Below are 72,089 nucleotides of genomic sequence, written 5' to 3'. Positions count from 1 at the left end.
ACACTGTTCCTCAGACTACATTGGCACATACTACAGAAATTCGTCGAGAGTGGGCCCTCAAGTGGGCTCAGAGGAACATGTGGTTCATACTTTCTCCTGTTTGCTCCTTATGGGTATCTGATTCATACTTGCAATGGAGGAAAGCTGGCAGTACAGAAAAGCGTGAGAGATTGAGGAAGCACGAGCCTGTTGACTACAAGATTCGCGAGGTAGAAAAGGAGAATCAAAAATACTTGACTGAAGAGGAGGAAGAGGTCGGGTTCCGAGTCGTCCATCCGTCGAAGAAACTGAAGACCGCTCCTGCCGTAGAAATGGTGGTGGATCAAAATGGTAAGGCTAGACCGCGAGAGAGACCTTAGATGATTAGGTCCGAGATAGCACAAGAGCGCCCGGGTCGTGGTCGAGACAAAAATGTATGACAAAAATGACAAAGGCAAAGGGAAGATGGAAGAATAGCCTTAGTCGTGTTATTATTTATTATTATTATTATTATTATTTGTAATAAACGGCGGGGTTTTTAGAATCCTAGCCTAGCATTTATTTTTTAGTATTTTATATTATGTGGCATAATATTATTATTTATGGAATAAAATGAATAAAAGATTAATTAGTTAAGAAACCATTGTTATTTTCTTTTTATTATTCTTGTCGAACTTCAAATGCAAATGCAAATGACCTTCTATTTACATTTAAAATAATAGGTTGTATTCTATGAAGTATTGCCTACATATTCATTAAAAAAAATGAAATCAAACCCTTGCGCGTAGTTCGAATAAATGTAAAAGAATAATTGTTCTAAGCAAGAGCTTGTAGTGAACTAGAAAATAAGCATGAGCTTTACTTACTCCTAAAATACAACTCAATTTATTTGATGATATGAGGATGACGAAATGTCAAAATGCAAGAGCACAGTGACATAAGCTTTCTGTCAGCGGGCCAAGGGCCATTTTATTTCGTGTCGCAAGAGCGACATGTAGGTGTTACGTGAGGCGCGTGTCTTGTCCTACACTAGGCATAATATCATTTCAGTTGATCGAGGTTGGTTGGGTTAGAAAATTCATTCCCATCTAGGTCTCTAATCTTAACCGCATCCCCCGAGAGTATGGACTTGACTAAGAATGGTCAAGCCCAATTGGGTTTAAATTTTCCACGTGGATCGACAGGTAGTAGAGCTCTGACTGATTTGAGGACTAAGTCTCCTTCTTTGATGTTTCTGGGCTTAACACATTTATTGAAGGCTCGTTTGATACGTGCCTGATATGTTTACACATTATGTAATGCGCGCAACCTTCGTTCATCCAAGAGGATGGGTTCTTCGTATCTATCCCTCTTCCAATCAGCTTCTGGAATTTGACTTTCAAGTAGAATGCGTAAGGACGGGACTTCTAGTTCAACTGGTTGTACAACTTCCATGCCATATGTCAAGTAGAAAGGAGTAGCCCCAGTGGGTGTCCTAACTGATGTGTGATAACCCCACAGTGCGAATGGTATCTTGTTGGGCCAATCGGGATAATTGTCGATCATTTTCTTGAGGATACTGACGACATTCTTGTTAGCTGCCTCTACCGCGCCATTAGTTTGAGGTCTGTATGGCGAGGAATGGTGGTGTTTGATCTTGTATTTGGCTAGTAATTGCTCAGTCTTAGCTTGGAAATGTGATCCATTGTCACTGATGATCTCATGTGGGCAACCATATCGACAGACGATATTGGTTTGTATGAACTTTGCCACATTTTTGGCTGTGAGACTAGTGTAAGATGCCGCTTCGACCCATTTAGTAAAATAGTTGATAGCTACCAAAATGAAACAGTGGCCTCCTGTTCCGGCTCGAATGATTTTCCCGATGATATCGATTCCCCAAGCAGAAAATGGCCAAGGGAGATGTCATGGTGTAGAGTAGTGAAGGGGGGACATGTTGCACATTCCCGAAGATTTGACAGTTATGGCAATGTCTGACATACTTGATGCAACTCGATTCCATCGTGGTCCAGTAATATCCCAGACGCTTGATTTTCTTTGCCATCATTGGCCCACTCATGTGAGGGCCGCATTCTCCATCATGAACTTCTTCCATCACTTTTTGTGCCTGTGAATCATCAAGGCAGCGCAAGACCATACCAAGAGGTGTTCTTTTGTACAATTCTCCTTGCATGAGGAGGTATTGAGAGGCTAGTAGGCGTATGGCACGTTGTCCCCTCTTGTCCATATCTGGTGGATATGTACCATTGAGCTTGAAGTTTAGAATGGCTTGGAACCAAGGTTCCCCTGGATTTTATTCCTCATCTGTAATCTGGTGCACATAGGCTGGCTCTGACCGTCGTTCAATGCATAAGGGCATTTCTACCATGTCATCTGGCATATTAATCAAGGATGCAAGTTTTGCAAGAACGTCTGCAAATTGATTCTCTTCGCGAGGTAAGTGTAGATAAGTGACCTGGTCGAAGAATTGGGCAACTTGATCTATCCTAGCCTGATAGGGTGCTAGACTTTCACTTCAAGTTTTCCAAGATCCAGTAATTTGGTTGATGATCAAGGATGAGTCTCCGTGAACTCGAAGATTCTTGATGCCTAAACTTACTGCAGCTTGCAGCCCGATGAGGCAAGCTTCATATTCTGCTGCGTTATTTGTCACCTCGAAGTCGAGTTTGACAGAGAGTGGTGTATGCTCACCTTCAGGAGAAATGAGCAACACTCCTATTCCAAATCCTCTTAGATTCGATGCTCCATCAAAATAAAGATCCCAAGAGTCTACATTAGTTTGTAAGATGTCCTCGTCTGGAAATGACCATGTGTCTACTGCTTGGGTGTCATTGATGGGAATATCTGCGAAGAATTTGGCAACGGCTCGCCCCTTTATAACCTTTAGAGGTACATACTTGAGATCGAACTCTGAGAGCATTAAGGTCCACCTTGCCAAGCGTCCGTTGAGAACGGGTTTTTCGAAGAGGTATTTAACAGGATCCATTTTGGAATACACCTTGACAGAGTAGCTAAGCATGTAGTGGCGTAGCTTCTTTGTTGCCCACATAAGAGCGAGGCATGTTTTTGCGAGAAGTGTGTACTTTCATTTGTATTCTAAGAACTTCTTACTAAGGTAGTAGATAGCTCTTTCTTCTTTTCCTACGGTTTGTGCGAGCATAGCCCCTATGGCTGTTTCGGTCACTGTGAGATATAAACCAAGAGGTTGATCTCGTTGAGGAGGCATGAGCACTGGTGGCTTGGCTAATATCTCCATAATTCTGTCAAATGCTTTTTGGCAATCGTCGTGCCATATGGTATGATCTGTTTTCTTGAGCTTCTTGAAAATGGGTTCGCAGATCATAGTAAGCTTCGATATGAATCGGCTTATATATTGCACCTTACCTAGGAATCCTCTAACCTCCTTCTCTGTTTGAGGTTGTGGCATTTCAACTAGAGCTTTAATCTTGGATAGATCAATTTCTATTCCTCTTTGACTGACGACATATCCCAGGAGTTTGCCTGACGTTACCCCGAATGCGCATTTCTGGGGATTGAGCCTCATGTTGTACTTTCGCAATCTTAGGAAGAATTTACGAAGGTTGTCAATGTGCCCCTTCCTATCCTTGGACTTGACAATCATATCAACGACGTACACTTCTACTTCTTTATGCATCATATCATGTAGCAATGTGGTCGCAGTTCGTTGATATGTAGCTCCAGCATTGATTAGCCCGAATGGCATAACAGTATAGCACTAGGTGCCCCATTGAGTGACGAAGACGGTCTTACGCATGTCTTCTATCGCCATTTTGATCTGATTATACCCTGTATATCCGTCCATGAAGGACAACAATGTGTGGTATGCTGTATTGTCTACCAATATATCGATAAGTGGTAGAGGGAAATCGTCCTTGGGACTTGCTTTGTTTATGTCTCTGAAATCAACACAAACTCGGATTCGCCCATCCTTTTTGGGTACGGGAACTATGTTAGTGTAACACCCCGGTTTATAAAAGAAGCCTTCGTCAAGACATTCCCTAATAAACCGGACTGTTACCATCTCGGTTTCCCGAGGTAGTGAATAACAAATTAAACTCCAAGGCAATTTATGTAATTATTTTTAACTTAATTATTACAAAACCTCTTTACGTCAAATTACAAGAACTAACATAAATAAAAGTGAAAGTCTTCTAGATGATGATCTAGCTACTAAGTCGTCTGATCCAGTGTCTCACGCCCATCCAGCTCCCGTTCTATCTCTTAACCTGTCAAGTCTGCTCGCCAATATTTGGGTCATCACAGGTGTTCACGAATACACAGGGTCAACCACGAGGTTGAGTAAGGAAAACAATAAAACAACAAAATATGATATGCATGCTCCTCCGTCACCTCCATCTCCATCTCAACTCATATCTCATATCTCATAACTCATAACCCGGAACGCCCAGCCATACCGATCCCCGGTAGACTATATATCGACCGTAGTCGATCTGCCAGCTCGCAGCTGAGAACACCAGGGCAAGTCCTGCAGAACCCGCCTGGGCCTTAATCACAATAATCTCATCTCCTCCAACTCCAACTCCGATGCAAATGCAATGTATGAAACGTATGAAACAATAATGCTCAACAAGATAAATAAGATAATCAGATATGTCATATAATCACCAAACATGCCAACTCTTTATAATCGTAAGAATTCAATCAGTGTATTCCCCTACCTCAAAGTGCCAGCAAATCCAATTAAGCAGTTCAAGCAGTCCAGAAAATAAAGCAACGAATCTAATTATCGATCCTTCACGAATCCGTCACCTAAAACAATTATAATATTTATAATTACTAACTACTAAATATAGAAATCTCCCAAAATAGAAGCTTTTCCGAAATACAATCCCGACACCAAACTTAAGCCCAACTGATAACTAAAATAACCCGATTAGTATTTGACCCAACTTCCCAACATAGGAAGTTACTAAAGTAGAATTTCTTAAAATGGAAACTTTCCCGATATGGTAACTTTTCTATTAAACCCGTCTCTAATTAATTAATTATTATTAATTATTATTTTATTTTAAATAACTCGGAACTTAAACCAAAACGATAATTAGAGGATTTAAACGAATTATACAATGAAACGAATCAAGCATTTGAACAATTCTAACAATCCCGACTCAAAACCGTCTCTAAACATTTTGAATAACTCGGGAATTAAATTAATTAACTGAATATGATAAATAAAAGATTAACGAATTTAAACGATTAATAAAACCCGAATCAAACATAAAAACAACTCGAAAAACCCGACTCCACAACCCGTGACTTCTCACTCGCCTAAACTCCTCACGCGCCGCCTGAACCACCGCGACAACCACCAGGCATCTGCGCCCACTTCGACCCCACCAACAACCACCACCAGCTGGTCGATCGTCCGCCGCGAGTCGAACAGAGCTCGCCAAAGCCGCCTTAGCAGGGGTTGCCGCCACCAACAGCCCACCTTTGCAACCCCACAGCCGCCACTGATATCAACACTACACTATTCTATCACCACCATTATGCTCGCCGCCAACCCACGCACACAGACACCATAGCACCACCGTTTCGACCTCCCCCTAGTCCACGGTGGCGCCACCCCAAACCTATCCGTCTAACCTGCCTGAAACCCGCACTCAAACCCGTTTTGATTGTCTCTGTCGACAAAGCCTCCAGCCGCCATTTCCACCGCCTATAATCACCCTAACCGCCACCAACAGGGGCGTCTCTAACCACCCATTACCAATACCCAGACACCAACGACCCTTATCCCCTCCCTTAGACACGCAACAACCACCAACAACCCGACAGAAAAACAAAAACAGAGGGAAGGTTGAACTCTTACCTTTTTCCGCCACCACACAGCCACCATGGCCACCCACGGTCGTCGACAATTGCCCCTAGCTCTTCCTTGCTGCGCCGCCAACACCCCAAGCTCACTCTCTCTCTCTCGTTTTGCGTGAAAGCTGGTGTTTGGTGTTGGTGAAGAAAGGAGGCGGGTTGAGGGAGTAAGGAATGAGGGAGGCGGGTTGGTTAGGGTATTATTAGGGTTAGGGTTAGGGTTTCGGGTTAAGGTTTAGTTGGGCTTAGGTTAAACGGGCTGAACAGTTAATGGGCCAACTCAGATGGGTTAGCTCATAATTCGAATTCTTATAAACCCGTCACAATTAACTTATATCGATACAACGCGGGTTAAGTAAAATAACTTAACGAAATTATCGACTCAATATTAACTCGACTTAATTAGTAATATAATATGTATAATAATTAATATATAATAATATCCGTTTAATTGGTTATATAAAAATACGGGGTATTACAGTTACCACCCAGTCTGAATACTCGGAAACTTTGATGAACCCGGCTTTGAATTGTTTATCGACTTCTTCTTTGATTTTAAGAGCCCATTCGGTCCTCATTCGACGAAGCTTCTGCTTTACAGGTTTGAAACCTGGTTTGATTGGAATTTTGTATTCTACAATATCCCTGTCGATCCCTGGCATGTCTTTGTAGGACCAAGCGAAAACGTCCTTGAACTCGTGTAGGAGGTCTATGAAATTGGCCCTTTTAGTTGGGTTTAATGTTGTCCCTATCCTAAGTTCTTGAAGTTCTAGTTCGGTTCCTACGTTGATGGGTTCGGTGTTCTCTATAACTGGTGCCCCTTTCCCCTCTTGTAATATATCTTTAGCTATGTAGGGAGGTAATTCGATTGAGTCTGGGTCAGGATCATCCTCATTATCATCGTAAATAGAATTGCATTCAGAATAACACAAAGAGTAAGCAGAATCTGATTTATTCATATTAAATTTTGAAAAGAGTTGAAACAAAGAAGCCATCTGTTCAGTAGTCAGTGGCGGTAAAGGGACAGCTGCCGGGACATTTCCCAAGCTACTGTTGTAAGATTCATTAGCCTCTTATTAGACACTTCTAATAACTTTACAAGTTTAGTTTAGTCATAAACTAATTAGATCTTATGCATGCATAACAATATAAAACAAAGTAAGAAGAAATCGATCTACTTACAAAGGAGGGCCGAATGGTTATACTATTTGGACACCTTCCAAAATAGTCTTCTTAAGAAAAATCCAAGTTCTCCAAGAAAACCCTTAGATCCAATAGTAGAATCTACTCCTCAAGGATTTCTACCAAGGAAATCACCTTTAATTCATATACTAATTTAAATACTAGAAATTAGAATATGAGCCCTTAAAATTAATAACTAATATTATTATTTACTACTTCTAGTAATGGTATAATAATATTGGAGATTTGTGAGATTTATGTGAGTTTTACTTCTTACGTTTTTTCAAAAATTATTAGAGAGAATATGGCAAATTCTCAATATGTAATTTTATATGAATGAATGAATGAATAATAAGAAGAGAAAAACTCTTCTTATTACTAAGGGTGACCGGTTTTTTTGGACATGAGAAGAGTGCCCAATGCTTTTTCTATTTTCTCTTCTCAAGAGACTATGCATGCAAGTCTATGATTAGTAGGTCATCATTATGCCTTCCACTAATTAAAAGAACAAAGCACAATTATCTCCTTATCCTCCCATTTACACGGCACACTTAGGTTAAAATGGATCCATTTTAAGTTTGTCAAATGTCAATTTGTGTAGTGTGACATACTGGACATGTTACTAGACATGTTGTTTAATAATGCATTTTTAACTTATTAAAAATCATTATATAAACAAAATAAATCACATACAAAATCAACTAGTAGTTCACAATTACAAGTACTTAAAATGGGTCATAGAATTATAAATCACAACAACTTGTATTTATAATAAACCACTCATTCTTATTATAACTGTTTCATAAACAATAAATAAACTTAAGTAATAAAACAATTTAATTACTTAGTACGAATCTTATTTAATCGAATTTCAATAAGAAACATATTCTTACTCACAAAATCATTTGTTCAATTTTAAGGAATTAATTAACTTGTATCAACATACAATTAATTAATTAATCAATTAAGAGTGTTTCCCTAGAGGTATGACCTTAAGTGATCACCTGATCACCACCGTCACACGACAGTAATGTCAAACTCTAGCCAGCCAATCATTACCGATTAATGTGGATCAGTTGACAATAAAATATTACTTTCCCTCATGTATTCTTAATATGAGATTTAAACATGTGATCGCATTATTGTCGAGGACACATACTCCAACAATCTCCCACTTGTCCGCGATAAGTGTGCGCCACCAATTCTTTTGTCCCATTACTATCTCCCACCCAATGCAAGGTGTCTTGCAGGTCGTACTTGCATTTGATCATATCATGAGTGGTTTCCTCGATCTGGAGAATAACTTTCTGACCGGAATTATCTACCGTAGATACCTTCCGAGCGTTGCCACGCATTTCCAGTTCATTACTCCTCGAGTGGCCTTGAGATATAATATAACCCTGATAGGGATGGAAAATTTCTATTGCACTCTTCCCTTTGAATAGCCACAGCTCATTATAACCTAAAATGTGCCCATTTGACCCCAATTACGAAGGTCGTAGGACATAAATCAAAGTCACTCTGAAACTGTGCCATCTTAGGCGAACAGTCTTTAGTCAAAGAATCGACTCATAAGAATACTATAGTAGCTCTCGTCACGACCAGGCTATAAAAATTTCCAGAACTCTATAAGCGGTCATAAGCCTGACAGAGTGTCACATATAGTATGCCTATGTGATCGACTAGTCATCTCTTATGACTTTATGGCTCTTGAACTTGCCATCAATCGCATCACACTCCAGTCACTTCGAGATGTCACCTCATATAAGCAACTAGGGGCGAATACTATGTCAATCCAGTTCACTTTAATGGGGTTCAATATTGTCTCAACTACCCATTTGGGTGTAACAAAGTAATAGAAGGGTTTTTAATAAAACTCAAACGATGAATGCGTTATCACATATGTAAAATTGATACAATATCAATTACTACATAATCTATAATCCATATTCCATTTTGTATATGTTGCACATTTCAACTCAATTGAAATGACATGACTTATCATGTTAAACCTATGAAAAGGCTTTTGGTTAGTAAGTCTCAGCAACACATTGCACTTTCTCTAACCTTGCTATATGCTTTTTCCCTTGGTTATGTATAATCTTTATTATAAAACTTTTGAGTGCGTGTCTAAATCTAGTCTAGACATAGGCTCTCTTGCCTTAGGATAGCTCCCACTGTCCTCTCAGTGTATGGGATAAGACATTTGGTTACTGGAACGAACTACCATAGTTCCTCCAATTCATAAAACTGAATCCTAATATCATCCCTTCCTACTTGCATATCTCATTATTGCAAGTGCACTCACTTTCCGTTGTTAATCCCTCATTGTTCTACTGCCTAGAACGTTTCTAGCAGATTTGCTCCTTCAATAATATAGCCAAGATGGTTCTCTAACAATCCTTATGAGTTTAGAACATGGTTTTTGTGTAACTCCTTGCACATAAATCCATCTCAATTCTAAACGCTTAGCTTCATATCTTTAGTGCTCCAAGAGTACTAACCAATGAACTATATGGCTATATAGAGACTTCTTCTCAAAAATTTGATTTGTAACTTTTCGTCATACTCCAGGTATACGAAATTTAAGAATGGTGATACATCTAAGCGTAATGAATTAATCCCACAGCGGAAGCAAGTGGATTCAATTTCTACATGTTCAATACCTTTGAACTTGACTAGACTCTTATCAATATAAGAATATTCATTTAACGCTAATATCCTCTCAGAACTATCTTTATAGGTCTGGATATCTTAGAGATGTATTGTTCTTCTCCTAAGTCTTCCGTCATTCATAATGATCAATATGTCCCTTACATATAAGACTAATAACACCACATTACTCCCACTAATCTCCATGTATAAACAGAACTACTCGACAATTCGAGAAATATTTATCACATGATCAAAACATACAATTCAACTCTTAGACATCTACTTAAGACTTCCTCTTAAGTTCGCATCCTACTTTAGGATAGTTGCGATTTACAAAACTCATGCAAGATGATTATAAAATCCAACTATATCAAATTATATCCGAATACAATGAAGCATTGTTGTTGCATGTAAAACCCTTGCCACCAACCAACAAAGCTAAATAAACGTTTTCATGTTTATGCTTGCTTCAGACTTTTGCGGAGTTGGAACTAGATAAAGCATCATAATAAGTTACAGGTTTCTTATTTTCTAAAATAACATGACACTTGTCCACTTAGATTTCGAAGAAATATTTACTGATTTTGACCAGGAAGGAACGTCTTCCTACGTCTTATTCTCAGTTTGTGGCTCTTGAACATTTTCTCCCACTCTATCTTTAAGAAATAATCCTCATTTCTTTAATAGACAGCATCACGAGCCACAAACCCTTTGTTCTCGTGATCATGTAGGAAGAGAGATCACATGTTCACTATCGAAAAAGCTACAATTTAGGTACCATGCCTAACTATATCTCATATGAAATGTAGATAATTGCTTTAATTATGTTTTGAGTTAGTGGAATAAATAAATATTAGACAAATTGTGATAGAAACTACTTCCAACTTTATAGTAAAGATTCAAGCATATCGTATAGGATTCTTTGTCACTTTCTAATATTATGAAGGTGAACATGTGATACCATATCACACTCCTTTTGGTGCATAAAAGTCTTCACTTTATTGTTCCCTATTTTAACAAATTACCAATACTTTGGTTTTAATCTCTGGGTTTTGATACCTTTAAACATTCATTTGAACTTATTCAAAGAATTTCTCTTCTTACCTCATTAAGTGGATACCAAGTATCTACATAGTTCGTTGGTAAAAGAGATGAAGAAGTAATAACCCTTTTTGATTGAAATTGTATTCGACCATGCACTTTAAAGTGTAAATAGGGCGAATATCTTGCTTTATTCATAATTCTTTTCTGGAAAGAAGTCATGAATTAATCTTGCTTTGAATACAAGATTCGCACACATATCAAGAGATTCCCAATCAGATGGTTAGGACACTAGTCAAAACTAGTCTCTAAATGCAATTTCAATCGAGAAATAATTGGGGTCACCAATTTGACTCTTATACAATAAATACACTATAACACTTATATGTCTATGGATGAAATGGCAACTACCCTAGTTCCATTCATGCAAATTTCTGACTTTATTCTTGCTAGTCGTCGTACGATTATTCAATGTTAGGATTCTAAGGATTTAAAAAACCCTCGGATTGTGTTATGAACACATCCTCCTCTAAATACCCATTTAGAAAGGTGGTTTTGACAACCTTTTGCCATATTTCATAATCATGAAATGTAGGATTTTCTAACATTGTTCAAAAATTTGTATAAAATACTTATGACGTGATAATTCGCAAGAAGGATATGTCAATGTCATACATATTTAAGAAGGAATATGTTGGTGTCACACGACCAACTTCCTTGATCTTTACTTATTTAGGAATTTGTCTCTATTTTAGTGTCTAACACCTTCTCTTTCAAGCCTAGTTCTATCCTTAACAATTAAGATAAATATTTTACTTCTTATTGCTCCCACTTATTTCAAGAATTTATACTTGATGAAGACTTATCTTCATATAAATTCCTAGTTAATCCTTCACAAGGATGAACTCTATTGTGGTATTTAGTTAATCAAAATTTATAACAAATTAATTTACCAATTTTATATCATCATGTGTTTAACAACTTAAGTGTTTGATGACAAGTGATTGGTTTGAGCAATAAGACTTTTGAACCATGGATACATAGAAGATATTATCAAAACATATTTTGATCAAGTACAACTTCTATTCATATTCTTCACAAGAGAATATAGGCATGTAAGGAATTTTAAGATGTTAATATTATATTTGCATAGGACGATTCCTATCGAGTTCTATGGAATAGAACGATTCCTATGGATCTAGTCCACAACCCATGATACGGTTCATTCTAAAAAGAGATTATATTTGTCGTAAGTAATAGTGGTTTAGCGGAGACTCGTGTTACAATCAAATTGATATCATATATGAGTAGGAGTGATAATAAAGAACAACATAAAACAACGAAATAGTGGGAAAATCAAACATTCATCGTTATATATAAAACATTTAAGAATGTTTTAGGATTTATATAGTGACCTCTACTGATGAGTTCCCATTTTGTGTCAATTTCACCCTTCTTCTCTATGCATATTTCCCGATCATACGCGTTTTTTACCCTTCTAGCTTGCATTTTGTAGCTTTAGTCCTGTACTACGAGCTTTATGTCCCACTTTGCAGGTTTTGCATCGGGAAGAGGACTAAGGGAGCTAGCAAAGGACCTTACAAGGCAAGCATAGAGAAGAGGAGTGAAGAGAAGAGCAACAGGACTCACAACCGGCCGGCCGGCAGCCGGTCCACCGGTTGAGAGTCCCCCTATACGAGCAATGAGATGAAGAAGTGAAGGAAGACTCCAAGCCAGCTACCGGCAGCCGGTGGACCGGCTAGTAGTCACTCCTTGGAGCCGGTCCAGCACCGGCAGCCGGTCAACTGGCTTTTCATACCTGGCAATTTAATTGACATCGAAAAAGTTCCAACGGGTTATGCGCCGGTCCTTAGACCGGCGGCCGGCTGACCGGCTCAGACTCCTCTCCCCGCATTTGAATTTCCTTGTAATATTTGACCTAAATAATTGTAAAACTATAAATACCCCTCTCTTTATTCATTTTCGACACACAACCCTAGATCTGAAAACTTTCCTTAATTTATGCAATCTTTCCTTAATCAAAGCACTAATCTTTCCTTAATCAATATTAATTATTTAGTAAAATTAGCTTAGTAGTAGTTATTATCAATTGTTTACATTTGGTTATTGGGTTGTATTTGGGAGATATTGAAGGATTTTCTTCATTAATTCAATCAAAGCAACCATCTTTACTCATTGTTGGTACATTTATCTTCTTATTTACTTGTTTAATCAATTGTTTACATTTCAAGTTGTCTTTTATCATTGTTGGAATTTATACCATGTCCCCTCTTTTGATTACTTGTTTTTCTCTATTTGTTTGTATGAACCATTTGAATATGTATGAGTAGAAATCCTCCTAGGGTTTAGGGGGAGTCTAAATGGGATTAATGGGTATGATTGTATGATTATCATTTGGGTCTTTGGTGAGTTGTTTATCTTTCTTATCCATGCACACAAGGTGTTTGATGAATTGTGTGAGTGAAAGCACATGCCTTTCTTCATTATTGATTAATTCCCCTATGAATGAAAGCTTATGGTGGGTCTTGTTGTATGTTTAGGAGAAGTGTTGATGCTTAATGAAAGTTAGGGGTCACCTTTAGGAAAGTCAAGACATTGATTGTTCTTCCTAGGATAAACCCTTGCCATTGCCCCTTAAATCATCATGGTTGCCCTTAAACCATTTAGATGAACCCAAAAGCCCTAGTCTTTTAATCAATCGTATACACTTCATTTTAATCGCTTGCTTTAGTTAAATCTAGTAGGTTAAGTTTAAATCAACTCCTTTCATTTTTCCAACTAGACTAGACTCACCTTTAAACTCAATAGAAACCCCTCCATCCTTGTGGTTCGACCCCGATTTATACTAAATTGGGTTATAAATATTGTTGGTGATAGGAAATACGACCTCACATACATAATACATTTCTCACATCATCAAATGGCGCCGTTGCGGGGACGGCGTTAGGTTATATTTAGTTTATTAAGAGTCTTTGCTTTAGTTATATCTCACTTGTTAGTTTGTTTTAGTAGTTGTGTGCTTCATTGTAAAGTGTGTGCTTTCTTGACCTCCCCTAGTGTGTAAAGACACTAGGAGACTAACGGTTTGTCGATTGCATGCCTAGAAGGAACCATAAAGCTCTACTCTTCAATTCCGACCCCGAAAGGCTTTTTAGGACCTTGAGGACAAGGACCCTTGATAGAGTTCGGAACCTTCCTCAAGCAAACATAGACCAACCAAACCCACACACCCTACAAATCATTGATACCACAACCCCACTTCAACCAAACGACACAATTGAGATCCCTATAGAAAATCCCTTTCACAACTTTCCACTTCCAAGCCCACCTCAAACACCACCTCCTCATATACCAAATCCACCACCACAAATGGCTCTATGAGATCACAACCGGCCTAACCATAATGACTCATGTAACCCTATTAATTTTGGCACTTTGGCTCCTAACAACTTTGAGATGCATCCCGCCCAAGTTGGGTTGATCGAGAAGGATTTGTTCGGGGGGCATATTGAAGAAGATGCTCATGCTCAGCTACGAAAGTTCAAGAGAAAGGTCTCAATGATGAAGAAGAACAGGGTATCCGAGGACACCCTAAGGATGATGTTGTTCCCATTCTCTTTGACGGGTAAGGCGGACCGGTGGTTGAATATTCACCCTCCGGATACATTCACAACATGGGACGCTTTAGCTAAGGCGTTCATGGCCTAGTATTATCCATCATCCAAGACCGCCATGCTTCGTAATGAAATTTATACTTTCCAACAAGAAGATGGGGAATCCTTGGCTGAAGCTTGGGATCGATATCAAGACCTTATTGCTAGTTGTCCTCACCATGGGATCCCGGAGTGGTACATCACCCAAACCTTCTTTCAAACATTGTTGCCTAGAACTAAAGAAATGTTAAATGTCTCCGCGGGGGGAGCGTTTGATCATTTAGGTGATGAAGAGGGGACGGCACTATTCAAAAATATGGTAGACTCGGAAGCAAATTATGGCTCAAGAGGAAATATGCTTAGGAGAAATGGCAAATTCCCTAAGGAGAACTCTTCTAATGCAAATGCCGAGACAAATGCCAAGCTTGAACTTCTCACCAAGCAACTTGAGAAATTTCAAAGGAACCAAGTTCATCAAGCCACCACCTCACATGGTCCACCCATGGAGTAAGTAGCTCAAGTTTTACTTCGTGAACTATGTGGGGGGAATGGCCACACTTTTGACATGTGTGCCAACAACTATAATGGTGGGTATGAGGAGAATGTCCAAGATGTTAATGCCTTTCAAAGCTATAACAACAATACAAGACCACCAAGACCACCCTACAACAATCCCAATGTCTACAACCCAAATAATAACTTCTACCATCCGGGTTTGAAGAACCACCCCAATTTTAGCTACAAGAGTACCAATGTTCAAAACCCACAACATCTTCAACCACAAGCCCCAAATAATCCACCCGAATTTTCTCAACCAAGGGGAGGATACTCCAACCAAAGAAATAACCCCGGAAATCAAAACCAATGGCCAAGAAACAATCAAAACCAAAGCTATGGGAACCAACCTCAAGGTTACCAAGATTTTAGAGGCAATCAAAACAACCAAGGGTTCTATCAAGGTAACCAAGTGAATCAAGCTAATCAAGGATTTGGGCAAGGGTATGCTCAAGGGTTTCAAGATCAAGGTCAAGGTCCAAACTTCAACAACAATGGTCCTAGAGGTAATTTTCAAGGGGGGCAAAATAACAACAACCAAGCTCCCAACACTCGGTACGACTATGGGTTCCCTTTGCCCATAGCCAACCAACCTTATCAAGAACCCCAAAGTGAACCCTCTCAACATGAACTTTTAAAGATGGTGAAGAACATGCAAGTGCAACATAACCAAGACATGGCTAATTTCATAAAGGCAAGTCAACAAGAACAAGCAAACTTAACGGCTACTTTCCATAAAGACATGAGGGAAATAGATCAAGGATGGCCTCTCTTGCTTTGGCTAACCCTCAAAGGCCGCCTGGTGGTCTATTAGCCCAAGGAAAAAGTTCCAAGGACGCCTCAAATAGCCATCACGCTCATGCGATAGTTTTGAGGAGCAGTGTAGAGCTTGAGGACTCCTACAAAGATCTTGAGGTAGAAGTTGATGGGGACCCCAAGAGGAATAGGATGGAAATGAGTGGTGAAAAGGAAAGCCCATCCATGTGTGGACGCGGGCCCACGGGGGTCGCTCCGGTAGAAAGCGAGCAAGCTTTGCATTTGTGGAGTCGCCACCAATTTATTGTGGAAAATTGTAAACCGTTCGAATGCCTCATGCCATGTCAAGACACAAAGTAGTGACATGAACACCAAGAACTCGTTACCCTTAGCATTCTATGTCTAGAATGACTCTCGTGGATGCCAATGAACACGGATGTTCACAGAGATCTGGAGTAAGGGGTGAGGGTACGTATTAGGAAGCTCTATTGATCGAACACCTAATCCCGCCCGCCTCGATACTGGCCTCTACTAATAATTAGGGTAAATCGTCTATACTCGATATGTTGAAGGTTATATGCATGATATGCAATATCCATTAGATTAATCCTAGCATGTGAATTTAGACTAAGTCGGTTAACAATTAATTTAGCACTCATTAGGTCGAAACATGATTTAGAATTAATTACATGTGAGAGCAAGTAAATAATCATACAATACGATAAATAAATAAATGCAATAATTAAAATTACAATAATTAAAATTGATTAATTGATTTACGTCGAAAATACATTTAAAACGGATGGTTTGAGAAAAGAAAAGGAAAACAAACTAACGAACAGATTATTAGGCGATAATACGAATAATAGTTAATTATTACGTAATTAATAAACTGGGTCAAGGCAGAAACGGGAGGTCAGAGACAGAATTCAACCGAAAAAGCAGCAAGAGCGCGTCCTTTTGAAGAGAGCGCAGACAAAACGCCTGCGTCATTCTGAGTTTCGATTAAATTTGTGAAGCCTGAATTGTAAATTGTTAATGTTCATTGGTGATTTAAGGATCGATTATGGACATTTAACTCGGATAGAAGTGATTTAACATATTATTTACATATGATTGGGTCATAAAAACAATAAAACATGGATTAGAGCTAATTAAAATGAATCAATAAAAAGGTTAATTACGGGATTAATTACAAATAAACGAACTAAAATAAATAAATTAGGTTAATTAGATTATTAATGACGAACTATTGATGGCAATGATAATAAACAGATGCAAATATACCAATGATGAATTCCAGAGACTCAATATTGATGAATCGAACCCCTAAAAACCCGAATTGATTTCGATGACGAAAACCCGCAAATATGAATTATAAGGGATTTAAGTCGGGAATTCTAATGATGATAAATTATTAATGATTTACATGTTAAAGATATTATACTAGAATTATCGTGTCAATGAAACATGAACAACAAAAGGCAAAACAAAATAAACAGAGGAACAAAAGATTAAAGAAGAAGAAAGGAAGCAAGAACTGCGGCAGCCTCAGGAAGAGGCGCAGCAGTAGCTGCGTCCTTTCTCGACGTTTGTCTCCTGTTAATCCGTAAAAAGGTTTGAAACAAGGTTTTATAAATCGGTTTTAAACATATATTCGATGTAAACCTTACAATAATGATTACAAAAATAAAGTACAATAATAAAATATGGGATTTACACCCTCAGACTTACATGTTTGACGAAACAAGATTGACTAAATTAACGTTTAGTGATGCTCGACTCGAATATACGACGAAAGTGCCTTCTAAGAGGAATTTAAACAAGATTGATTAAAGTTGATTGATGTGGAGTTGGTCAAATTGGTCAGTCATGCAAAACGAGGCTGGTACTCAGAAGGATCCGAGCTTACGTGCTCGAAAGTTCAAGCACGTAGACGCCAAAAAGCAAGAGCGTGGTCTTAGAATGCAAAGGGAGAAGAGAAGGGCGGACACTCGCGTGAGAAATATAAGGAACGAAGGTCCCTATTTATACTAATCACGGAATTAGGGTTTAGGAAAGGAGAGAAAGATCCGGAAACAACCGACTTAGGCTAAACACGGAAACTTGGACAAAAAGAAAGCCTGGAGAAAAGGCGCAGCAGTGCTGCGTCCCTTGTAAGAGGCGCAGCACTTACTACGTCCTTTCCTCAGCGGTTTCCTCTTGCGTAAGAAAGCGCATTTGACAGCCTGTCGTATTTTAGGCATAACTATCTCTACAAGACTCGGAATAAGGTGATTTTGGTGGCGTTGGAAAGCTAAAAGAAAGATATGGAACTTTCTGTGAAATAGGCCTGACCCAAAAAAGTCGTTATCACCTCGTAAAACGGGCCTAAAGGTCGGGTTGTCATTTTAGCTAAATGAAATGCACATTTTCTAATGTAAACTTTAAGTTTAGCCCAAAGAAGTGACATGTGACTCAAAATGAGATATAGTCTCAACATTTTATGACATCCTAACCTTAGGTAGACAAGCACATTGCTTTGACTCGGGATTTGACGGTTTTAGGAAATAAAGACGGTTTTTGACTCGGACTCCAAATGTACTCTAATTACTGCCAAAACGACCGTAATGACACCTAGATGACGACTAAGAGGTAGACACAAGTATTTGAGCTATCACTTGACGATAAACTTACGAATTGTCATAAATCGTTTCGTGTACCAAACATGCGGCCCAATCATCACCGGGTGGCTTGCGGGAGGTGCAGAAATGAGATATCTACAGAGCCCCCACTTTAACTGAGGCTAGGACAAGGCGAAAGTCAAAGTATAGCCATCAGGTCAATCGAAGATTACAACCTGACGACTATGGCGACGCGAGGCGGCTCAAGGGGTCTGAGCCAAGGACCTGTCGTCGGGAACATTTTAGAGTCTGTCGACTATCGGGGAGGGTCGTTTAAAGTCCATTAGACTACGTAAGGAAGCTCGCCAGCCATAAGAAGAGACCATACCTGAGACTTCTTTCTCGAGATGCTTCTGGAGGTGCATAGGAGCTAAGGTTAAGCGTAGGAGCTAAGGTTAAGACCTAAAAGATATATAAGGATTGTGCTAGGGTGTAGGACTCTAACGGAAAGCATCGACGGGAAGGAGGTCAAATATAAGTTCCACCTAAGGGGTAACCAAGGTTTGGGTGTAGGAACTCTAAGAAAAAGGTGTTGGAAATCATATTTTAAATATCACATATTTTGGTTTAAAGTTTTAGTCATAAAAACTTAAAGATCTTATGCATGCAAAACAAATAAAAGAGTAAGGAGAAAAACGGTTCCTTACAAATGAGTAATTCGGATATTTTGGGCACAAGTGAAGTCTCCTACCTCACTTGTTCTTGAGCTTTCCATATGTTATGATGATCCTCCAAAGACCTCAAGTATAGAAGCCACTCCTCTTGATTGCACCCAAGATTATCCCTTATCCTCACTAAATAATATTAGCTAGATATTAGTTTAGCAGTTTACCTTAAAATTAATTAATAATACTCATATATTACACTAATAATATTAGTACTCTTATTGAACAATATTCATGTAATCTAAAACAAATTTTAGAGAGAAAATGAGAGAGATCATAAAAATTCACTACTACAATTAGAGGCGACAAGGACGGTTAAAAATCGTCTTAAAAGGGGGTACAAAACCGTCCTGCAGGTGACCGTCCTCTTTGCCTAAGAGCACGGTTGTATCTTAGTCAAACCATCTTCGTTAGTAGTACAAAAGAGGACGGTTGAGTTTTAGAACCGTCATCTTTGATAAAAATAAGAGAACGCTTGGGTATATGAACCGTCTTCTTTGTCATTGTTGAACCGTGCTCTTATGCCATCATACCCCGCGCGCTTTTCAGCAATATTTTGTCTTTGACCGTCCTCTTTCAACCTAGCTTTTTAGCAACAATTTTTGTTTCATTTTAACCCTATGCGATATTATACCATTACTCGTACAACTATATAATTCTGTTAGAATTTCAGAATTTTTAGAAGAATTCACAATGTTTGAACTTACCAACTCAATAAATATCATACTTCAATCCACAATGAAGCGATCAAATCTTGAGGAAAAAAAAGTACAAAATCATGTTTGAACGAAAATATCAAAATCTTTAGAAAATATACAGCCATGTACACAGTAACTAACTACATACTTAAGTCCTTCAATACTCAGTCGTACATGTAATTCCGAAAGGAGTCCAAATGCTTTAAACCTCAGCATTACTTGAACGTTGCTTAAATTGGAATGTGTATCAAATCCAAATATTTCGCGCCTTATTAATTTGCTTAAAAAAATGTGTCGTTGGAACTTTATGTATGAACTGCATATAAAATTAGCCAAAATGTAATTAGATCAAAAGAAATGATTAGTTATCCCCCTGAAAAGCAATAATACAAATGATGAAAACAACCAGTTATAAATTACGGTCATTCCGGCACTAATAACCATAGTTAAGGTAGTCTGCCTCAGAACAAAAATAAACGTATATGCAAGAGATTCTAATTTATCTCTTCTGCTTGTGGGTACCAATATGGGATGCAAACTTGCATAATGTATGGTTCCCCTTTTCATTTTACACTGAGGTGATGTTGTATAAGAGAGAACACAATTCAATAACAGACAGTGATGTATTTTAATTACAAATATGAGTGAAAATGAATTTTTGCTAACCTGAATATAACACGACACTGATCGTAATCCACATGTTTCCCACGAGGTATCCCTACACTATCCCCTGCAACCAGTTTGAAATGTTAAATAGATTAAAAAACACGAGTAAAAAATAAAATCATTGACAGAGTGAACCACACAAACGACCAAACCTAGTCCAAGGTCAACAAGAAACAACTTTACTCCCTGTTGAGTAATAGATGGTTGACTAAGTAAAAAGATCTCTGATAACAGGTCTCAGGTCTCCATGTATATAACCAACATTGGCACAAAACATTTAAATCATATAGTAATAACGAGTAGGTTGGTATCTACGCCATATAAAAGATTGATAAAGATTCCACGGTAATACAGGAAAGCATTTCAAGTGACATCCTGCAGGCATATCATAGTAATCGATGCGAGATAGAAATACTCAAAACGAAACTTGGAATCTATGCCATATAAAGATTTTACAGTCATCTCCATGTACTGAAACAATTCATTCCTTATCTTGAGGTACTAAGACCAAACAATTCGTTCCTTAGAGTAATAACAATTAGGTTGAGAAAACAAGTTTCACTCTACCATCATCAATCCCCACCAATCAAATGAATAAAATTTGAACATGTTTCATGGTTGCCGAGAGTAGAAAATAATAAAGTTGATCAAATGTGAGCGACACTCATATATTTAAACCGAACAGACAACTTTTACAAGGATCACTAAATTCAGTAGAGAATTGTAAGTGTTTCGCATCATAAGGAGCATTGGCAACTCTATCTTAGTTAATTTGAGGTCTATGGCATGAGGTCCTGCCTTGAATGTTTCCCAACCTTCAGCCCATCAGGAGCAGTGGTAACTGCACACACAGCAGGCCATTTATATGTGTTATGCCACTAAAGTTGAGCAATTAGAAGTATTTTTAGTGTTGTATAATTAGTCAGATAACCAGTCACAAGAATTCTCATCTTGGCAGCTGACAAACACTATCCAAGATTACAGAAATCATAAAAAATTGACTCATCACTTACTGCTAAAATCAACCAAATTACGTGCACAAATCGAAAATATATTGACTTGCTCCACTAACTATAATTCATTTTAACCCCTTGAAAAGCAGGATTTGACAATCAAGATCAAGAGCAATAAGGATTCAAATTCATACAATAAGAGCGGGGAGAGACGTCGGTAAGCGTAGTCTCGCTTAATAAATTCAATTCGAGCAAAACCAAACAGGGAAGGTGACATAAGTTGAATAGGAAATACATCTTCGTAATCGTAACTTTTAATAACAACAGCAAAGTATTCCCTAAATATCAGTTCCATAATTACAACACAGCTAACTCGGAAAATTGCCAAACTGAAACCCGATTTCTCTGTAAAAATAGAACTCTAATTCACAAAATAAAAACGGTGTCGATTATTACCAACAACTAAAGCCTTGTTGGTAAGCCAAATCTACTTTTTGTAGACTTGACATTAACATTTCCATTCACATACAAATTTACATCCATATTTCATTCATGGACAAATCCCTAAAATTGATAAAATAAGTGCTATAATAGACATAATCTGTGTCATCTAGCACATCAAAGAAGCTACCTTACCATATCAAAAATATGGGCATAAGTTCCATGTTAAAAGAAATGACATAGTTAAAAATGTGTGAACCCGCTTAATTTAAAGGCTAACTAACAATATAAAATCTAAAAATGAACAACATAAAATCGAAGGAAAGTTACCCAGTTAAAGTTGATGAAGACGATGGTTGGGCGATGGCAAAGATGGGGTTAAGTGCTATCTGCTTAATCTGGTATCATATCAACACAACTACACACTACTTTTCAGGAATATACTATATAAAAGCCCCAATTTTTGTATCAACCCTAAATTATTTTTTATGAAAACAGATAAATCTAATATCATCAATAAATGAATGAAGAGTTCAGGACAAATAAATTAAACGACTTCTGAGAACAAGGATAAAAAAAATTACCTGATAAGTGGCAACAATTGAATAAGAATTGATGAGATTGGTTGTGCAAAAGCAAGAACCCAAGTATTTGGGCAAGGACGTCATTAGGGAGGACATCAGAGATGATGACGGTGATGAAGCGGCGGAGTGTGAGCGGTGTTAAAAGAACGAGATCGAATGTTTAGGGACTTTGGGTATGCTGTTTCAGGTTGAAGATGAAATGAGGAGACTGGATGTACTCCGTATTTTATTCACTCGAAAGAAAAAGGACGGTTCAATCCATAACCGCTCTCTTTATAGGTAAAAGATGACGGTTTGGTTGACCAACCGTTCTCTTTGTTTAACATAAGAAGACGGTTCTTACCATGAACCATTCTTTTTAGAATTTACATAAACGCGCCAAAATCTAATTACAGTAGAGGACGGTTCCGGTCCAAACCGTTCTCTAATACCCGTCTTCGAAGCCTCATTTTGTAGTAGTGATTGCATGTGAAAATGAATGAATAATGTAGTAGTACAAAAATGAGAACAAAATTCTCATTATGATAGAGGAAGTGGACGGTGGGAGAGGCCAAATAATGGCATCTTCTTTTTGCTTTTTCACTTCTCCAAATTGTAGGCATGTGAGTCTACTTAGTGTAGGTGTGTAAGCTAGTTTTAGGCTAGGCATGATTACATTATTTTATCTCATAAAATAATTCACCCACTAACTACTTCCATACCAATATTTCGGTCCATATACATAAAATGGACTACCATTTTATTTTTGTCAATTTGTCACTTGTCACACAACATGTCACATGTAAATATGTCACATGTAGTATGATACATGTTATTAATTAATTTAATGCATATTTATCACATAAATATCATTTTATGAATTAATTAAATTACATACAACAAATTGACTTGTAATACTTGATCACATAAATAAAATGGGTCATTTAATTATAATTCACAACATCTTGTAATTATAATTAACCATTCATTCTCATCTCTATTGTTTCACAAACAATAAACAATTTTAGTAATAAAATATTTCAATTACTAAAATAAATCTTATTTAATCCCATTATAATAAGATATCAATATTCTCTCTCACAAATTGAATTGTTCAATTTTAAGGAATTGATTAACTTGTATCATCATACAATTAATCAACTTTACAGATTAGGGCATCATCCTTTAGGTGTGACCTTAAGGGATCAACTGACCACCACCGTCACACGACAGTAACGTCAAACTCTAGCAAGCCAATTGTTACCGATTAATGTTGATCAGTTGATTATAAAATGAATCATCCCATACGTATTCTTAAAAATGAGATTTAAACATGTGATCATCATGATCGACAATTGTGATCGCATTATTGTCGGGGACACTCCAACAATCTCCCACTTGTCCTCGACAAGTGTGCGTCACCAATTCTCTTGTCCTATTACTATCTCCCACTCAATGCAAGGTGTCTTTCAGGTCGTACTTGCAAGTGATCATATCGAGAGTGGTTTCCTCGATCTGGAGAATAACTGATTTGACCGGAATTATCTACCATAGATACCTTCCGAGCGTGGCCACGCATTTCCAGTTCATTACTCCTCGAGTGGCCCTGAGATATTGTTTTAACCCTGACAAGGGGGTGGACAATTCCTATCGTACTATTCCCTTCGACTAGCCACAGCCATCATAACGCAAAATATGCCCATTTGATCCCATTTACGAAGGTCGTAGTAACATAAATCAAAGTTAATCTGAAACCATGCCACCTTAGGCGAACAGGCTTTAGTCAAAAGAATCGACTCATTAGAATACTATAGTATCTCTCGCCACGACCAGGCTTTATAAATTTGCCAGAACTCTATAAGCGGTCACTGCCCGACAAAGTGTTCCTAACAGTCTGCCTATGTGATCTACTAGTTATCTCATATGACTTTATGGCACTTGAACTTGCCATCAATCGTATCACACTCTAGTCACTTCTAGACGTCACCTCATACAAGTGACTATGGGCAAATACCATGTTAATCCGAGTTCACTTTAACGGGGTTCAATATTGTCTCTACAACCCGTTTGGATGTAACAAAGTATAAAAGGAGTTTTTTAGATTTAAAAAACTCGAACGACAAATGTGATTATCTCATATGAATAGTCAATACCTGATTACTACTTCATAATTTTATAATCAATTTTCATCTTATATGTAGTTGTTCATCTCAATGCAATTGAAATGACATATGACATGACTCATCATGTTTTGCCTATGAGAAGGCTTTGGTTAGTAGGTTTTATCAACTTCTTGTACCTTACTCAACCTTACTAAATACTCGTTTTCTTTTGTAATGTATACATTTGCATTACAAAACTTTCTGAGTACGTGTCTAGATCCAATCTAGACATAAGCTCTCTAGCCTAAGAATAGCTTCCACTGTTTTCACAGTGTGCGGGATCCATCCTCTTGCACATCTCATGATTTCAAGTGTACTCAATTTCCGTTGTAAGCATCTCTCATTGTTCTTTAAATAACATAGCCACAATGGTTCCTTAACCATCTTCACGTGTTTTGAATATGGTTTTGTCTGAAACCTTTTGCAATCTCAATTGTCATTTGTGTAACACCCTTACACAAATTAGATAATTGCATTAAAAAACACTTAACTTTCCATCCTTAATGCTTCCTCAAGCACTTATGAATAATCTATATGGCTACTTCGTAACTATTACTTAAATTCGATTTTAAGACAATTCATCATACTCAAAGTATATGAAGTGTTATACATCATTACTCATTTAATTGATCCGGCAGCGGAAGCAAATGGAATCAATCAAATATGTTCAACTCGATTGAACTAATCATGAATCTTATCAACATAAGACTCCTTATTCGACGCTAATATCATGTGGATTTATCTCCATAAATCTGGATATTAAAGATGTATTATATATCTTCAAGTCTTAAATCACTCCCAATGATCAATATGTCATCCACATATTAGACTAATTAAAATTTTCGTAACTCCCACTAAACTTTATGTATAAACACAACTTCTCGACCTATCGAGAAAAGTTTTATAACATGATCAAAATATTGATTCCAACTCATTGATGTCCTACTTAAGACCCTCTCTTAAATTTCACATTATCTTAGGATGGCAAGAATCTACAAAACCCAAGACATATATTGAATACATTCCTTCTAATTGAAGAAGTGGGTTTTAGATTCACTCGCTATATATCATCATAATGAAATACAATCCCTAAGAAGATCTGAATAGTGAAAAATACTTTGCCACTAATCAAGCTTTGATATCTCTCTTTGATATCCAACAATTCCACTTGGAATTTATTTCGGATTTTCATGGCTCTAAGCCTTGTATTGAGTTGTGACTTAAACACTCTCATGTAAGTCATATGTTCATTACTTTCCAGAAGTAATCAACTTGAATCAAACAATTTCTTTGTAAGTTGCAAACTCTTTACTTTCTAAAAGTAACACTAATTCATCATCTTCAACAAGTGATGACTTTAACCTCCTAGGTTTTGAAGAAACAACGTCTTACATAAAACGTCTCATGTAGCCAAGAAAGACCAGTTTCTTGCGACATAACATTCTTTGTGGCTCTTGAATAATTTCTCCCACTCTGTCTTCTAGAAATAAACTTGTATTCTAGAAAGACAGCTTCACGAGCCACAAACCCGTAGTACTCGTGATTATAGTAAGGAAAAATAAGCATTTGTTTCTTTTGAAAACTTACAAACATGGTACCCTACCATTTCATATCTCATATGACTCGTTTTAAATTTAGTGGAAAAATAATTTAGACAAAATGATAAAATCCCCAAGAGGATCAAGTAACTCAAAGTAACTTGATTGAAGTCCAAACCATATCGAATAGCGTTTGATTTCTTTATCCAACCACACATTATCCCATAATGCGTGCTAAGAGAGATTAATTTGTGATACTATATCACATTTCCTTTGGCTTATATCAAGGTCTTCACTTTGATAATCCATCACGACTAAATCGTGATTCTTTGAACTCTTTGAACTTCTTCAAAGATTTCTCTATTTACCTTATTAATTGAACACATTAGCGTCAACTTAAATCGTTGGTAAAAGAAAATGATCAACCTATTTTGGATCAATAATTTACAACCTCGATCTCCTTTTCAACCAAAAGGTACGAGACATCTTGCTTTGAATACAAGATATGCATATACCATAAGATCTAATGGTTTACAGAGTACTCGATAACTCTTTGCGTTCATCATTCCAGAATCTAAGGTTCAATCTTGGGTTACCAATTTGAGTCTTGCATCATCTACATGATATATCATTCTAGTTTGATTTAGATTATAATCACCTTGATAATGGGCTAGCCATACATCAAATCATGGTGTATAGAGTCACAAAAGTGAAACCTCTTTTGTATCTTAACAAGTTTATATTCTTATTTAGAGTTTATGCACTTAATAGTCACAATTAAGTACAACTCTAAACCCAAAAACTAGATTGAGTACACAATGACTCTATCTTTGAACATCATTGTTGCTAGTCGTCATATTCTAATCATCCTATGTATCGAATACAATGATGAAAACCTCCACTGGATTCTAATATTGACGAAGTAGTACTAGCAAAATTTATGTTAATCAAATAAACATTTAAAGAAGAAGGTCCCATTAGATGTCCCACAACTAACTTGTTGATTCTTTAATAATTTGGAGTAGTTTCCTTTCTAGCGTCCAACAATTAAGACAATGGAAACTTTATCGGTCGGGATTGATAGGTTTAGTATCGTTATTCTCAATAACTTTACTTTTAACATTACTTTGTATCAATTCCATTCTAATTTTACTTCTTTGAACTTCGTCCTTTTCTTAACGGTTTAAGAAAATGCTCCCACTCATTTCAATGAGTCTTTGCTTAGAGAAGCAAAATTGAAGACTACTCTTCAATTCATTTGTTTAGTCTTAAAACTTTCATTGAAGTGGTTGCGGTATTTTGGTCAATTTCGATTTCAAACAAATCTAGTTACCAAAATGATGTAACGTTTCAAGGTACTTAACTCAATTAAGCATATGAGAAACAATTCATTGTAAGTAGATATGTTAGTCAAGAATCAAAAACCCTTTTGATCACGAATAACTTTTATCTGTACTCTTTACAAGAGATCCTTAGCAATGGTTCATATGAGGTTTTAGAAGCAAATTCATATTTGTCTTTAGTTACGATGTTTTAATGGAGATTTGAACTAAAATCGAAATGATATCGTATATAATTTGAGGTAAAGAAATAGAACAATATGATAACGGAGTAATGAAAACAAAACATTTATCGTTATAATAATACTTGTAAATATAAAAACAAGTAAAGCATTTACATAGTGACCTCTACCCAACTATGATAAATGATTCCAAGATCCAAATTCATATTAACTTGAGGTACGGTGTGCCGAAATACCCTTTATTAACATAACTCGGTGGATTAACTCTTTAATCGATTCTAATTTTAGAACTCTTGGTCGATAAAATTACATTAATATTTATCTCTAGCCTGAAAAACATCCGGAAATCGTCGTGAATACTTTCGTTGAGTTCAATCCAAATTTCGAATAAATGTGTCCATGATCCAAATTTATATTAACTTAGGGCACGGTGTGCCGAAATACCCTTTATTAACATAAATTCGGTGGATAGACATTTATCACCCACTTCCCCTACGTAGCAAGGTTTGTACCCCGGTAAGGCCGAGTACACTCCCTCACGAAATAGGTTTTCATGGTTTCTAATTTTTGGTAAGGCTAAGTCTCAATTGTTTATTTAAGCGAGAGGTCATGTCAATTTATTATCTATCACGTTTTAAGTGAACTAAAGCGGTGAACTACGATAATTGTAATTGACACGGTCGATTAACTCGATTTAAAATGCATGTTTAGTTATGGCGATTAGCGATGCATGCAACATATAAATAAAATGCAAAGCATAAATAAAATCCTAGTATGGCCTTCCTAAAATAGTAAATCTAAGAAACTATTACAAATTCGGAAACCAACTCCTTTGGTCCCTTGAACTTCGGTCTTGGCACGCATTTCAAGGCAACACTTTCTTTGATGGATCGCCTTCTCGAGTGGCACCGTCTTCAAGGTACTCCAGAATAAATAAATTACAAAACGAATTACATAATTTCCTTTTATACATTTGTAATTAAAATAAAAATAAAAATAAATCTATTAAATTACAAAACTGTGATACGAGATTACAATAATTACAACCGAATCGATATTCCCATACATTTCGGGTAATACCAATTAAAACTAAGGCCATACTAAGTAAAATTATATAATTCAAAAAATTACATAAAATTAAAATATGACAATCATAAATAAAATGCAGCATTATAATATATATGAGCATGCCAAATTTTATGCCAAATCGTCTTTTAAGAGCCAATATCGTATATTTTATCGGTTTTTACGGATTTGCGTGATTTAACTTATTAAAATCACAATAATTACATAAATTCATATTTTTGTACAAGTTAATTACCCTAACCTTCTTAGGACTCAAAATTATTCTCCACTAACATTTGACAATAATTAAACTTGGTTTCTTAATATTGTTCATAAATGGACCCAAAAATACAAAATTTATGCTATAAACCTCAAATTAAATCATAAAAATTTCAAATAATTTCAAAATTTGAAATTTAAACTCATGAAAATTCTGGAAAATTACCATGACACTCATAATGTTCAAAAGTTAGGTTAAAAATTTCGAAACTTTATCGAGAAAAACAATGTTGCGGTTTATCGATTTTAACAATTATGACCATAAAAATATGAGAAAAATTATATTTATCAACTTTTCACTTTTCACTTTTAAATCATGCAACATGTGACGTTTTTCCTTTAGTCATGAAGTATGTTTTAGCATTATTACTAATCATAGTCACTATTTATGTGATTTTTCATCAAAAATTCATAAATCATGCATAAAGACTTCACTATAGCCAAATATGTTACACACATCTTGTAAAATTGCATGTGACAACATACTAAATTTTCATGACCAGATTCGAAATATAACTCATATTAACCTATTTACTCATTTAAATACGATTTTAAATTAAAAAATCCATATTTCGAGCAAAACAACTCATTTTATCATGAACATTTACAGGCCATCAGTATATAATATTTGTGAAAACATATCCAAAAACCACTAGAAAATTCGAAGTTTAGCTATTTTTCGTCCAAAAATGACATTTTTCTAATAAAAATCATATTTTAATGTCAATAATATATAAAATGAACAATAAAATCCATAAATAAACCAAAATGTCCTAAAAATCACTTAGGACCAGAAACTTTTAACATGCAAAGTTATTTCGTGATTTATCAACATAAAACACAAATTTCAAGTTTTATTCGTTAATCGTATTATCTCGGAAAAACGATCCCGATCTTGCATGCAACAACCATAATGCTCTGGTACCACTTGTTTGAAATCATATTTTAAATATCACTTAGTCATAAAAACTTAAAGATCTTATGCATGCAAAACAAATACAAGAGTAAGGAGAAAAACGGTTCCTTACAAGTGAGTAATTCGGATATTTTTGGCACAAGTGAAGTCTCCTACCTCACTTGTTCTTGAACTTTCCATATGTTAGGATGATCCTCCAAAGACCTCAAGTATAGAAGCCACTCCTCTTGATTGCACCCAAGATTATCCCTTATCCCCACTAAATAATATTAGCTAGATATTAGTTTAGCAGTTTACCTTAAAATTAATTAATAATACTCATATATTACACTAATAATATTAGTAATCTTATTGAACAATATTCATGTAATCTAAAACAAATTTTAGAGAGAAAATGAGAGAGATCATAAAAATTGCATGTGAAAATGAATGAATAATGGAGTAGTACAAAAATGAGAACAAAATTCTCATTATGATAGAGGAAGTGGACGGTGGGAGAGGCCAAATAATGGCATCTTCTTTTTGCTTTTTCACTTCTCCAAATTGTAGGCATGTGAGTCTACTTAGTGTAGGTGTGTAAGCTGGTTTTAGGCTAGGCATGATTACATTATTTTATCTCATAAAATAATTCACCCACTAACTACTTCCATACCAATATTTCGGTCCATATACATAAAATGGACTACCATTTTATTTTTGTCAATTTGTCACTTGTCACACAATATGTCACATGTAGTATGATACATGTTATTAATTAATTTAATGCATATTTATCACATAAATATCATTTTATGAATTAATTAAATTACATACAACAAATTGACTAGTAATACCTTGATCACATAAATAAAATGGGTCATTTAATTATAATTCACAACATCTTGTAATTATAATTAACCATTCATTCTCATCTCTATTGTTTCACAAACAATAAACAATTTTAGTAATAAAATCTTTCAATTACTAAAATAAATCTTATTTAATCCCATTATAATAAGATATCAATATTCTCTCTCACAAATTGAATTGTTCAATTTTAAGGAATTGATTAACTTGTATCATCATACAATTAATCAACTTTACAGATTAGGGCATCATCCTTTAGGTGTGACCTAAAGGGATCAACTGACCACCACCGTCACACGACAGTAACGTCAAACTCTAGCAAGCGAATCGTTACCGATTAATGTTGATCAGTTGATTATAAAATGAATCATCCCTTACGTATTCTTAAAAATGAGATTTAAACATGTGATCATCATGATCGACAATTGTGATCGCATTATTGTCGGGGACACTCCAACAAAAGGGTGATCCTAAAGGTAAAAGGTGATCCTAAAGGGATATGATCCTAAGGGTAGAAGTGTATGAACTCTAAGGAGTTTGGGAACCTAAATATTTAGGCGTGTGAACCTGGGTGTACGAACCTAAAAGGACGGCTGGTATGGAAACTTAAAGGTTTATGAACCTTAGAGGAATTGGGATCCTAGGGTTAAGTTTAGGAACTAATGGGTTACTAATTCTTATTTTAAACGCGTGCGTCTAAACTTTCTGAGGTATGGGAACTCCAAAAGGATTTATGGGTTTATGAACCTAAGGTCGTTGGTGGAAACTGCTGGGAGAAATCTGCTTGGGTCGGTCTTCAAACAAACTTCGTTAAAACTTGAGATTGAACTCCACGTGTTGAGAGGGACAATTGTCGTCCAGAACTCTCGCTGGGGGAACATAATTGAGGTGTGTCGAAACACTTGTCAGAGACTATTCGCTCGTTGTTGCAAGCGAAGTCTTGATAAAGTACTGCGACAGTTCACAGTCTACTTGGACTTGAGCAAAGCCCCCAGTTGGAGCGAGCACTGCTTCTGATACTTACTTGCATGGTTAGTGGCCACACAAGAACACAATCTAATAGAAAAAATAGCACATAAACATGAGGAAACACATAGGTTTTGCAAAAGTTGTCTCTTTATAAAAGTTATTTAAAACTTGCTCAAAGAAATTTGTCGTTTGTAATGCGTTATGCTTATTCAATGGGCTTTAGACATAGGACTTGACACGACATTGACTCACTAGGATGCAAGACGATAGACTGACGCAACACTGACTTAGATTTGACGCGACACAGGGGATGACCTTGACAGACTTTGCCTAAGTATGTGTAACCCCTAGCCAAGTGTGGGTGACAACGCGTATCATTTCCAAAAGGTAGAATAATTGAGAGAATGATGAAGGCATACAAAAGCAAGGCATGAGCCATAGATTAGTTGTTCACTTGGACGTCTTTTGACACCGTTTGCTGTAAAAGAGGTCCCTCTTGAGGCACGATAACTTCGAGAATCGATCTAAGACCTCATCATCGCCTGGACCGAGCACTAGCTAGACTCAAATAAGAGAGGAATAAAGGAAGGGTGGCATCTCGGAAGAGAATCCCCCAGGATGAGAAGGTGACTCTGGAATTTGGTAAAAAAAGAAGAATGGGCGACAAGAAGAAGCCCCCAGTAAAGAAGCATAAATGGAAATTGTGGTGAGGATGGTTGAAAGTTGATAATTGAGGTGGTTGATAATTGAGGCTGAAAGTTGATGGTTGAGGCGGTTGATAATTGAGGTTGAAAGTTGATGGTTGAGGTCGTTGTGTCCTTGAGGACTGCCTAAGTATTCACGTGAAGTGAAATCAAACGAGATCGTTGATACCGTCGTTTTGTATCAAAATTAAATTTATAATTCCAAACTAAAACTGTAGACAGTGATAGCAAGGGTCGAACCACAGAGAGACAAGATCAATTCTTTTTGCTAATTTTTAATCTATTGAAGTAACAGTTTAATTGGGGGTTTTGAATTGGTTTGATTCTAAAGACTAATTGACAAAATAAGAAATTTCTCAAACAAGATAAAAAGAAGATCGGGAACTTCGGTTCACCATGGCTAAGGCCAGGTCAATAAGGTAGCGGAGGTCCTATAAAATACGATCTCAGGAAATATGAGCAAGCCTTTCGATCAATGCTCAAATTAACCTTACGGTCTTCTAATTCCCAAGAATTTCTCAAAGCTTCCGCTCAAAGGAAATTCCAAACCCAATGAAAACCTAACCTACTAATATTTCAATCTAGCAAGACGGGTTTATCAAAAGGTAACAAGATCGATACGGAAGAATTCATACTAACAAAACAACCCTAATTTATGCCATGGCTCACCTCGTTCCCAATCAAGAAAATTAGCTATGCATGATTAAAACTATAATAATTGCAAATTTAAAGACAAAGAATAAGATTGACATGATTTGAATTGAATTTAAGACTGAAGATAAAAGATTGAATTGCTGAAAATAAATTAGTAACGACAAGAATTGAATTAACAAGAAATTAAAGAAGAAGGAATTTGCATTAAAGCTTACTAATTAAATGATGAACAAAGTAATTGAATCGGAATCCGTCGTCGCACTTTCTTGTCTCCAAACTAGATCTAAACTCAGTTCTTGAATAATGAAAAAGCATAACCTAAAATTATTCTGCGTTCTACTGATAAACGATGCCAAAAGTTAATTACAAATTGGGCTTTTTAAAAGTCTAACACGTAAAATCAATCTCAGCTGCGCGGCCTGGTCGATCGACTAACGGCCATGGTCGATCGACTGGTGAGTGCAGTACAGTAGCATCCGCTGAAATTCCACAGTCGATCGACTGGTGATGGTGGTCGATCGACCAGCTGAGCTGTGCAGTAACACCTTCTTCTCTTGAAAACAGCCTCTTCACTCCATGCACGCATCCCGAGGTGAGTGAGTCTGAACTCCCTTCTTCCAAGCTTCCTTGAAGTTGCCTCCGGAGGACGATTTAGGCTTGACTTAGCTCACTTCCACTCATTCCTACAATAAATCATAGAAATCGCAAAGTAAACCGTTTCGGGAGAAATAGTAGCTTAAAGCTAACAAATACGCATGGAAATACGTGCCAAAACTGCAAATAAAGTGTATAGAATATGCACGTATCAAATCTCCCCAAACCAAACCTTGCTTGTCCCCAAGCAAGCACTAAATGCAACTAAAAACCTAATGGAAAGGAGTATATCTCAGAGCTAGCTACAAGTCAATGCTAAACCGTTTAATGCACATAATCAACTACTGCAAAGCTCAAAGCAAGTAAACAAATTTATGCATATCATGGAATTAAATCGGGCGTTCGACCTTGCAAGACTCATAAATTCGGACTCTCCCGGGTCACTCTTCCCTCGGCAAGGCAAATGGTAAGAATATATGTAGAAGAGAGGGAAGAAAATACAGACTCTCACCTAGACTGCGACCGACAAAACATGTATGCTTGACTAGTATGAATAATGATTCTAGCTATCGTACATACGCATAACCACCGTCAAGAACTATTACATGCCGAACTATTGCAAGATTTGGATAAGTGAGGGTAAGTGGGAAAGAAGGCCAAAACAAGTATGGAAATGTGAGGGTAAGAGCCAAGCTAGTACCTAACAAACCATCAGAAACCGCATCCCGTTCCTCCAACTTGAAATATAAACCATTGCCTCTAAATGTCTAGGCAACACACTATCCCAAAAAGGACACCTCCAATTCATAAAGTAAGCATATGAGGTGTGTTCTCAAATCAGCCGAATTTTTTCTTATTATTTTTTTTCAAATTCCTTTTTTTTCTTTCTTTCTGTTTTTTTTTTCTTTTTCTTTTTCTGGAATGGGCAGTCGATCGACCAGAAACAGCAGTCGATCGACCACCTCTGCTGGACTAAACTATGCCCAGATCAACTTCTCTCTTTTTTTTTCATTCATTTTTTTTCCGAGTTTCTTTGTTTTAGGCTGACACATTGGCAACTCCTGTACTTCTCATAAATACTCACTCCAACATTACAAAAACGAACAAAAACTGCTATAATTCGACAAATTCCTCTACTACTTCCTAGCTCGGCACAATGGTAGGCTAAGTATGGGATGTAGTTAAGGGCAACTGGCTGATATGGCTTATAGTGGAGTTAATGGGGCAAAATGAGAAAGGGGAAGATGCAATAGTTCTCAAAACACGTAATACCGACCACAAACCGATGCGTATAGGCAATAAGTAATCAAAACTCATACACGTGCAAAACATGAAATGAGGGGAGTACTACTCTCAATCCTAAATTAACCGGTCATGAATGTCACCAGTTATAGGCTCTATATCTCAGAAAGTATAAGTAGTTTGCCAAAAGTAATGAGTCAAGTCTAATAACCCGAAGTAAATTCCACAACAAAATTTGAGAAATCACTTTTAATTCTCGCTAAGCAGTTGTGAAAAGACAAGGAATAGCATATATTTGACTAATAGTGCAATGTCATCATTAATAAACGCCAATCCGACTCGACTATATGCAAAAGTAAACGTGATATTTATGGTTTTTATGAAATTTTCGATTTTTTTTTTTTTTTTTGAAATTAAAACAATGCAAGCTAAAATGGAATAAACGTGTGATTGAAATGCAATAAAAAACAAATGCAGATGCAATAGACATATGCAAATACCCTCCCCAAACCAAAACGCACAATGCCCCCATTGTGCTCAGCAGCAAATCACCAGCAGAAATAGGGAAGAATAAAAGCACAACAAAATAAGAAGAAACTAATAAAGAGGGATCGGAAACTCACAAAAGACGACCTCCCCAAACCAGCGAAAAACAGGGGAGGTCACAAGCATCTAATATCCACCGTCATACTCGGAACCACTATCCTCGTCTGACCCAGAGTCATCCTCCTCATCCTCCGCCTCAGCAGCAGCGGCAGTAGTAGTAGTAGGAGGAGGTTGCCTGGCAGGCTGAGGGTAGCCGCCCACCGGAGGAACAAAGAAGGACGGGTGAGTCCAGGCACCTAGTGGGAGCATCCTCGTCCGAGCGTACTCCTCGTAAACTGGGTACAGGGCCAGGGCCGTGTCTAGTCTGTGCTGATGAAAGCTCCTACACAAGTCACTCAACATACGTGACATCCCTCTTTGGTCCATGACCGGAAGGATAACCATAGGTGTAGGGGGCGGAAAGTGGCCGGGTAACCCGTGGGAGCAGGAGTAGAAGAGGAGGAGGCCTGTGAAAATGAGGCATGAGCCCGCCTCGAGGTGCTAGCAGTAGCAGTGCCCGCCCCAATAGGAAGTGTGTAGCTAGGCAAGGGCAGGCGAGCTGCCCCCGAAACAGTGGTAAGGGGCAAGACAGGAGGGAGGCCAAGGACAGGGATGGGGTCGCAGATGAAAGAATCAATCTTCCACCGACTCCGACTATCGACCCACTTCACAGACCTCGCGTAGGCAAGATCCATGAAGCATAGGTCAGGGTCAATAGGGGCCTCCTCTCGAGGGAAAAGTAGAACTAGACGGTTGGCGATACGCGTCACCAACCCACCACAACCAATAGTGGCCAAAGTGCCCTCACTTATAGTCTGAAAGTGAGCGGCAGTCAAATAAGCGATGTTATAGATACGGGCTACCCGACTTTCAATGTTCAGATAGCCCGCCAAGATAGACAATTCAATGCTATTCACATTATTTGACTCCTTACGGCCTAAAATGGTATTACCCATTAGCCGTAGAAAATAACGAAAAGGGGGCAAGTGGACGGAAGTGCCCGTCCTCTTAGGCCCGTTCCAGTCACTAATACATGACCACATGACTCGGTGAACATCAGAAGTTTCCGAGGTATTACCCTCGAAATAAAGACCCAAAAATCCAGCAAAGTCATCTAATGTCAGGGAGTAGGTGACATTGAATAGCCGAAAAGAAATGCAAGGGCTACTCCTGTTGGCTTCAAAAGAAGCCTGGTCAAAAGCATAAGACGAGAAAAACTCGAGGGTCAAAATGTAATAAGTGAACTCAGCCATGTCCACAAGACCCGACATTCCTGTCCCATTTAGCAGGGATACAACAGACTCAAAACAGCCTAATTTCTCTAAAGTCGGCATGTGAAGAAAACGAGTGGCTGTAACTTTCATTTTTGCAGCAAAGAGAGCGAATTTGGCTCGCTGAGTAGAAGTGGAAAAAATAACCTGCGGATAGTCAGGTAGACTATCCATAGTATCCTTGATCATCAATGGCTGACCCCGCGGCCGTTTGGCAGCTCCCTGACTAGACTGCCCTTCGTACATCGCCTGCTTTCCTTTTGTCATCTTTGCTTCCTACAAAATGAAAAATTCAACAACTATTTCCCCATAACCTTCAACAATGACGATTTAGAAAACCCGAAACAAAAATCAGAACTTGAACACGAATTTAGGGTTTCGACAATTTGGGGGAAACGGCAATAAGCATCTCCTAGTTGCTAAATCAGCTCGAAAATCAAGGGAAAAGGGTAGAAAAAGTAATTAAAGCATAAAAATCGACAAGAAATCAACCCCAAATTGATTTTTCCCAAATCGATTTTTTCGACCCAAGGTGACAATACTCGAAAATTTGGCATGAAAGTTCAGTGAGAATTGAATATAAAGGATGAAAATAGGATTAGAAACATACCTTTGATGAGAACTTAGGAATTTGAGCAAGAAAAATCGAGAATAAAGGGGGATTGGCAAGAAAATCGCAAGGAAGGGGAAGAAAATAGGGTTTGTCCTCTGATTTTGTTTTTTGATCAAATGAGTATAATGAAAGAATGAATAAGGAGTAGAACTTCCCTTATTAATCGTGCATTCTGAATTCGCGCAGTGGTCGATCGACCATCTGACTCGGTCGATCGACCAGGATCCCCTTATGCAGCTTTTCTGGTTGTCGCGTGGTGGTCGATCGACTACATGACCCAGTCGATCGACCAATCTCTCTTACACAGTAGCTTCTGCCTTTTCCTCCTCAGTCGATCGACTGAGTAACTTAGTCGATCGACTGCAAACGCTGGCAATTAAACTCAAAATCGTCAAAAATTGATTTTTCCACTTCAATTTCCCGTTCTTCTCTCATGAATATTCAGTAAACCACCCTACGCACTTTGCATAAAATAAATTCCTGCAAAAATTCTCAAAGGCGCACATTTTTCAAACCAAGGAATTGCTAATTAAAAGGAAATAACTAAAGCTCCTAATGCAAAACAAATGAAATAAAACCATTAAGATCCTAATTACAAAAATTTACAAGCCGGGTTGCCTCCCGGTTAGCGCTGGTTTAAGAGGTCCCGCACGACCTTTTTACCTCAGTTTGCAGCTTCTAAAATTGGGTCAAAGTATAGTACTTCGACCTGCCCAACAAATTCATCTGTTCCGTGATAATGCTTCACATATTGGCCATTAACTTTGAACCGTTCTCCAGCAGAGGTCTCCAATTCAACTGATCCGAATTTTATAACTGCTGTGACCGTATAAGGGCCAGTCCACCTGGATTTCAGCTTACCAGGAAATAAACGGATACGTGCATTAAAAAGAAGTACCTTATCGCCAATATGGAACTCGCGCTTGATGATTCTCTTGTCGTGCCAGCGCTTTGTTTTCTCTTTGTAGATCCTAGCATTATCATAAGCCAGCAGCCTAAATTCCTCCAGCTCATTCAGCTGTGTCATACGTTTCTCACGAGAGAGGTTAGGATCCAAATTCAAATCACAAATATCCCACCAAGACTTACGCTCCAACTCAACAGGTAAATGACATGTCTTACCATAAATCAATCGGAATGGTGACATCCCAATTGGCGTTTTAAACGCGGTTCTATAAGCCCATAAGACATCATCTAACTTAAGACTCCAATCTTTCTGTGATTTAGAAACAACTTTAGCTAAAACCTCTTTCAATTCCCGATTAGAAATCTCAACCTGACCACTAGTTTGGGGATGATACCCCAAACCTCTACGATGTTGGACACCGAATTTAGTCAATAAAGCACTAAGTTGTTTCTCTTTAAAATGCATTCCCCCATCGCTAATGACAACCCTAGGGACACCAAAATGAGGGAAAATAATCTTTTTAAACAGTTTAATCACGGCCTTTGCGTCGCAATGGGGAGTAGCGATAGCTTCTACCCATTTGGACACATAATCTACAACTACGAGGATATATTTATTACCTTGACTGCTCGGAAAAGGTCCTTGATAATCAATGCCCCAGACATCAAAAATCTCAACCTCTAGAATTCCTACCTGCGGCATCTCATGTCTCTTGGAAATATTCCCCGATCTTTGACAAGCATCGCACTCAGCAACAAAATTGCGACTATCTGCATGCAAAGTTGGCCAATAGAAACCAGATTGGAGTACCTTTGCCATAGTCCGGAAAGGACCACGGTGACCACCATAGGCAGAAGAGTGGCAAGCTTCTAGGATATCCTTCACCTCCCATTGAGGCATGCATCTCCGGATAAGACCGTCTGCGCATTCCTTGAAAACATAAGGATCATCCCAAAAGTATTGTCTAACATCATAAGCGAACCGCTCCTTCTACTGCCATGAAAGCTCGGGTGGTATCCTACCTGTCACAACAAAGTTAGCAAAATCAGCAAACCACGGAGGTGGATAAGACCCTGAAGTAGTAATAGCTAACAGACTCTCATCAGGAAAAGAATCATTAATAGGTAACGGATCCTCCCTTTCTGTCAGCTGCAGATGAGATAAATGGTCAGCCACCACATTCTCTGCTCCTTTCTTATCTTTGATCTCCAAATCAAACTCCTGCAAAAGGAGTATCCACCTCAAAAGCCTAGGCTTCGCATCCTTCTTAAGAAAGAGAGTCTTGCTGCACGCATGGTCGTATAAACAACAACCTTAGAACCTAACAAATAAGACCGAAATTTATCTAAGGCAAAAACTACAGCTAGAAACTCCTTCTCAGTGGTGTAATAGTTGACTTGAGCCTCATCCAGAGTTTGGCTCGCATAATATATGGCATTCAAAACTTTGTTCTTCCACTGTCCCAAAACTGCACCGATCGCATAATCGCTGGCATCACACATAATCTCAAATTGGAGATCCCAATCAGTAATTTGAATGATTGGTGCAGAAACTAGAGCCTCCTTTAACCTCGTTAAAAGCTAAAAGGCACTCATCGATGGCGAAAGACAAAGCATCCTTAAGGAGCAATTGTGTAAGTGGTTTAGCAATTTTTGAAAAATCCTTAATGAAACGCCGATAGAAACCAGCGTGACCAAGGAAACTCCTCACTCCTTTAACATTCACGGGAGGAGGCAATTGCTCAATCACCTGCACTTTTGCTTTATCAACATGTATACCTTTATCAGAAATCAGATGTCCTAACACAACTCCCTCATTGACCATAAACTGACACTTTTCTCAGTTTAAAACAAGATTAACATCAATACAACGCTGCATGACTTTATCAAGATTAGCTAAACAACGATCAAAGTCATTACCATAAACTGAGAAATCATCCATAAATACCTCCATAATGTTCTCTATATAATCAGAAAAAATCCCCATCATGCACCTCTGAAAGGTAGCTGAGGCGTTACACAATCCGAAGGGCATCCTGCGGTACGCAAAAACACCTTGTGGACAGGTAAAAGTGGTCTTACTCTGATCATCCGGATGAATAAGGATCTGAAAGAACCCTGAATATCCGTCTAGAAAACAGAAAAATTTGTTAGAAGCAAGTCTTTCAGTCATTTGGTCAACAAAAAGGAGGGGGAAGTGGTCTTTCTTGGTGGCGGCATTCAACTGTCTATAATCAATGCACATCCGCCACCCTGTCACAACTCGTGTTGGTATTAATTCATTTTTCTCATTCTTAACCACGGTAGTCCCTCCTTTCTTCGGAACTACCTGAACTGGGCTAACCCACTTGGAGTTGCCAACTGTATAAATAATACCTGCATCGAGTAGTTTCATCACCTCGGCCATAACAACTTCCTGCATCTTCGGGTTCAACTTGCGTTGACCTTGTCTGTAAGGCTTGTGGCCCTCCTCCAGCTCTATCCTGTGCATACAAATATCAGGGCTGATGCCCTTAATATCATCCAAAGAGTAACCTAAAGCCTTCCTGTTTTTCTTAAGCACACACATCAAAAGGCAGTGGTCATCATTAAGCTTAGCACTAACAATAGTGGGTACTACTCGTATCATCTAGAAAAACATACTTAAGATTAGGAGGAAGTGGCTTACGCTCTGGCACCTTTACCTCTACAAAGACAGACAGAATCGGCTTCAATGGTATAGCAAGTGTTTACCAAATTCTCGTTGGCTAGGCTCAAGAGCATCTCATCTTCTTCCTCTGTGAGCTCGTAGCTTTCCATTGAGGCTACCAAAGCATCCGGCTCCTCAAAGCATTCTCATTTGTATTACTCCGCACACTCATCTAAACTGGTTAGATCAGCTAAGGGATCCTTGGCTAAGGATTCCCTCCAATTATAATTAACAGCCCTGTCAACAATATCAATGGAATAACACGTGTCATCATTAGCAGGTTCAGTAGCCTTACGAGCAAGACTAAACTCAATGGTGTCATACCCTACCTCTAAGGTAATGATTCCGCGTTTGACATCTATTACAGCTCCAGCTGTATGTAAAAATGGTCTACCTAAAATAATAGGTATCTGACTGTCCTCTGCAATGTCCAAAACAACGAAATCGACAGGAATAAAAAACTTACCCACTCGAACGGGTACATCCTCTAAGACTCCTAAAGGTCTCTGAGTCGATCTATTTGCCATCTGAAGGGTAATATCGGTCACCTTAAGTCTACCAATATTTAGCCTTTCGCAAACAGAGTATGGTATGACACTAACACTGGCCCCTAAATCGCAAAGGGCCTTTCCAATTTCGTGGTTACCTATAGTGCAGGGAATTGGAAAACTACCCGGGTCCTTTAATTTAGGTGGTATATTAATTTGCGAAAGAGCATTGCATTCTTCCATGAAAGAAACATTACCATCATCATGAAAATTTCTCTTACGATTCAAAATGTCTTTCATAAATTTAGCGTAAGAGGGTACCTGGGTAATTAGGTCGGTGAAAGGAATTGTTACCTCGAGATTCTTGACCATTTCCAAAAACTTACCAAACTTGCGCTCCAGCTTAATATTTTTTAAACGCTCCGGATACGGGACTGCAACACTGGCCGTAGGATCAGTGACCTTCAGCTTCCGTAAGTTTAAAACCTCCGTCAAATCATCAATAAGTGTAGAATCATGCAAACTAGTTGACGGATTTGCGTCCTGCACTGGAGTCCCAGTCGATCGACCATTGAGCACGGTCGATCGACTAATCATGCTGGGCGTGAACAGTTTCTGGTCAGAAACTGTTTCTTCAAGAACCTCAGTCGATCGACTGAAAGTGTTGGTCGATCGACCAGATGTGCTGGATATGAATAGTTTCTGGTCAGAAACTTTCTCATCTGACAACCCAGTCGATCGACTGCTGTTGTTGGTCGATCGACCGGTGGTACTGGCAATAAAGCTCGTTTTTGCAACAGAAATTAAATTCTTCTTTTCATCCTTTCCCGAGTCTTCTCTTGGCTTATCAGGACCATCATAAGAAAGGCCACTTCTGAGATTGATGGCATTAATCGTTTCAATTGGCCCCTCACATTTTCTTGAAGAATTGGCGACTTGATTAGCCTCTATATTCTCCAACTGCTTCACAAAATTCTTTGTAGACTCAATCCCGGCTGCTTCTATTTTCGCCACTTGAACCAAAAGAGTTCGGACCATTTCTCTCAATTCCGCGGTCTCATCTGAATTATGGACAGGAATTTCAACTCTTTCCTTGGAAGCTTCAGAGGCCTCGAGCTTCTCGAGACGGGCAGTAATAGAAGTTATGCGTGTCACAACGGCACTCATTTCATCACTTTGCTTTCGCGACTTTCCACGCGAACTTCCAAACTCGGCTCTATGGACTGCCATCTCCTCAATAGTGTTCCAACCTTTATTCTGACCGGTATTATTTTGGAACCTACCATTCGCAGCTGCATCCAGGATGACCTTGTAATCATCATATAAAGCATTATAGAATAAGTTGCAAAGGTACCACTGCTGGAAACCATGGTGAGGGACAGCCCTAGCCAAACTCTTGAAACGTCCCCACGCTTCACAAAAGCCCTCATCAGGTCCTTGCTGAAAATTTGTGATTTTACTTCTCAAGGCATCTGTCTTTGCAAGTGGGAAGTATTTCTTGTAGAAGGCTAACGCTAGAGATGTCCAATCTGTGACTCATTTGCTACCCTATCAAGGTAGCGGTACCAATCTCGCGCCGAATCCTTCAAGGAGTATAAGAACATTATCCCTTTTACTTCATCTGGGTCACCCCCGGTACAGGTATGGAACAAGCAGAGTCCTGTGAAAATTTCCATGTGCTTCAAAGGATCCTCGTCCGGTAGACCAGCAAACTGATTTCGCTCCACTAAATCAATATAAGAGGAACGAAATTCGAAGTGACCGGTAGTAGGGGTAGGTAACACGTGCCCCTTTGGAAGGTGCTGCTCTTTTGGCTGAAGATTGTCATATATCGTAGTCATGTTCGCAAAACTGAGAGTACTCAAGTCTTCCTCTCAAAAACCTGTCTTCTAACTGTGCAAAAGCAAAACTAGAAGCAAGGGTAAGCAACGGCCTCAAGGAACCAAAGTTCCTTGAGACAAAAGAAATAAACTAAAAATAAAGAAAACAAAATTACACCGTTCCCCGGCAACGGCGCCAAAATTTGATACCGTCGTTTTGTATCAAAATTAAATTTATAATTCCAAACTAAAACTGTAGACAGTGATAGCAAGGGTCGAACCACAGAGAGACAAGATCAATTCTTTTTGCTAATTTTTAATCTATTGAAGTAACAGTTTAATTGGTGGTTTTGAATTGGTTTGATTCTAAAGACTAATTGACAAAATAAGAAATTTCTCAAACAAGATAAAAAGAAGATCGGGAACTTCGGTTCACCATGGCTAAGGTCAGGTCAATAAGGTAGCGGAGGTCCTATAAAATACGATCTCAGGAAATATGAGCAAGCCTTTCGATCAATGCTCAAATTAACCTTACGGTCTTCTAATTCCCAAGAATTTCTCAAAGCTTCCGCTCAAAGGAAATTCCAAACCCAATGAAAACCTAACCTACTAATCTTTCAATCTAGCAAGACGAGTTTATCAAAAGGTAACAAGATCGATATGGAAGAATTCATACTAACAAAACAACCCTAATTTATGTCATGGCTCACCTCGTTCCCAATCAAGAAAATTAGCTATGCATGATTAAAACTATAATAATTGCAAATTTAAAGACAAAGAATAAGATTGACATGATTTGAATTGAATTTAAGACTAAAGATAAAAGATTGAATTGCTAAAAATAAATTAGTAACGACAAGAATTGAATTAACAAGAAATTAAAGAAGAAGGAATTTGCATTAAAGCTTACTAATTAAATGATGAACAAAGTAATTGAATCGGAATCCGTCGTCGCACTTTCTTGTCTCCAAACTAGATCTAAACTCAGTTCTTGAATAATGAAAAAGCATAACCTAAAATTATTCTGCGTTCTACTAATAAACGATGCCAAAAGTTAATTACAAATTGGGCTTTTTAAAAGTCTAGCACGGAAAATCAATCTCAGCTGCGCGGCCTGGTCGATCGACTAACGGGCATGGTCGATCGACTGGTGAGTGCAGTACAGTAGCATCAGCTGAAATTCCACGGTCGATCGACTGGTGATGCTGGTCGATCGACCAGCTGAGCTATGCAGTAACACCTTCTTCTCTTCAAAACAGCCTCTTCACTCCATGCACGCATCCCGAGGTAAGTGAGTCCGAACTCCCTTCTTCCAAGCTTCCTTGAAGTTGCCTCCTGAGGACAATTTAGGCTTGATTTAGCTCACTTCCACTCATTCCTACAATAAATCATAGAAATCGCAAAGTAAACCGTTTCGGGAGAAATAGTAGCTTAAAGCTAACAAATACGCATGGAAATACGTGCCAAAACTGCAAATAAAGTGTATAGAATATGCACGTATCAATCGTAGTTCTGAGGTTTTGGTTAATTTTATTTAGGTGTTGTGGTTGTATCCTTCTTGTTTATGAAAGAACTGCCTACGTATCCACCGGAAGAGGTGAAATCAAACCAGATCATAGTTCAGGTGTGTGCCTAAGCTTATGTTGTCAAGACCTTAAAGTGCAGGGGTCACAAGGGTAATATTCCTTTGGTGACTCGAAGAATCGATTTGAGATAACTCCCTCTGATCATAGACCAAAGAGGTATAATTAAGTTTGTAAAAATTTCCTTGTCATATGAGCACACTTAGTGGACCCTAAGGATGATATGGGTTCGTCCCATTCTAGGTAGCAAAGTATTCGAAGACTCCGTGTCTGGGTCAAGGTGAAACTAGATTGGATAGTTGGAATGTGGAGCTCGGACATAAGAGGCTTTGATGAACAAATCTCTGGAGCTTGATTTTGTGGAGTTAAGGCTCGATGGGATCATGGCTTGTAATGTGGCTTAGAAATGGAGTCTCTTGGCTTGATGTAGCCTGAGCACATAAAGGTAGGTTAAAATGACGTGGGATCAAGTTTCCATGTCTTGGCCCTAAAGGATGAGTATACTCGATGAGCTTGAGAGGATTCTCAGAATTCCTAACTATCTCCCTGTAACGATCTCGAGAAGGACTTAGGGTGCGTAATGTGCGAAAGTCTAAGTGAGGGGTGCTAGATGACCATCTTCCTTGATGTCTTGATAAAATATAGACTTCAGCAGTATTCTATTCAACATTTGATTTCATACTCGTTCTTGATTCACACTCAGATTCTTAGTCTAGAATATATCTCGGATTTTTGCTTAGATTCTTGATTCAGGTTTTTTTGAAGATAATTTTGACTTTGGATATTGACATTGACTTGCTTGACTGATTGAGCCTTCTTCTTTTGACTCTTTTGCCTTGGATATTGATCTTGGTCATTTCTCTTGATTGAGCCTTTGTCTTTGATCATGGCTCGTATTGCCTAGGATTTGCTTGCTACCATGTATTTGGGTCAGACTAGCACCTTTGGTGTGAAACGGGTTGGTAAACAAGGGCTGTTTATTATGGGGAATGGGCTTGCCTTCCGTCATAGATTGTCAACAAGGGAGATGGTCTGGATTCGTCCTAGAATCTCTTGAGATATGCTCGTCCTAAACTAGGATATAACAAGGTTTCTATTGCCAAACATGGAATAGGTAAGAAAAGAACACGGAGTTTCAGGTCCTCTACAACTTTGAACGGAACATCATTTAAGTGCACTCACATCGACTTGCCATGCGTTGTTCGTTTTAAAATGTCTCAAATTAATTCTTGTTGTCACAGGAAATGGGGTAAAGGAAGAGATATGATAGATTATGTGAATTGAAAATTGTACTTTTACTGAAATGAATAATGAATGTTTGTAACATAGACTCGAAAAGACATGTGACTTGTGGGATAGCCCCCAGGTTGCCACTAGAAATGGAAATGGACACGAAGAAAGATACTAGAACAATTATGGGAAAGAAAGCCTAAGACTCGGACTCGGACTTTGACTCGATTTCCGATCCAGACTCGTAATCATCGGCCCACGCTTGTACATTTTCTCTTCCAGCAACTGGCTTCGGCCTCTGGCTTTGAGCATTTATCCATTCGAACACCTCGTCCTCATTATTGGGAATATTGGAAGGATAATAGTTAAGAAGAGTTTCCTGATAAGCGGTATATCCATGAGGATTGCCTAAGCCGCCCTGTGAGTTAAAGGTCAAGAGGGACAATTTCCCACTTTCAATCATATCTTGGATCACATGCTTGAGCTTATAGCACATCTCAGTATCGTGTCCTTTGCCCCTGTGATACTGACAATAGACGTTCTCATCCCAGAATTTAGCCTTCTTTTCTGGATCAGGTGTAGGACCGATAGATTTCAACATTCGTCGTTCTATGAGTCTATGAAGGGCATCGGTGTATGCAATACCAATGTTGGTAAATTTCCTAGGGGGTGTATCCTTCTTGTCGAAAGCCTTTGTGAATGACCTTGGAGAGTTGTTAGGTTTCTTTGAGGAAGGGTCCATGAGGTTGCCTTTGTTGATTTTGATTCTAGGAATGGATTGTCCACTTGTTGCTTTCTCCTTAGGACTGTCAAGTTGAGAGTTTGTCTGGACACTTTTCATTTTGAGAGGTTGGGCATCAAGCTTCTTACCCATTTCAGCAAACTGTTTCTCCATGTTGTAAAGTCAAAAGCTTAGGCTATCAATAGTTCCCTCTATTTTGGAAAATTTATTGTCGAAGACAATGGAAAGCATGAGCATTCCACTTTGGATATCGTCATCTTTGAGGACATTGATTTCTTCATCATCACGAGGATCGAGGAGATGAGAACATTCTAGAGATGATTCTTCGTCATGTTTAATGATATTAGACCCAAGAGGGTCGATCTTCTTGGATCGCTCGACAGAAGGTGGCTTAGGAAGCTTGCCCTTTTCGATCATATCTTGGATGGTGTGTTTCAAGAGAAAACACTATTCAATATCATGGCCTCTACCTTGGTGATATAAGAAGTATTTGTTGCCCTTCCAGAGTTTCACCTGTTTCTCTAAAGGTGGATCCGGAGTTGGCCCTATTGGATGTAGCTTGCCTTGGGCAGAGAGTCTCTTCAAAGCATCGGCATAAGACATGCCTAAATTGGTAAGCACCCTTTGATGCCTCCCAGGTTTCCTTTCAGCTGTTTTTGGCTTTCTAGGACGATGGTTATTGCAAGAGGTAGGCTTTGGACGGCCTAGGCTAGAAGTTTCCTTAGGTGGCGTGTTCTTTTCCACCATCCCATTTTCAAGGGTGAGGACGCGAATGCTCAAATTTTCCACTGTAGCTTGAACTCGCAGGACCATGGTGTAAATGTCTTGGAGAGACACGGTGATTGTGGCTTGAGCTGCTTCGTGACCTTGCTGACTGACAGAACTTACTGGATTCCTACTCGACAGAAATGACGCGCATTACAACTCGATTCGACATGGCATCACGCATACTAAGGCAATAACCCACGAATCACAAGAAGGGACAAGTAATCACGAGGGTAAGACGACAAATCTAGACTTGACTTGTGAATTCGTGAAATGTCGTGAGCGACCTCTCGTGTTTTGAATTCACGGTGCTTAACTTTAAATTTAGACTCGAGTGTTGACTTTGACAGAGTGACATTTTTGTGGTTGACTGGATTGATGGGATTGACGACACATGTTGGTTCTAGACTCGAGGTTTGCTTATAGGTGTTAAGAAGACTGCTGCAATTTAGACTCAAATATGAGGCCCATTGAGACTCGTGTGTTGAGCCTCGGAACGTGTGACTCGAGGTGTCGGAAATGTTGAGATCCTAACTGAATTGGGGTAGGGGGTCCAAAATGACGGCGCGACGCCTTAGGACTTGACTTGAATTTGAAAAGACCCAAAATGTAAAGGAAGACGGGTTTATGACTCGAAAGAGTTCCGACTAGGACATAGTCGGTTTGAATTTTGACTCTAACTTAGCCCTAATTGAATTTACATATTCACATTTACATGGTTTGAGAATATTTTGAATTAAAATGTCTTTTTTTTCTTTTCTTTTTTTGGACTTTTTTTTTCGTTTTTTATTTTGGACTTTTTTTTTACACGGGTTTTGAAATGGGTTTGAGGCCCGAAGTTTGACTTGACATTTGGACAGAGTTCGGTTTTGTTTTGCGCTGTTTTTGAAATATTTAAGGATTTGATTTTACAAAATTTCGTCATGGTTTTATTTAGAAAACGGTGATCACGTATACAAACATACATATGGGCATTATAATGGTATGCTGAGTGCATTTAGAAGGGTTTTGGCTTAAAAAGGTGGGTTGCCATACCAAGCAATCAAACCCGGGGTCTGTGGAGAGGCTCGTGCCAAACAAGAGTAAGGTCGATTCCTAGTCCATTTCCTCGAGTAGTGAAAGCCCTTGATACAAACAAGAGTAAGCATCATGGTATGGTTGACGTCAATCGATATCCATCCTTAAGCCCAGATAAGAATTTGGACCGTCTAGACGGGACGATTGGTCGAATGGGTTGGGTTAGGCCTAGGAAGACCGAATAAAATGATCTAGGAAGACCGAGTTATGAAAACCGACAACTGTCTTGTACGAACTATTCCCTAACCTTGTTCAAGTTTCACCCTTGGCTACACGTAAGTGTATTAATCCCCAGCGGAGTCGCCAAATTATGGACGCGGGCCCACGGGGGTCGCTCAGGTAGAAAGCGAGTAAGCTTTGCATTTGTGGAGTCGCCACCAATTTATTGTGGAAAATTGGAAACCGTTCGAATACCTCATGCCATGTCAAGACACAAAGTAGTGACATGAACACCAAGAACTCGTTACCCTTAGCATTCTATGTCTAGAATGACTCTCGTGGATGCCAATGACACGGATGTTCACAGAGATCTGGAGTAAGGGGTGAGGGTACGTATTAGGAAGCTCTTTTGATCGAACACCTAATCCCGCCTGCCTCGATAGCGGCCTCTACTAATGATTAGGGAAAATCGTCTATACTCGATATGTTGAAGGTTATATGCATGCTATGCAACATCCATTAGATTAATCCTAGCATGTGAATTTAGACTAAGTCGGTTAACAATTAATTTAGCACTCATTCGGTCGAAACATGATTTAGAATTAATTACATGTGAGAGCAAGTAAATAATCATACAATACGATAAATAAATAAATAAATGCAATAATCAAAATTACAATTGATTAATTGATTTACGTCGAAAATACATTTAAAACGGATGGTTTGAGAAAAGAAAAGGAAAACAAATTAACGAACAGATTATTAGGCGATAATACGAATAATAGTTAATTATTACGTAATTAATAAACTGGGTCAAGGCAGAAACGGGAGGTCAGAGACAGAATTCAACCGAATAAAGTAGCAGAGCTGCGTCCTTTTGAAGAGGCGCGAGCAAACGCTGCGTCATTCTCGAGTTGCCCGGGCCGTGAAGCCTGAATTGCAAATTGTTAATGTTCATTGGTGATTTAAGGATCGATTATGGACATTTGACTCGGATAGAAGTGATTTAACATATTATTTACATATGATTGGGTCATAAAAATAATAAAACATGGATTAGAGCTAATTAGAATGAATCAATAAAAAGGTTAATTACGGGATTAATTACAAATAAACGAACTAAAACAAATTAATTAGCTTAATTAGATTATTAATGACGAACTATTGATGGCAATGATAATAAACAGATGCAAATATACCAATGATGAATTCCAGAGACTCAATATTGATGAATCGAACCCCTAAAAACCCGAATTGATTTCGATGACGAAAACCCGCAAATATGAATTATAAGGGATTTAAGTCGGGAATTCTAATGATGATAAATTATTAATGATTTAAATGTTAAAGATATTATACTCGAATTATCGTGTCAATGAAACATGAACAACAAAAGGCAAAACAAAACAAACAGAGGAACAAAAGACGAAAGAAGAAGAAAGGAAGCAGGAACTGCGGCAGCCTCAGGAAGAGGCGCAGCAGGTGCTGCGTCCCTTCGAAGAGGCGCAGCAGGTGCTGCGTCCCTTCGAAGAGGCACAACAGTTGCTGCGTCCTTTCTCGACATTTGTCTCCTGTTAATCCGTAAAAAAGGTTTGAAACAAGGTTTTATAAATCGGTTTTAAACATATATTCGACGTAAACCTTACAATAATGATTACAAAAATAAAGTACAATAATAAAATATGGGATTTACACCCTCAGACTTACATGTTTGACGAAACGAGATTGACTAAGTTAACGTTTAGTGATGCTCGACTCGAATATACGACGAAAGTGCCTTCTAAGAGGAATTTAAACAAGATTGATTAAAGTTGATTGATGTGGAGTTGGTCAAATTGGTCAGTCATGCAAAACGAGGCTGGTACTCAGAAGGATCCAAGCTTACGTGGTCGAAAGTTCAAGCACGTAGACGCCAAAAAGCAAGAGCGTGGTCTTAGAATGCAAAGGGAGAAGAGAAGGGCGGACACTCTCGTGAGAAATATGAGGAACGAAGGTCCCTATTTATACTAATCACGGAATTAGGGTTTAGGAAAGGAGAGAAAGTTCCAGAAACAACCGACTTAGGATTAACACGGAAACTTGGACAAAAAGAAAGCCTGGAGAAAAGGCGCAGCAGTGCTGCGTCCCTTGTAAGAGGCGCAGCACTTACTGCGTCCTTTCTCCAGCGGTTTCCTCTTGCGTAAGAAAGCGCGTTTGACAGTCTGTCTGATTTTAGGCATAACTTTCTCTACAAAACTCGGAATAAGGTGATTTTGGTGGCGTTGGAAAGCTAAAAGAAAGATCTAGAACTTTCTTTGAAATAAGCCTGACCCAAAAAAGTCATTATCACCTCGTAAAACGGGCCTAAAGGTCGAGTTGTCATTTTAGCTAAATGAAATGAACATTTTGTAATGTAAACTTTAAGTTTAGCCCAAAGAAGTGACATGTGACTCAAAATGAGATATAATCTCAACATTTTATGACATCCTAACCTTAGGTAGACAAGCACATTTCTTTGACTCGGGATTTGACGGTTTTAGGAAATAAAGACGGTTTTTGACTCGGACTCCAAATGTACTCTAATTACTGCCAAAACAACCGTAATGACACCTATATGACGACTATGAGGTAGACACAAGTATTTGAGCTATCACTTGACGATAAACTTACGAATAGTCATAAATCGTTTCTTGTACCAAACATGCGGCCCAATCATCACCGGGTGGCTTGTGGGAGGTGCAGAAATGAGGTATCTACACCATGACACCGTCGGCTAGAATGAGTGAAGCCAAGAAGGGAAAGAAAGCTTGTGAAGAGGCTTCAAGTGGGGGAATTCAAGTGGAAAAAGATGTTGATGGATATGTGGAAGACCTTCCTTATGAGGAAGAAGCTATTGAAGAAGGGCCTTTGCAACACACCAAAAAGGTAACAAAGAATTCGGTTCCTCCAAAGGTACCTTCCAATTCTCAACTTGTGTCTCATATTCCTTATCCCTCAAGAGCCGTAAAGAGTAGGGAAAACTTTAAGTATGCCAAGTTTTGTGATATGCTTGAGAAACTTGAAGTCACCCTACCCTTTACGGAAGTGATTTTGAACATGCCAACTTACTCAAAATTTTTGAAAGATATCTTGACTAAGAAGAGGGTCTTGGGTGACCAAGAGATAGTGGCAATGGAAGAGGCATGTAGTGCTCATATCCTTAACAAGATGCCCACTAAACTTGGTGACCCGGGAAGCTTTTCGATCCCATGTGTAGTTGGTGGTGTTCCTATATCAAGAGCTCTTTGTGATTTGGGAGCAAGGGTGAGTGTCATTCCTTTAAACGTTGCAAAGAAAATTGGCATTCATAACCTTGATCCTACTACCATGACTCTCCAATTGGCGGATAGGTCCATCAAGCGCCCTTTGGGGGTGCTTGAAAACGTACCCGTCAAAGTTGGAAAGCTTTTAATCCTCGCCGATTTTGTTGTTCTTGACATCCCGGAGGATAGCCATACCCCCATCATCCTAGGTAGGCCGTTTTTGGCTACCGGAGGAGTGCTTATTGATGTGAAGAATGGGCGGCTAACCTTCCAAATTAAGGGCAACAATGTCGAATTTAACCTCCCACATTTGATGAAAGGACCAAGAGTTGAAAGGTTAAGCACTATTGAAGTGATTGATGAGGTAGTTCATGAAGTGGCCCGAGAAGAGGAGGAAATGGAAGAGGTCTTCCAAATATCATTACATGATGAAGCAATGAAAGAAGATCATTATGTGGATGAAGAGCTTTTGAAGAAAGTGGATGGCTTTCTCCCTCCAAAGGTAAAACTCAAACCTTTACCTCCCTCACTCAAGTATGATTTCCTTGGTGAGGGGGAGGCTTACCCCGTGATCATAAATGCTAACCTAAGTGAGTCACAAGAAATGAAAATTTTGAGAACTCACAAAGGCTCACTTGGGTATAGCATCGATGACATCAAGGGCTTAAGCCCGAGTTTGTGCATGCATAGAATTGTCTTAGAAGAGGGGAGTCAACCCAAGGTAGATGGTCTTAGGAGGATAAACCCTAAAATGGCCGAGGTAATTAAAAATGAAGTTTTGAAATTACTTGAGGCCGGGATTATCTATCAAATAACGGATAGCAAATGGGTAAGCCCGGTTCACGTGGTACCCAAGAAGGGAGGGGTGACCATGGTTGAGCAAGAAGACGGGACCACCCTACCCACTAGACCGGTGACGGGATGGCGAATGTGTATCGACTATAGGAAACTTAATGCCACCACTCGCAAAGACCATTTCCCAATCCCCTTTATAGACCAAATGCTCGAGAGACTTGCGGGGCATGCATATTATTGCTTTCTAGATGGTTACTCTGGGTTCTTCCAAATCCCCATTCACTCGGATGACAAAGAAAAAACAACCTTCACATGTCCCATAGTAGTCTATGCTTACCGTAGAATGCCATTCGGGTTGTGTAATGCACCCGGCACCTTTCAAAGGTGCATGATGGCCATCTTTTCGGACTATCTTGAGAAAATCATGGAAGTCTTCATGGATGACTTTAGTGTCCATAGAGACTCTTTTGATCATGGTCTTGAAAAGTTGACAAATGTGTTGAAGAGATGTGAAGAGCACAACCTTGTCCTAAATTGGGAAAAATGTCATTTTATGGTTTAGGAGGGGGTTGTACTCGGTCACGTTATCTCTAGAAGGGGTATTGAAGTCGATGGTGCTAAGGTTGCCGTGATAGAAAACTTGTCACCTCCTTCCAATGTGAAGGGAGTGAGAAGTTTTCTAGGCCACGCCGGATTCTATAGGCGTTTCATTAAGGATTTTTCAAAGATAGCAAAGCCATTGACTTCATTACTCCTCAAAGATGCTCCTTTTGTATTTGACGCACCTTGTCTTGAGTCTTTCAATAGGTTGAAGGAAGCATTGGTCACGGCTCCAATAATTCGGGCTCCGTATTGGAACCTCCCTTTCGAGATCATGTGCGATGCATCGGACTTTGCGGTAGGTGCAGTCCTAGGGCAAATGGTTGACAAGAGGCATCATGTAATCTATTACACAAGCAAGACCCTTGACCCAACACAATGTAACTACTCTACGACCGAAAAGGAGATGTTGGCAATTGTGCATGCCGTTGAAAAATTTCGGCAATATCTAGTTGGGTCTAAGGTGGTGGTTTACTCCGATCACACCGCCTTGAGACAATTAATGGTGAAGAAAGATGCAAAGCCCCGACTCTTGAGGTCGGTCTTACTACTCCAAGAATTCGATTTGGAGATTAAGGATAAGGCCGGGTCGGAAAATGTTGTAGCGACAACTTATCAAGATTGACCATTGAGGATCATGGGATACAAGACAAGAGTGGACCTATCAATGAGTGTCTAAGGGATGATGGCCTCATGGAAGTTATCACCAAGACCCCTTGGTTTGCGGATCTTGCAAATTACCTTGTGAATGGTTTCATTCCGGATGACTTTGAACCAAGGGAAAGGAGAAAGTTGAGACATGATGCAAGAAGGTACTTTTGGAATGACCCCCACTTGTTTTGCAAGTGTGGGGATGGAATGTTCCGAAGTTGTGTTTCTAGAGAGGAGGGTTTGGAGATCGTTAACCGAATTCACAATTCCGCTTATGGGGGACATTTGGCAACCTCAAGAACTATCGCTAAGATCCACCAAGGGGGATTTTATTGGCCCTCCATGTTTAAAGACATCCATTATTTGGTGAAATCGTGTGATGCATGCCAAAGGGTTGGGAATATTGGAAAAAGGAATGAGATGCTCCTAACCAACATATTGGAAATTGAACTCTTTGATTGTTGGGGGATAGACTTCATGGTACCATTTCCTAACTCTTGTGGGAATCAATACATCTTGGTAGCGGTGGACTACGTGTCCAAATGGATTGAAGCGGTGGCCTCTCCCACCAATGATAGCAAAGTTGTGATGAAACTTTTCAAAGGAACAATTTTCCCAAGGTTTGGGACCCCAAGAGTGGTCATAAGCGATGGCGGGTCACACTTCCGCAAAAGTACTTTCAAAGCTCTACTTGAATCACATGGAGTGCGGCATAAAACCGCCCTTGCCTACCACCCTCAAACTAGTGGGCAAGTGGAGGTTTCTAACCGCCAAATCAAGGCCATATTGGAGAAAGTGACAAATAAGAGCCGGAAGGATTGGTCACAAAAACATCCGGATGTGTTATGGGCATTGAGAACCGCATACAAGACACCCCTTAGCACCACACCCTACAAGCTTGTGTATGGCAAGGCATGTCACTTGCCCGTTGAGCTAGAACACAAGGCTTGGTGGGCTCTCAAAGAAATGAATTTTGACTTTGATGCCGCCGGAGAGGTCCAATTTCTCCAAATGAATGAGCTTGAAGAATTGAGGTTGGAAGCTTATGAGAGTTCCAAAATCTACAAGGAACAAACAAAGAAATGGCATGATGGCAAGATCAAGAAGAAAGACATAAGTCTGGGAGACCTTGTTCTCCTTTTCAACTCCAAAGTTAAGGTGTTCCCGGGCAAGCTTAAATCGAGGTGGTCGGGACCCTTCAAGGTGATGCAAATATTTCCTTATGGTGCCTTTGAGCTTTGGAGTGAGGAAGGGGGAACCTTTAGGGTCAATGGCCAATTCGTCAAGCGTTATTATGAGGGTGAAAACAAAGAACCGATTGAAGTGCTCTACCTCGGGGAACCCCTTCCCGAGACGGAGACAAGTTGAGATTTTTGAACAATGATTTGGTTTGGTGGAGTTCCTCAAGAACCACCACTTGTACATAGCATGCATTTTAGCTAAAAAATGAGAAATTTGGAAGCGTTATACTTGGCACGATGGAGTTGGTGTTGAGGTTTAGAAGGAATTCCGATGAATTGATTGTGTTTGGGAGAGTTGATTCTTGGTATGTGTCATTGATAATTTTTGATGCTTGAAACAATAAGTATGTCAAAAGGGGATCTGAGCCTGTGGGCAGGCGGCCTGTCTATGACCGGCTCAGAACCCGCTGGAACTTTTGGACATAATTCAAGTTAGCAAGAGTGGAGAAAATGAGGAAAAGGGGTCTCAGCCGGTCCACCGGCGGACGGTCCTTGACCGGCTGAAAACCCGCTGTAACTTTTGGTGCGGAATTTTCAAGAGGGACTCCCAGCCGGTCGGCCGGCAACTGGCTCACCGGTTGAGAGTCATTGTGAGCATGGGAGGCTGAAAATATGAAGGGAAGGGACTCCCAGCCGGTCGGCCGGCAGCTGGTCCGCCGGCTGAGAGTCACATTACACTTAGAAAATTTTTCGAAAAAAAAGAGAAGAGGGTACCAGCCGGTCGACCGGCACAAAACCCGCTGTAAGTTTTGGCAAAAATCGAAAAAATTCAAAAGGATCCCAGCCGGTCAACCGGCCGCCGGTCCCAAACCGGCTCAGACCCGTCCCGTGCTCCCTTATCTCTTCTAAGCCACTCATTTTTTCCTCACTTTATCAAAATCTCTCTCTCTCTCTCTCTCTCTCTCTCTCTCTCTCTCTCTCTCTCTCTCTCTCTCTCTCTCTCTCTCTCTCTCTCTCTCTTCAAACTCAAACACATCTTCATCCTTTTCTCCTCACCAACTCATCCCCAAATCATCAAAAACATCATCTAATCCTCCATTTTTTGAGCTAAAACATCCTTTTAACCATATATTATCACTCCAAACTCCATTTTTCATCACAAAAACACCAAAAAAACACAAAAAATCGTCACTTTCAAGTCTCGGGTTTGGAAAATCCGAAAATTCAACATCCATTTTTGGGTAAGTTCTTCACTCTAGCTTTGTTTATTTAAGGTTTAATTGTCTTTTTAAGACTTTTTGGTGGAAAAATTAGAGTTTTTGACTTGGGTTATTAAGGTAAGTTAGCTATTTGAGATAATGGCACCAAATAAGAGAGCTAGAGCCGATGCTAGCACTAGTGGAGTGGAGATAGCACCCGACCCAACCTTCCCGGAGGTCCAATTCATTTCCGAGACACATTAGGTAAAGTTTTCTCACCTAAAATCTAGTGAAATCATCCCTACTAGATTTATTTGTCGAAATACCTTGAGAAGGCTAGGATGGGATACCGAATGTGAAAGTTTATTTAATGGGGTCGGGATGGGAGTTATGTATAAATTGCATCGCCAAACTTTTGCTAGGATTACACTTGAATTTTTGTCCTCCCTTGAAGTGGAGAAAAATAAGAACACGAGTAAGATAACCGGTATCTACTTCCGGTTAATGAACAAGACTATTCAAGTGACCCTTGAGAGATTTGGGAGAATTTTTGGGTTGCCTAATACGGGGAGCCACCTTCCCCCGACTAGGTATGATCAAAAGGAGTTGTGGGAAGCAATTTCTGGTGAAATTATTGATGATGAACCAAAGATGAAGGAACACCATATTCATAGTCCAATTATCCGGACATGGCACCGTTCTATGGGGTGGACGATATTTGGGAGGCATGAGCCTCACAATATGCGCTCCGATGAGCTCTACATTCTCGGGAGCTACCTTAGGCAACACCCCAAGGCGTATCAAATAAATATTGCCCTCCTCTTGATCCTCCATTTGCAAAAGATTGGTAACAATATCCGAAACAATTCACCAATAGTTGTAGGGGGTTTGATAACCAAAATTGCCAAGGAGACCGTAGGATTTGTGGAATCACGACATCAACCGGTGCAAGGGGTCACCATCATAGATAGTAACCATTTGGTCTCACTTTTCTTTACTCGGTATGATTAGGATGACAAGAAGATTTACCTCTTGATTCGGAAGAGCTTGACCTCTATTCCTCTCCCAAATGCCGACTTGGTTACCCTTGAACCGGACAAAGACAAGTATCTCCTTCCTATTGCAAACCCTACCGTCTCTACCGCCCGACAAGTAGCCTGTAGCACTCTCTCCTATGGAAGAAATGCACAAGGACCAACCCAATCATCCTACAACTATGATGCCCCACCCTAAACCGGCACATCTTCCTCCGTCCAACCCTCCCAATACCTACCCATTGATCCGAAAGTGTGGGAGCTCATGGAGGGCATGAACCTTGGGATTGGGAAGGTGAAATCCACTTTAGATGATTTCCGCACCCACGTCGACAAATGCTTTAAACAAGTCGACGACTCATTGGGCCGAGCACACCAAAATATTGATCGAATCTACGTGGATCAAGCCCTAGGCAACTACCCACTCTATGAGGACTACGCTTCCCGGCGTATGGTCCCACCCGATGGCCCTTTTCCCTATTACTTCAACTTACCAAATGGAGGGTACACGCAAGCGGGGATTCATGGAGGCCTCAACTTGAACCCCGACTACTATAGCGCCCCTTCCTTCCAAACTAGTGGAGGATATGACTACAACCAAGGGGGTGGCTACGGTTGTTTTGGGGAGGCTTTGATAGCCAAGGAGGTTTGGGAGCGGGAGGCTACCACACCGTCAATATGGATGCTCCATATAACCCTCATGACAACCTAGGAGGGTTTGTTGGTGGTGGTGGTGGACAAGGCGGTAGTGGAAGTGGGTTCGGGGTGGAAAACAGCGGCTATGAAGGTAGTGCATTTGATGTGGATGACGATGGGTATGACGGGAGCGGATTTGGTGCTCTTGATAGTAGTTATGGTGGTAGTGGAAGTGGTTATGGAAACTATGGTTACCAAGGGGGCTATGATGATGGAGGCCGCGGTAAAGGAAAATGTGTTGTTGAAGTAGATGATGATGATGATGATGATGATGATGATGATGATGATGATGATGATGATGATGAAGAAGAAGAAGAAGAAGAAGAAGAAGAAGAAGAAGAAGAAGAAGAAGAAGAAGAAGAAGAAGAAGAAGAAGAAGAAGAAGAAGAAGAAGAAGAAGAAGAAGAAGAAGAAGAAGAAGAAGAAGAAGAAGAAGAAGAAGAAGAAGAAGAAGAAGAAGAAGAAGAAGAACAAGTTGACAATGGCTCGGACCTCGATTGAGCCTTCATCTTTGCTCCCACTTTGAAAAATCCAAAGCCAAGTATGATCTCTCCCTTAATCCAAATTTTCTCATTCATATTTAAATTTTTGTATGCATTTAGCTTATATGTAATATATTTAGATTAGAAACTCATTTAGTTGCATTCACTTAGGCTTGCATTAGATTTAAAATTTGTAATATATCGTCACATATAGGAATTGCATTCACTTAGTATACTTTGCAGTGTATTTCAATATTGCATATAGATTAGATCATGCATTGCATGTCTATTTGAAAATCACAAAAAATTGAAAAATGAAAAAAACCAAAAATATATTCTTTTTATTTTGAATAAAATTTGCCTCTTAACTACACTTCATCCGTCATTGGATGTTGTAAATAATAAGTGTGGGGAGGAGGCCCAAAAAAACACAAAAACAAGTTATTTATTTTCAAATATCGAAAAAAAAATATGTTCTTTAATTTCGAAAAAAAATCAAAAAACCACCAAAAATATGTTGTTTATTTTTCCTATTCTCTCCCTATACTTTATTCCATTGAGGACAATGTAAATTTCAAGTGTGGGGAGGGAAATATCCACTTTGTGAATATTGTCTATATTTGTACATATACACATATACTTGTAAATTTCAGAAAATTCAAGAAAATGCCTAAAAATCAAAAAATTACAAAAATATTGATTGTATATATATGTTGGCTAACCTTTGACATATGCATTGACCATTTGAGGCAAAAGGAGCTAGAAGACCGTTTGGTAAACGCGTTCTAATCTCTTGCTCCTGTACCGTTCTTTCTTTATATATCTTGTATATTTGAAGGAGGATGGGATTTTGTGCCTTGGATGTTCCTTTGGGGAACTTTTGGATTGTTGGTGTTGATATGCTATTAGGTTTAGTCAATTTGTTGCACGTCTCCTTTTTGTCATTTCCATTTCTTGCATGCATTGTCACATGTATATATATGTCGTGTTTCCTTCTTGTTGCACTTAGTTTGTATATAATGTTTTGCTTGAAATGTGGTCAAGGGAGGGAAGCATATACCCCAAGAATGAGTCAAGTCCCAACGTGCCTTCCCCCTCCCCGTGGCTTGCACCCGTGTCCATAGGTTAGCCGTAGTAAATTTGGGACCCGACTAACGAGTCTTGTCCGCCCTGTGAGACCATTGACCGTATGCTAGACCTAAGTCTCAACCTAACTACTCATATGTGAGGATTACAGCCTCCTAGAGTTGGTACATTCTTACCCAACCCTCATTTAGGATTGTGAGTAGGTCTCCTCGCGGGACGTGTTATGTCTAAACGCATAAGTGTGTCATTCCGTCCTTACACCATGATTTGCAATTTCATTTTTGTGCACAAGTTTCGAAATAAAATTCATTTTCACATGCATATGAACCTCACATGGCAAAATTGCCTTGTTTTGTCCCTTTCATTATCTCCCTTTTTTATTCACCCCCTTTGAGCCTTAGCCTTTCCATTTGGCAAACCCACTTAAAGAGCTACAATCCACAACCACCCTTCATTGATCAAGAATTGGTCGGTTTTGTAGTAGTGTTGTAGGGGATGACTTGGGTCGTAGTGGTGGACAATGTATATGTCCACTTGGGTCAAGAGTTTGGTGTATTTGGCATTGTATATGAATAAGAAGTATTAATGTCGAAATGAAAAACAAAATAGAAATGTGAAAAAGTTTTGAAAAATTCAAAAAAAAAAAAAAAGAGAGTTAGTTGTGTTGTATATATATATGTGGCAAGAAAAGAAAAAGGCAAGCAACACCCCTCCTCATCATTTAAAGGGGTAGAAAAAGCCGTTGCTAAATAAAAGGGCAATTTGATGTTTTTCCAAAGTGAGTCGGGTTTACACATTTTTTGCAAAATTTGGGAAACCGAGTTGTTGTTAGGGTGTAGACGTTGCTCATTTGTTGAAATAAGAGGAGTACTTTTAAATTTGTCCAATTTGAGTTGGGTTTATGCAATGTTTGCATAGTGTTGGTCTTCAATTCTATGTTAGGGCATAGACGTGTCTCATGTGTTGCAATAAGAAATGGGATGTGATGTGTCGATAATTCTTGATTTAAACTCCACATATCCAAACGGTGCTTGCACCAATCCCGTTCCGTCCTACTCCTTAGCCCCGTTACAACCCTTATTTCATGGCTTGTGCATTGTTATATTTTGCGTCTCACTTGGACATAGGACGGTCGTATACATTAGATTGCGGACACGTTCTCACGAGTCGAAGTAGGGGAGTGTTTTGGTTGCTTTTTGTACAAAAACACCTGGCATTCTAATGAGAGACGAGTGAAAACCGTGAGGATGTCGTTGACTTAGGTCCCCTTAGTCATGGATATTTTGGTTGAATCTTGTGTCGGCTTTGTAATTCTCGGAGGTCTAGTCCTTCTTTCCCCTTTCCCGCTCTAGAATCCGTTTCTTGAGCTTTGTTGGACACATTAGGGTTGCCTAGGCCATGCCTAAGGGGTTGGTACCTCCATTGAGACCCTGAGGCGGTATTTCCCGACCAAGACCATGTTTTTGAGCTAAAAATTTGACCACCTAGATGAGGAGGTGGACCATTTTTTGCTAGATGCATCCTATTACTTGCTTTTTGTGCTTACATGTTGGATGCATTGCATTTTTCTTGCAAGACCTCACTTGCCCCATGAGTCGTGCTTTACCTCATAAGCACAACTACATGAGTTAAAAGGGCGTAGAGTGCGCTAATACTCAATCGTCTTATATAGTAGAATAATTGAGTGATGCTTGTATTGTGCACACACTCTTAATACTTACCTTAGTAGCATTTTGCATATTGATTTTAGACTTACTCGGGGACGAGTAAGAGTTAAGTGTGGGGATGTTTGATGAGTTCCCATTTTGTGTCAATTTCACCCTTCTTCTCTATGCATATTTCCCGATCATACGCGGTTTTTGACCCTTCTAGCTTGCATTTTGTAGCTTTAGTCCCGTACTACGAGCTTTATATCCCTTTTTGCAGATTTTGCATCGGGAAGAGGACTAAGGGAGTTAGAAAAGGACCTTACAAGGCAAGCATAGGGAAGAGGAGTTAAGAGAAGAGCAACAGGACTCTTTGCCGGCCGGCCGGCAGCCGGTCCACCGGCTGAGAGTCCCCCTATACGAGCAATGAGATGAAGAAGTGAAGGAAGACTCCAAGCCGGCTAGCCGGCAGCCGATGGACCGGCTGGTAGTCACTCCTCGGAGCTGGTCTAGAGCCGGCAGCCGGTCAACCGGCTCTCCATACCTGGCAATTTAATTGACATCGAAAAAGTTCTAGTAGGTTATGCGCCGGTCCTTAGACCGGCGGCCGGCTGACCGGCTCAGACTCCTCTCCCCGCGTTTGAATTTCCTTGTAATATTTGACCTAAATAATTGTAAAACTATAAATACCCCTCTCTTTATTCATTTTCGACACATAACCCTAGATCTGAAAACTTTCCTTAATTTATGCAATCTTTCCTTAATTAAAGTACTAATCTTTCCTTAATCAAAATTAATTATTTAGTAAAATTAGCTTAGTATTAGTTATTATCAATTGTTTACATTTGGTTATTGGGTTGTATTTGGGAGATATTGAAGGATTTTCTTCATTAGTTCAATCAAAGCAACCATCTTTACTTATTGTTGGTACATTTCTCTTCTTATTTACTTGTTTAATCAATTGTTTACATTTCAAGTTGTCTTTTATCATTGTTGGAATTTATACCATGTCCCCTCTTTTGATTACTTGTTTTTCTCTATTTGTTTGTATGAACCATTTGAATATGTGTGAGTAGAAATACTCCTAGGGTTTAGGGGGAGTCTAAATGGGATTAATGGGTATGATTGTATGATTATCATTTGGGTCTTTTGTGAGTTGTTTATCTTTCTTATCCATGCACACAAGGTGTTTGATGAATTGTGTGAGTGAAAGCACATGCCTTTCTTCATTATTGCTTAATTCCCCTATGAATGAAAGTTTATGGTGGGTCTTGTTGTATGTTTAGGAGAAGTGTTGATGCTTAATGAAAGTTAGGGGTCACCTTTAGGAAAGTCAAGACATTGATTGTTCTTCCTAGGATAAACCCTTGCCATTGACCCCTTAAATCATCATGTTTGCCCTTACACCATTTAGATGAACCCAAAAGCCCTAGTCTTTTAATCAATCGTATACACTTCATTTTAATCGCTTGCTTTAGTTAAATCTAGTAGTTTAAGTTTAAATCAACTCCTTTCATTTTTCCAACTAGACTAGACTCACCTTTAAACTAAGTAGAAACCCCTCCATCCTTGTGGTTTGACCCCGATTTATACTACTAAATTGGGTTATAAATATTGTTGGTGATAGGAAATATGACCTCACATACATCATACATTTCTCACATCATCATCTACCCAACTATTATAAATGATCCCGAGATCCAAATTCATATCAATTCGGGCACGGTGAGCCGATTCATCCCTAATCAATACAACTCGGTGGATTAACTCTTTAATCGATTCTACTTCTAGAACTCTCGGTCGATAAACTTACTTTAATATTTATCTTTAGCCCGGAACACATGCGTCTACGGTCGCGAATACTTCAGTTGAGCTCAATCCAAATTTCGATGTAGTAACAATTTACCACCCACTTACCCAACGTAACAAGTTTAGCACCCCGGTGAGCCGAGTCTACTTCCTTATGAAATTGGGGCTCATGGTTCTACTATTTGGTAAGGCTAATTCTCAATTATTTTTTAGTGAGAGGTCTTGTCAATTTATTATCTATCTCGTTTTAAGTGAACTAAAGCGGTAAACTAGCGATAATTATAATTGACACGGTCGATGATTTGATAAAAAGATATGCATGTGTAGTTATGGCGATTTGGCTATGCATGCAAACATATAAAACAAATGCAAAGCAAAACAATAAAATCCTAGTATGGCCTTCCTAAAATAGTAAATCTAATAAACTATTTACAAATTCGGAAACCAACTCCATTGGTCCCTTGAGCTTCATTTGGCACGCACTCCAAGGCAACACCGTCTTTGTCGGAACGCCTTCCCGAATGGCACCGTCTTCAAGAACCTCCGGGATAAATAAATTACATAGCTTTTCTACTTTATACATTATAAAAAGAAAAACAAAAATAAATAAAAGTGATACGAGATCACAAATAATTACAACCGAATCGATATCCCCATTCATTTCGTGAAATATCAATTAAAAACTAAGGTCATACTAAGTACAAAATACATAATTCAAAATTATATATATTAATTAAAATATGACAATCATAATAAAAATGCAGCATTAATATATGTATGAAACATGCCATGTGATGTGCCAAATCGCCCTATTTAAGCTAATATCGTATATTTGGTCCGGTTTTATGGATACTTGTGATTATTAACTTATTAAAATCACATAATATTACATAAATCAAATCTATGTCCAAGTTAATTACTCCAACTGTTTTAGGACTCAAAAATTTAGTCTTCACAAAATATTTGACAATAATTCAACTTGATATTCTATTATTGCTCATTAAACATCTTTTAATCATAAAAATAAAGAAATAATTCCCAATAAGCCATAAAATTCTAAAATTTCAAAATCATAATTTTGTATATTCTGTAAAATTTCCAACATCCCAAAATTTCAGTAAAATTTGCCCATAAATATTTTTTTTAATTTATTTTACAAATAAATTGCATAATACAGAATTTTAACCTATTAAGGCCCTGTTCTTTCTGGCTTTTTAGAGCTGAACTGAATTGAGCTGAACTGAATGGAGCTGAACTGAGTTGAATTGAACTGAATGGAGCTGAGCTGAACTGAACTGAGCTGAATGGAGCTGAACTGAACTGTATTGAATGGAGCTGAGCTGAACTAAACTAAGCTGATTGGAGCTGAATTGACTGAAACAATCTTAATAATAATAATAATAATAATAATAATAATAATAATAATAATGGTCATGTCGCTGGTCTGGGTGGTGGTTGTTGGCCATTTTATACAGCTAGCTTTGTCGTCGGGTTTGCGTGAGGGAGTGGCTGTCATTGTCAATATTGGGGGTTTCTGACGTCTCCTACGTCGGTTATTCCCACTGCCACCACCTTTAGGCCACCAGACCTCACGTCGCCGGTCTAAGGTGGTGGTTCGACGGTTCTGCCCTATGACCCGCGGCTGGTAAGTGCCTGCATTTCGTGTTTTTTTGCGTAATTCTTTGTTTCGTTTTCGGTTTCGGTTCCTTTTTTTTATTCCATCCCGTGTTGGTGGTTCCTTTGGCTTTCTGATCTCCGGTGTCCGGCCACCTTTTCCACCTTTGCTGCTGGTGTTTGGGTTGTGTGGGTGTTTTACGGATAGCGGGTTTGTGGGGTTTTGGGTGCTTTTGCCGACAACCTTTTGGTGGTGGGTGTTCTCGGTTGGTTCTTGCTCATCACCGGAGTGGGTGGTGCGTTGGTGGTCAGCTGGGTTACCATTTTGGCTATTAGTTGCGGGTACATTTTGAGCTCTAAGCTGCTTGTGCGTGAGCCTGTTTAGTGGTTTCCGTTCGGGTGGTGGTGGTTGATGGATCTATAGTTCTCTGTGCAGGTTGGGGGTGTGTTCCTTCATGCCCGAGCTTGTGCGGTACCATTTTCCTTTTTCGGGTCTTCATGGGGTGTCGGGATGGTTTTGGTAAGGGCCTAACTAAGGCTGCTTGACATAAACATTTACAGGACCGGCATTGTCATGATGGTGCGTTGGACCTTACGCGTCAGACTCTTACTGGTAGTTTGACTGTTTATTCCAATGCCGAGAGTTCTTTGAGATGGATGGGGCTCTGGTTGTGTGGGGTGTGTTTTAAAACCCGTACTACTCGAGCTAGATGTCGGCATAGTCGGGGTGATATTGTGATGTATCCGGAGTGTGCTGATGGCCTCTACGCCTTTCATATTTATGGTATTCCGATACCTTTGGCTCCTTCTACTTCGGTTTCTTCTGATGATAGTATTGAGCTTGTTCAGTGGTCTATATCTTCTCCTGATCGTTTATTGTCGTTAGGTCTTCGCACCGTAAAATCTATTCCTCCTAAATGTCGTCTTGTGTTTGTTCGGGCTTTGAAAGGGGCCATGGATGATGTGGCTGATTTACCTGGTGATCTCTCCCGCTAGGTTCGTTTTCTTTTTCTACCGCTGTGTCTGCTTAAGACTTTCGCTCCTCGGAGTAATCATGAGTGTAGGACTGCTATTCGGCGTCAGCGTCAGAAGGAGAGTATTGCCAGGGCTATCCTTGCTTGGGGGGTACCTGGGGGGTTTGCAGCTGTTGCAGGAGTGTTTCGATGAGGGTCCTTCTTCATTTACTGTGGACAAGGATCTGGATTTGGGTGAGCTTAACCTCCGCCAATGTCGGCGGAAGATTTGTGACGGCCACTATACTGCTGCTGTCAGGGTGCTTTCTTCCTCTAGGGTCGCCCCCTACTCCGATGCCACTCTTGTGGCCTTACATGAGAAGCATCCTGTCGCCCCGCCTCCTTCATTGCCTCCTTTGTCTGGAGATCATCATCCTATGGTTGCCTCTTCGACGGTGGTTTTGGATATGATTCGTAGCTTCCCACGCGGTACTTCTTGTGGGCGGGATGGTTTTCGTGCCCAGCACCTTATGGACTGCTTGAGTGGCGCTGTTATGGCTATCTCTGATGATTTGATCACTTCTCTTACTAGGGTGGTTAATCTTATTCTTGAGGGTCGGTCTCCTCTTCCTCTGGCTGAGTACATTGCCAGCGCCCCTCTTACGCCACTCGTTAAACCGGGTGGTGGGGTTCGTCCTATTGCTGTTGGCACGGTCTGGAGACGGCTTGTGTCTAAGGTTGGTGCATTTATAGTTGGTCCTTATTTATCTTCTTATTTTGATGGGCTTCAGTTTGGGGTGGGTGTGTCCGGTGGAGGAGAGGCTATCTTGCATGCCTTGAACCGGCTCATTGAGGCTCGGGGTGCTGAGGTGGGGCTTTCTATGTTGCTGGTTGATTTCCAGAATGCGTTCAACCTTGTTGATCGTGTGACCATGCTTTAGGAGGTCCACCGTCGTTGCCCGGTTCTTTCCCGTTGGGTGGAGTTTTATTATTCCAGCCCGGCCCGTCTTTTTTAAGGGGAGCACTGCTTGTGGTCTTGTCAGGGTGTTCAGCAGGGTGATCCGTTGGGCCCTTTCTTTTCGCTTTGGTTTTGCATCCCTTAGTATGCAAAATCCGGGACACTTTTGACCTCACTATGCAGGCTTGGTACTTAGATGATGGCACCATTGTGGGTGATACTTTGGAGGTGGGGAAGGTCTTGGATTTGATTATGGTGGATGGCCCTCGTTTTGGACTGCATCTTAATGTCTCCAAGATGGAGGTCTTTTGGCCTGTTGAGGATCCTCAGAGTCGGCTCCCTGGGGTTTTCCCCCCTTTTATTTCTCGGCCATTGCGTGGTGTTACAGTTTTGGGTGGACCTGTCAGTACTTGTCCTGGTTTTGGCAGTGAGATTGTGGCGAAGAGAGTAACTAAGACCATTGAGCTAATGGACTTGGTTGCGAGGATTGAGGACCCGCAATGTGAGTTGCTTCTACTTAGAGCCTGTACTGGTATTTCTAAGCTCTATTTCTCACTACGTACTTGCTCCCCTAGTGTTTTTGGGTCTGTCCATCTTCCTTTTGATGCCGCTCTTCGTTCCAGCTTGGAACGTATTGTCACTGCGTCTGGCCCGGGTTTTGCGGATTGGCAGTGGCGCCTTGCTACATTCCCTTTTCATCTTGGTGGTCTTGGTGTCTATGCGGCGGGAGATGTTTTATTTTATGCTTTTATTGCGTCCGTTTTGCGGTCTTTGGTTTGCGAGCTAAGCTCCTCGGCCCTTCTGGTATTGTAGCTGCTGGCCCCGCTTTTGATGATGCCGCACAGGTTTTTACTGCGACTACAGACTCTGGTATATTATGTAACCCTAGTGAAATTGCTGCCCCCAAACTTATGAAGAAATTGGCAGACATTTATTTCGCGAAGGTTGCTGCTGCCTCAGAGTCTGTTTTCACCTTGACACCACGACAGCTTGCTTTATGGCAGTCTCAGCAGGGTTCTCACTCCTTTGATTGGTTACGTGCGGTTCCTATCTCGGGGTTAGGTCAGACTATGAACGGGAGGACTTACCGTAGTGTGTTTGGGTATCGTCTGGGTGTTCCGTTATTCACGATATCTAGGCCCTGTCCTGCTTGCTCTCGGGTTTTTGCTGAGGATGTTTTTGGGGACCACGCTGTTTCTTGATCTTTGCATCGTGGGCGTTAAACATCGGCATAACCTTGTCCGGGACACTCTTTTCGACATCTGTTATAGATCTGGTATTTCTGCGGGAAAGGAGGTTGATATCGGTTTGGTTGATGGGCATGGTGGCTCTCTTCGTCCTGCGGATTTATTGCTTTATTCTTGGGACAGGGGGCGTGATGTATGCGTCGACTTGACGGGTTCTTCTCCTTTGACTCGGATCGGGATGACGGATTTTGTGCTGGCGGGTTGTCGCCGATCTTTCAAGCGAAAGTGTGCTAAGTATGGGGATTTGTGCGTGTAGCGGTTATGGTTTCCTTCCTTTCTCTTTCTCTTCACTTGGGAGCGGGTTCGGATGTTGTTGCCTTGCTCAAGCGGATCCAGAAATTCTCGGTATCTCAGGATGCGGGGGCTCGGGTGGCCGCTTACATTTTTACTAGACTTAGCTTTGCTATTGCTAAGGGTGTGGGAGCCCAGATTGTCTCTCGACTCCCCACCAATTTCATGTAAACTTTTATTTTTCTTTTAATGAAGCTGCGCGCATCCTTCTATAATAATAATAATAATAATAATAATAATAATAATAATAATAATAATAATAATAATAATAATAATAATAATAATAATAATAATAATAATAATAATAATAATAATAATAATAATAATAATAATAATAATAATAATAATAATAATAATAATAATAATAATAATAATAATAATAATAATAATAATAATAATAATAATAATAATAATAATAATAATAATAATAATAATAATAATAATAATAATAATAATAATAATAATAATAATAATAATAATAATAATAATAACGTTTGTGAGAGGAGAGAGGAGAGGAGAACGTGCGAACGTGCGATTCCGGCCTGCTTGCCATTTCTTGCCCGACTGCCTTCCTTACCACCCTATCCCCCTTCATCTGCACCACCCTCTCACGCCGGCCATCTCATCGGCGCTGTCTGTGGTGTTTTTTGGTGTCGGCGGTGTTGTGTTTTGTGGGATTAGGGCATTTTCTTTTTCGGTTAGGGCAACACGTTTGTGGGTTTCTCAACCGTCGTTGGCCGCCAACAACCACCCTACGTCGACCTTTAGACCTCACGTCGCCGGTCAGGGGTTGTTGTTGTGGGTGGTTTACACGGTGGTTCTCTGTTTGTGAAGGATTTGCGGGGTGTCGACTTTTCAGGCGTAATTGTCGCCTCCTTTGCGACTGTTGTCGACCTGCGCCACCACCTTTTGGCCACCAGACCTCAAGTCGCCGGTCATTACCGTGGTGGCTAACGGCGCCGCCTTAGGGTCCTTCCACTGGTGAGTGTCTCTTTCCTTTTCGTTTTCTTCTTTTCTGTTCTTTTACTCGCTGTTTTGGTTTGCTGCGGTGGTCCGGTGTTCTTCCGATCCACGAAGCCACCGCCGCCCCGCCTTTGTGTGTGTGGGTTAAGGGTTGTAGTGGGTGTTGCGGTTTGTGTGGTGTGGGATTTCGGGTTGTGGGTGTTAGGCCGTGTGTCAACAGCTAGGAGTGGTTTGTTGGTGCGGTTTTGGCTTTCAACGCCGTCTTGTGCGAGGAAGGGTGTTGGGGTTTTGTTGTCCTTTCATGCCTGAGCTAGTACGGTACCATTGTCCTTTTTCGAGTCTGCATGGGTGTCGGGATGGTTTCGGTAAGGGCCTTACAAAGGCGGCTTGGCAGAAACATTTCCAGGTACGGCACTGTCATGATGGTGCGTTGGACCTTACGCGTCAGACTCTTACTGATAGTTTGACTGTTTATTCCAATGCCGAGAGTATTTTGAGACGGATGGGCCTCTGGTTGTGTGGGGTGTGTTTTATGACCCGTACTGTTAGAGCGAGATGTCGGCATAGTCGGGGTGATGTTGTGGAGCATCCGGGGTGTGTTGATGGCATCTACTCCTTCCATATTCAGGGTATTCCGAGACCTTTGGCTCCTTCTACTTCGGGTTCTTCTGATGATAGTGTAGAGCTTGTTCAGTGGTCTATATCTTCGCTGGATCGTTTGCTGTCTTTTGGCCTTCGCACCGTGAAATCTATTCCTCCTAAGTGTCGTCTTGGGTTTGCTCGGGCTTTGAAAGCGGCCTTGGATGCGGTGTTTGATGCCCCTAGTGATCTCTCCCGCTGGGTTCGTTTGCTTGTTCTTCCACTGTGTCTGCTCCGGACATTCGCTCCTCGGAGTAATCATGAGTGTCGGGCTGCTATTCGGTGTCAGCATCAGGAGGAGAGTATTGCCAGGGCTATACTTACTTGGGGGACACCTGGAGGGGGTCTGCAGTTGTTACAGGAGTGCTTTGATGAGGGTCCTTCTTCTTTTTCTGTGGATGAGGATCTGGATTTGAGTGAGCTTAACCTCCGCCAATGCCGGCGGAAGATTTCTGATGGCCACTATACTGCTGTTGTGCGGGTGCTTTCTTCCTCTGGGGTCGCCCCCTACTCCGATGCCACTCTTGTGGCCCTGCGTGAGAAGCATCCTGTCGCCCCACCTCCTTCATTGCCTCCTATGTCTAGGGATCATCATCCTTTGGTGGCCTCTTCGGCGGTGGTCTTGGATATGATTCGGAGCTTTCCTCGTGGTACTTCCTGTGGGAGGGATGGTTTTCGTGCCCAGCACCTTATGGACTGTTTGAGTGGCGCTGCTGTGGCTATCTCCGATGATTTGATCACTTCTATTACTAGGGTGGTTAATCTTTTTCTTGAGGGCAGGGTGTCCTCTTCCTCTGGGTGAGTACATTCCCAGCGCCCCTCTCACACCACTCGTTAAACCGGGTGGGGGAGTTCGTCCTATTGCTGTTGGTACGGTCTGGAGACGGCTTGTCTCTAAGGTTGGTGCTTCTATGGTTGGTCCGTCTTTATCCTCTTATTTTGATGGGCTTCAGTTCGGGGTGGGTGTGTCCGGTGGAGGAGAGGATATCTTGCATGCCTTGAACCGGCTCATTGAGGCTCGGGGGACTCAGGAGGGGCTTTCTATGCTGCTGGTTGATTTCCAGAATGCGTTCAACCTTGTTGACCGTTCGACCATGCTTCAGGAGGTCCGCCGTCGTTGCCCGGCTCTCTCCCGTTGGGTGGAGTTTTGTTATTCCAGCCCGGCCCGCCTTTTTTATGGGGAGCACTGCTTGTGGTCTTGTCAGGGTGTTCAGCAGGGTGATCCGTTGGGGCCTTTGCTATTCGCGTTGGTTTTGCATCCTTTGGTTTGCAAGATCCGGGACACTTTTGACCTCACTTTACAGGCTTGGTACTTAGATGATGGCACCATCGTGGGTGATACTTTGGAGGTGGGGAAGGTTTTGGACTTGATTATGTTGGATGGCCCACGTTTTGGATTACATCTTAATGTCTCCAAGACGGAGGTCTTTTGGCCTGTTGAGGATCCACGGAGTCGGCTTCCTGGGGTTTTCCCCACTTCTATTTCTCGGCCATTGCGCGGTGTTACAGTTTTGGGAGGACCTGTCAGTACTTGCCCTGGTTTTAGCAGTGAGATTGTGGTGACGAGAGTAACTAAGACCATTGAGCTAATGGACTTGGTTGCGAGGATTGAGGACCCGCAATGTGAGTTGCTTCTTCTTCGAGCTTGTACTGGTATTTCTAAGCTCTACTTCTCCCTTCGTACTTGCTCCCCTAGTGTTTTTGGGTCTGTCCATCTTCCTTTTGATGCCGCTCTTCGTTCTAGTTTGGAAGGTATTGTCACCGCGCCGGGGCCAGGTTTTGGTGATTGGCAGTGGCGCCTTGCTACATTCCCTTTTCATCTTGGTGGTCTTGGTGTCTATGCGGCGGGAGATGTTTTATTTTATGCTTTTATTGCGCCCCGCTTTGCCGGGGTTTGGTTTGCGTGCTAAGCTCCTCGGCCCTTCTGGTATTGTAGCTGTTGGCCCTGCTTTTGATGATGCCGCGCAGGTGTTTACCGCGACTACAGGTTCTGGTATATTAGGTCACCTTAGTGAAATTGCTGCCCCCAAACTTATGAAGAAATTGGCAGACATTTATTTCACGACGGTTGATGCTGCCTCAGAGTCTGTTTTCTCTTTGACACCACGCCAGCTTGCTTTATGGCAGTCTCAGCAGGGTTCCCACTCCTCTGATTGGTTACGTGCGGTTCCTATCTCAGGGTTGGGGCAGACTATGAACGGGAG

The 72,089-nt window shown here is 39.9% G+C and overlaps 1 protein-coding gene and 2 non-coding genes across 3 annotated transcripts; 2 read left to right on the top strand and 1 right to left on the bottom strand.

The window, feature by feature from the left end:
• Window positions 1-14,460: 14,460 nt before the first annotated feature.
• On the bottom strand, window positions 14,461-14,567 carry LOC141619791 (small nucleolar RNA R71). Its single transcript, XR_012531808.1, has one exon. It is a non-coding gene; the product is annotated as a small nucleolar RNA R71 (small nucleolar RNA).
• Window positions 14,568-42,747: 28,180 nt separating this feature from the next.
• LOC141620342 (small nucleolar RNA R71) lies at window positions 42,748-42,856 on the top strand. Its single transcript, XR_012531940.1, has one exon. It is a non-coding gene; the product is annotated as a small nucleolar RNA R71 (small nucleolar RNA).
• A 12,197-nt stretch (window positions 42,857-55,053) lies between these two features.
• On the top strand, window positions 55,054-55,455 carry LOC141649330 (uncharacterized). The gene has a single exon (XM_074458023.1). It carries the CDS (start codon window positions 55,054-55,056, stop codon window positions 55,453-55,455), a length of 402 nt encoding a protein of 133 aa, XP_074314124.1.
• The last annotated feature ends 16,634 nt before the right edge of the window (window positions 55,456-72,089 follow it).

The sequence above is a fragment of the Silene latifolia genome, chromosome 1 (assembly GCF_048544455.1).
Source record: "Silene latifolia isolate original U9 population chromosome 1, ASM4854445v1, whole genome shotgun sequence".
NCBI classification, from domain to species: domain Eukaryota; kingdom Viridiplantae; phylum Streptophyta; class Magnoliopsida; order Caryophyllales; family Caryophyllaceae; genus Silene; species Silene latifolia.
The sequence above is the reverse complement of the archived record's forward strand: the minus strand, read 5'-3'. Positions and strand labels throughout refer to the sequence as shown.

What these genes read in the sequence shown, in the direction of transcription:
- LOC141649330 (XM_074458023.1), top strand. Translation starts at nt 55,054, where the DNA reads ATGAATTTTGACTTTGATGCCGCCGGAGAGGTCCAATTTCTCCAAATG.